Source organism: Nymphaea colorata, chromosome 7 (assembly GCF_008831285.2).
Source record: "Nymphaea colorata isolate Beijing-Zhang1983 chromosome 7, ASM883128v2, whole genome shotgun sequence".
Lineage (NCBI taxonomy): Eukaryota > Viridiplantae > Streptophyta > Magnoliopsida > Nymphaeales > Nymphaeaceae > Nymphaea > Nymphaea colorata.
In genome coordinates, this window is record NC_045144.1 from 5,786,028 (window position 1) to 5,857,338 (window position 71,311).

Sequence of the window (71,311 nt, forward strand, 5' to 3'; positions counted from 1 at the left end):
GATGCAGAATTTTCATCGCCGTTGATTGAAACTCTTTTTCTTCTTCCCTTTTTTTTTTTTTTGACAATAAAGTGGGAACGCGCAATGAATTTAGGCCAGATAAAAGACAGGCGCGAACCGATTTTTGTCTTCTGGCCCTTTCTTCTTGTTTGGTTGGTAGCTTGTTTCCAGTACTGATGGCGGGTTGATTAGTCAATCTGGATGGAAATGGTGGCGTACAGGAGCGGCGCCACCGTCCTCGGCAGCAGCAGGGGGCATTCTATGTACTTTTAATCACTACCTTTTTACATCACGGCTGCGTCACCGATGCCTGAGGGGTATTTTCGTCATTTTGTAAGGCAAAAGAAAGATATTTCTGAATTTTAGTTTGGCATTTAATCATCAAAGATATTTTAACAATTTTTAATCAGTAGCATATATATATATATATATATATATATATATATATATATAAAAAGTAACACGAGCATAAACAAATCAAGTTCCAACTCAAAATGGGTTTATCCAGTGGAACTGAGTTTGAGATGATTTCGACATGGCCGAGCTCGAACTCGCTTGATTATGGGATGGAAAAATGCAACAAAAACGTTCTTCCAATTAAACCGTAGGAACATGGCCGGAAATGTACGAGCGTGCTCGAGCTCGACCAGCTCGAACTCAACTCAAGTCACATATAGCTTGGTTCGAGCTCGACTCGGACTTTACGAGGTGAGCTCGAGTTCAACTCGTCTAACAGAGTCCAAACTCTAGCTCAAGCACGACTCGTTTTAATATATATTTTATGCTTAAAATTTCTACATTTTTGTTTAGACCTCCTGAAAATTATAAAACTAAGTATTGGTGTTAAACGTGTGTCTAATCGAGTCAAGTTCATCCAACTCAAACTCAACTCGTCTACAAACTCAAATTATCAATTAAACTCAAACTCTACTCATTTAACTACTAATCAAATTCGAGTTGAGTTTAACCGAAAGAGTTTGAGTTATGCAAACTCAACTCGTTTAACATCCCTAAACACGGCTTCCCGTGTTAGTGACAAAACAACAAAGTGTTGTGGGAAGACGGCGTGTATAGATGTGGCCCATTCGCCTATGCGCTTGAGTTTCATAAGAAAATGATACGGCTTGAATCACATGTGAGACTTATTTTGTCTTTTTCTAAAAAAGGTGGGCAGTAGTTGTCTTTTTTCTAAAAAGTTGTTTCTTTTTCACTTATCCAATTCTGTTATAATAAGTTCTAATTTTCAACTTTTCTTTATTTCAAATATGAGCCAATGCATATCAACGATATATGTCATTTTTAAAGGCCTCAATATATGACACAATTCCAAACTGGTAACGTTAGAAAATGGTTTTATCTTTTACTTTAATGAATCCTATGTAATAGGCAAAAAAAATCAACTATGTTTTCATAGATGTGCATAAAGTTTTGATTTGTGAGATCTAAGACTTCATTTTTTACAATAATTATCAAATGAGGGCCACCTTTACTATTGAGGAACGCGTTCCTCAAGCCTAAATAAAATTGCAGCTAAAATATGAGGGGGTGTGTTTGATAGCTTCTGATTTGACATTTTATGAATTTGAGAACTATAGATTTAAGATCAAACCCTCTCCCTTTCTGGTCTCTTCTCAATGTAAAGAAATAAAATAAGGATCTTAAACATGGATCTTTAATTTTGATGAACCATGAGTCTTTTGCAACGTCCGCAAAAACATGTCACGTTAGATCCCCAATAGAATCCGTGAATTTCGAATCTGGAGTCATTAATCGCCTCATAAAAGAAAAACATTTGAACTTACTTAGGCCAATAGTGTTGTTTTTTTCTCCTAACATTAGAAAACCACACTTTTCCATACTTCTAGCTACATGACACCTTGTTGCTAGTTCCTCGGCCCCAAGGCTTGTAAGGGCAGAGCCAAAAAAAATTTCTTTTCTTTTTTTTTTCGGTGGGGGAGGGCGGGGTGGGGGAGGTGGGTTGCCAATGGCGACCCCTACCGGCCACGGGCTCCGCCCCTACCTGCTTAGCCTTGTGCAAAAAGTAATACTCATATATCATATTAAAACTCTTAACAGGTTTCTTGATGGCCAAAGCCCAACCCACTCCACCAACCCCTTCGGGGCTACTAAAACAAATGGTAAATGAAATATATTTTAATGTGTTCCATTTCATAATTCAACTTGTGACTCCCTTAAAATTTGTTGGTAAAGTGAACGAAAAGGAAAACTAGAAGCTGATTTGTGTATTGGGGCATTCTACCTGCGACGATGAAATGCCTTAACAAATGATTCACTAGAGTAGTCTTCTACCTTATTAAGCTTTTTAGTAGCCATAACAGCTCTGCATTAAGCCTGAGCACCAGGCTCAGGCCTGAAAAAAAGGAACCCAAGCTAGCCTGATAAGCTCAGGTGGGTCAATAATGAGTTTTTTATTTTTTTATTAATTTATATATATATATATATATTTATATATAATATTTTATTATGATTAATTATATTTATATAATTTTTTATTTAAAAATATATTTTTAAATTTAATCGGGCCTGGGCTGGGACGAGGCCGGCGGATGCCTAGGCTTACTCTGCATCTGATTTGTAGACCACTTCAAACAAATGCACAACAAACTCTTAAGACTTACCTCAATCCTAATTGCATTGGGTTAGTAGGCTCATCTATATATGTAGGAGCATAGCCAAGGGGCGCCCGCATGGGCCCTGGCCCCACCTCAAAATATTTTTTCTTAATTTACATGTAAATTTTAGAAAATTTCACTTGTTCTATATATAAAAGTTTTGAAAAATGATATTTTTGCCTCAGTCAAAATTTAAAAAACTTTAATTTGGCTCCCCTTATAAAAAAAATTTCTGGCTCCCTGTATATATGTTATTTTGACTAAAATAAATCTGATGCGACGCAATGTACTAGCCAAATCTTTGAGGGCCATAAATGAATTGTGAATGGTAGAATATAGTTTCTTAATTCTACCAATCTCACTCTCCCTTGATTCAATTAGGAGAAGGTAGAATTGAATATCAGTGCTTTCGGTCAACATATTGTCAAGATTAGAAGAATCTTTCAATTCAACTTTGATTCATTTACATCTTAGTCTATACAATAATCAGGGCTTAAGCTAATCACTTTTTCAGAATAATCTCCACTAATATATCATTATATATGAAAACTTATAATTGTATAGAAATTCATAAAAGGGCACTGACAAAAAGACCCCAAAAAAAATTCTAATATCTATGGATAGGTTAGATTCCTCCTGATCTAAATTGGATTCATTTATGAAATGTTTTGCTATCCAAATGACTAGATGAAGATCATGATCATTGTTTACAAATAATATATCATACTGTTGTGTGCTCTTTTCTCTTACCAACATCAAAATTCAATCTCATTGAACAATCAAACCTATTATTTCTCATCAGTCCCACTCATGGATTCACCTTGTGTTGAACTTTTCCACATCTGCTGGTTACAACTTCAATGTTTTGTCAAATTGTATTATAGAACAATACTATGTTGTTGTATTTGAGAACTTGTTGATTGTGTAGACTTTTTTTTTCCCCAAAAAATTATTGTATTCAGTGCAAAATCCATAAGAAATTTGACAGTCTATAGAGTCCCAACCCAAAAATTATGTAGACACTACAAATTCCCATAGAAGTTGCACAGTTATTAGGGTCCCAACCTTAAAAAAAAAGCACATCAACAATGCAAACTGCAAAAAAAAAAAAAAAAAAACATATTTATTTCAAAATTAGGTTAAGGGCCTTTTGATGTTTTAGTGAATAGGTGAAAGGTGTTTTTGCACATTTCTGGTAAACTATAAGTAACGTTTTCCTCGAAAACCATCATAGAGGTGGTCATTTGAGAATTAGCATGAAAAGTGGAAAGCCTCTCTGTTCAAATCCAACTAAAACTTTAGAATCAATTCGTTAATAGTGGAAAAATTGAAACACCAATTTGTAATTTTTTCTAAATATCAATCATCTAAGCCATTCTGTGTGATGAAATATAACCTATGCATATTTTACGAACATTATGTGTGATTTTGAGTGAAAATAATATTCAAGAATACATGCTTATCTGTATTTTTATTTGAAAATCTACAATTTGAATTAAAAAAAAAAAATTGAAGGCCATGAAATGAAAAACAAATAGTGCAATTTGGCTCCAACATATGAATTCTAGTATCAACATATAGAGCAAGCACCACTTGATAAATATGAAGTTTTTGTCGAGGTCAAAAATATCCACGCCCCACATTATTTGTTTCTGATTCATATGTCCTCGTTTCCTCTGCTTCTTCCTCATGTATCCACTTCTTCTCCTTGAACAAAGTTCACCATTTTCCCTCTGGTTTCATCTTAGTAGGGATGTCAATATATTCGATTTAAATCGGATATCCGATTGATTCGATCTGAAAAAATCGGATATGAAAAAAAAATTAATATCCAATTAAGAAATCAGATCGAATTCAAATTTAATAAATAGCATCCAATCAGATTTAGATTCGCATGTACATAAATATCTTATCGGATTCAGATACGGATTCGGATCAGATTCATTTTTAGACAAATATCTTGTATCTAATGCTATTAAATTTTAAAAATTGGCAAAATCCAATTCAAAATTCGGATTCAGATTCAGATTGTAAAATTGGATTTTGGATTTGGATTTGAATATGACTTTTCTTTATTCGAATCTGAATCTGAATCCAAATCCGAATATATGAATATCCGAACAAGTGGATATAATTAAAGATATATCAAATCCGAATCCGATCCGCTGACATCCTTACATCTTAGTCAGTTTGTCCTTCTTGGATCTGCATTGCTCCTCAGAACTTTTTACCGATGCATGGGAAAACAGCCGTCGATGAAAGACCATTTTTATTGGCGTTTGAGGCCAAACGTCTGTGAAAATTAACTTTCACCAACACAGCCTCCAGGCCTCTCCCTGCAGTGAGGCAAGGCAGCAAGGTGGTCTATAAACTGTTCCTCAAGTTTTCTTTATTTTCAACTAATATTTTTAAATATTTGATTTGTTGTGTATATGGGTGCTCCTTCAGACATAAAAATCTATAAAGGTGCCCCCTCCAAAAAAGTTTTCTCCCTCAGCCACTGCTGCCGCCTTGATTGAGAACTTTCTATTACAAAACCAGCTTCTGCATGGCACCATAGAAGTTCTCTCTCTCTCTCTCTTTTTATTTATTTATATATATATATATATATATATATATATATATATATATATATATATATATAGAGAGAGAGAGAGAGAGAGAGAGAGATACACAAGAACAAAGTAACTAACAAAGAACCTACCAAAGAGAAGTTGAATTATTTTTTTGAGTGAGAACTCAAAAGAGGTAAGGAGTAAGGACCTTGGGCTGTGACCAACCCATTATTTATATATGAAAATGGACACAGAAAAGGGGTAGCAGTGCAATACGCAAGCCCAAAAAACATAACAAGAAAGTAGAAACGGAACAAAAAAAAAAAACAAATGAGGAGGGGAAAATAAAAAAATATTTATTTAATCAAGAGCTATGACCTTTCCACAGAAAAAGTATTTTTTTCTCTTACCTGAATCTAATTGACAAAAATAAAAAACAACAAATAAAAATGAAAAAAAACTCAAAACACAAAAGCTTCCTCTCTCTCACTGGCACACACATGGCAGGAGGCATTTGAGCTAGCTTTCTCCTCTCTCTCTCTCTCTCTCTCTCTCTCTCTCTCTCTCAGTTTTCTCTCTCTCCCTCTCCCTCTCTCTCTCTCTCTCTCTCTCTCTCTCTCCCAATCTCCTTAGAGGAAAGCAAGTTTCTATTTTTACCAACTTAAGTTTGGATTAACATGATAAGAAGACAAAAAGTTAGCGCCCTTAAACCAAATTGTAAGTCCATTAGTTTGTTAATACCTGGCAGTTTACATCCAAATAGCCTAGTTTTCTACCGATATTTAAAATATACATCAAACAAGTTTTGTCAGTTGGAAGTTTCTTCAAGAAATCATTGTAACAGGAAAGACATCATTTTTCGTGTTCATTTTCAGAGGGCAAAATAAATTTATTTTTCTGACTTGATAATTTAAATTTTCAAGAACAATCTTACGAATCTTGTATTGATTATTCATAAAAAAAAATCGGTATATATGTGTAACTGACTCCATGAAAAGTGCCATCCAAACACTATCTGAGTTAACTGTTGCTTTTTTAAATCATGTTTTATATATTAATCTGAAAAATAGGGTTTTCTGAACAAGCTATAAAAACCACTTTGTTAAACGAGGCATTTGTATAAATTGAGTTTTTGACATGGATTTGCAAAACATCATCCAAAACGCTAGACTAAGTTTTGTATTATTATTATTATTATTGCCAATCTTTTTTGGTGTTTTTGGGAATTGCCTCTGTCAGCACCACTCGGACTTGTCCAAGGATAAAATGGTTTAGGCACTTCCACTGCCAAATTGCTACCCATCAAAATAATCGCTCTGATTCTGGGAGGGGGAGAAAGAGGGAGGGAGGCAATGGCGTCCGTTGCAGGCATGTCCATTTTGAACTCAGCACCACCAACAAGGTCAGCAGATTCCAGCTCTCTCTCTCTCTCTCTCTCTCTCTCACACACACACACACACACACACAGACGCACGCAGACGCACGCGCACTCTCTCTCTCTGTCTCTTTTGTTTAGCATTTGTAAAAGAGGACGACTAGCAGCCGGAACTGCATAAATCCTCATATGTGGCTACACATGCTTGACTTTAGCGGGTTTGGCCTTTGAGCATCAAAACAGCGTTGGGCAGAAACTGCTCAATCGGATGCTTGCCTACGACTGACTGTCGATGCTTGAGCTTCATCATGATTACTGCAAAATAGTAAACATTTGCTAAAATATTAAAAGATATCTTGAGTTCAACGTGGTACCTTTTGGATATGATACTTCCCCAAAAGAGTAGCTGTGGTTATCCGTTGAACTCGTCCATTGTTTTTCTATGTAGTAGTTTCTTGTCATGTTGGGCAGTCTCGTTATACATGTACTTACATATGTTCTACTATAACAACTGTTCTTGGGAAATTTGCAACAGATAACTCTTTCTTGACCTAGGAAGGAGATCCAAGTATGGCGTTGTAGAAAACTGGAACATAATGGGCCTCGCGGGTTGGGGATAGTGGGGTGTAAAATGGGTTGAGCGTCGGTTTACAGTTTGGCATTTTTCTTGACTGCTGCCTGCACTAGCTCTGGTTTCTGCACATGTACCGGCTTTCTATCATATCAATAACGGTGCTCCGATACAGAGTGCTATTTACAGCACTGTTGGAGCTACCTGATTCTAGTACCAGAGAACAGAAATGTACCTGTTAATTATTTCTTCTAAGTAAGGAAGGCCTCTTTGTTTAGCAAGAATATTTACTTGAATTTAACTTCAACTTCTAATATTTTAATTATATCTACTTGGGCACTCCGTGTAGTGGCTTGTGTGATGATCATCTTAATGGAATCGTGTAAAAGCATCTGGGGCGGTAGTTAAAATATTGACAATCTCTTTCCTTCCTCATGGTGCCTTTTCTAAATTTACATGATCACATTAGTAGAAATGGCTTAGTGAATTTGTTTTTGGCAGTTGGCACCCTCAGAATAGAACAGCTTAAAACGGTAGCTTCCTTCACTGGTCTTGGAAATTGGAATTAAGGCCTTGAAGTTCAAAGCGAATCTGATAGGCAGGGTACCTAGTCTAATCTCTATCTCTTCACATAATCTGACAGAGCATGTTAGCCTAACCCCAGCTTTCCAACTGAAAAAAGAAATAATAGCATCTACCCAATTTGATGGCCTTTCTTTCTCGACATATAATTTTCCGTCTCAGCAAACAGAATCTATATACAGATTCTTTAGCCTCCATTTATTATGAAATAATGTCTAAGTTTTGGCATTGTTACATGTCAGTTCTGTAAACCTGGCTACAAAGAAAATTGGAGTTGAGACCTTCATATTGAATGAATGAACTACGTCGAAACTTTTAATACCAAGGAGGCAAGGATGCTTCTTTTGTACAAATTGCATACCAAAATAAAAAGCTTTGGTGGCTCATAATGCATTTGAAACTGTAGAATATAAAGCAATATAGTCTTGTGATTTTTATTTTAGTGATATAAAAGTATATATTAGATGAATGACAAAAGACTTAGCTCAGAGTTTGACTAAAGCATGTTGTTTGTGATTGCAGAACAAGAGCCATTTTACCTTTGTTGGTTGCTGATGTTGTAACTCTTATGCATCCATGCTTTAATTCACTACACGGATGCACTAACAAAGTAAATATCCCATTCACACATATGGAGGCGATCAGTATGAGCTTGCCGTCAAGAGCATTCAAGGATTTTTCAAGGTTAAAGAATAAGGTTGCTGCAACAAAGGGAGTCTTTGCTGTATGTGAACCCCTTCCTCCAGATAGGCCACTATGGTTCCCCAGATCATTTAAATATAGTCGATGTGCATTCCAATACCCAGATAAGAGTTTTCTGTCGAAATCTAGCTTGAAAAATGGAAGGTGGTATTTGGAGAAAGGTAGGGGAAGTGAATATGGAGGTTCAGAGATGAAGAAGAGGAAGGAGACCAGTGGGAAGAAGTACAAGAAGTATGAGAAGAGTCCCATCGGTGGACGTAATGGTCCTTCTTGGGAACTTGCCGCCAATAACTACTTTTCAAAAGGTAGAGATGATGCTATGAATGAGAATGTGGAGGTTCTAGTTGGAGACAGTGAGATTGAGAAGAAGGCCACCATGAAAACAAGCTACAATAAGTTGGAAGACAATGCCAGAGCCTATCTTTCAGTGGATAATAGAGGTGGAGTGGATGATAGCATGAGAAAGAAAGTTGGATCAGGAGGTGATAGAGGAGGTCTCAAAGGCAGGTGGAAGAGAAACCAATCTTTTGGTGGTGAGGAGGATGGGGCGAATGACCACCATTTTCTGCAAGGTTGGAGTAAGACAGCAATGAAGGGAAAAGATTGGATGCCCCAGGAAGCAGAAGATGATGAAGATTCTGATGAGGAAAATGAAGCGGAAGAGGGGAAAAAGAAGCTTACCAGCAATTCAAGATGGAGTGGAATTAGGGACAGATACAGTAGAGTCCTGGATGCAAGAGATGAATTTGATAAGCCAGATGTTGTTCAATGGAACAGGCAAGAGAACTGGGGTCAGAAGGTGTGGAAGGAAGCTCATGAATCCACTCTGCCAAAGATAGTCGGTGAGGTGGTTTATGGTGTTGGCCCTGTTCTAGCTGCATTAACCACTGGGAGGAGAGAATTTTATGTTCTGTATGTTCAAGAAGGTTTGGAGTTGGGTGGCAGCAACAGGAAGAAGGACAAGAAAAGTGTAAAAATGGTGATGAGGATTGCGGAGAGGATAGGACTGAGCATGAAAGAAGCATCAAAGCATGATCTCAACATGCTTGCAGATAATAAGCCTCACCAGGGATTCATTCTTGATGCATCTCCATTGGATATGGTGAGCATTAGGCAGTTGGATGCTAGTTCATGCAAGGAAGAACAAGGACCCCTTTGGGTTGCTCTGGATGAGGTCACCGATCCCCATAACTTTGGCGCTGTAATTCGGTCTGCTTATTTCTTTGGTGCAGCAGGAGTGGTAGTCTGTGCCAAGAACTCTGCTCCTTTGAGTGGGGTTGTTAGTAAGGCCAGTGCTGGTGCGCTTGAATGCATGGAGCTGAGGTCTTGCAGGAATATGATGCAGTTTCTGTCAATGTCTGCTGAAAATGGGTGGCGGGTTCTTGGAGGTTCAGTCTCTTCAAGGGCTTTGCCACTAAACGAGGTCCCTTCTGCTGGTGGGCCTACCATTCTAGTGTTGGGTAGTGAAGGAAAAGGGTTGAGACCTCTGGTCGAGCAGTCATGTACGCAGTTGGTAAGGATCTCTGCAAATTTTTCTGTTGGTAATGGTGAGGATGAATACCAAGATGAAAGCGAGAGATCCTCAGGTGTAGAGTTTCAGTCCTTTCTTGCTGTTGAGAGCTTGAATGTCAGTGTTGCTGCAGGCATTCTTCTCCATCATTTATCTGGAAATGCTAAACCCAGGTCGATCCTAGAGAGTGTCCAGGCCATTGAGTGAATTCTCAAAGTTGAAATTTATCATAGATGCTGTTGTTTGCGTCCTTTTTCTTCTTCTCTCTCTTTCTGCTCCTTGTTCCGGAATATATATTTGTTTTGGAATGTACACAATTCCATGGGAAGAGAAAAAAGATCATGACCTATATGGTCTGCCAAACTGAAACTGACATCGGGTGGGTTCAAAAATTTCTCTTTGATCCATCCTCCTCTACATTCTGCTGCATAAGAGAAATGGTGTGATAGTTGGAGAATGATGGTGTCTCCCAGGTTTTTATGTTCATCTGCTGGTAATTTTTGGGTGATGTATTTCAAGAAAGGGGGATTGCCAGTTCCACAGAATGACTTTCGGATTCCTTGATTTAAAAGGGACAGATGTTTCCACCTTTGGCGAATGTTCTATCACAATTTCAAGTCCAAATCCCCTCGATCTCGATAACTGGAAAATAGAGATATGCGTGAAGTTGTTGTGGGAAGGCATTTTCAAGCTATATGTTGTATTATGAGTGTAGAGCAAACTAGTAAGCTTTCAGACGGGAGGATGGCTTCCTATTTTCAATATATAGAGGCAAAAGTTGGGGCATAGAAACAGTTGCAACTGATTAATTTGATTTCAACCTTGACTATTGCTAGAACAATTTTTTTTTCTCAGAAATATATGATGGGTCTCCAAGAATGTAAGTCCAAGAACAATGTGGTAGAAGTGTGTAAAGAAGTAAGAAACATCATATGCTGAAATGGAATATGTGCGTTATAATAAGAATCCCTATTCATTTGAATCTTTGGTTGAAAGTTGTCGATGGACAGAAAGTCTGACATCTACAATTATTCTCATGTTGGCTTTGAAAACTCTCTCTCTCTCTCTTTTCCTGAGAAACATCTGGTCTTTGGAAAGGGTTCCATGGTAGGATGAATTCTTATGTGCACATGACGTGGCTGGCATGGATGTCTGCCATGAGAATCGCAATGAGCCAGTTAATTTGATTGTCAAGTTCACATTAAAAGCACGGAAACTATGGAGACCAAGTGGGGTTGTTATTAAAGGTGTTTTGCCAATCAATCATCTTCTATAGTTCCTTAAAATCCTGACAATTTGGCAGCACACCTATTCTACTTCAAGACATGTTCTTGTCAGAAATATATTGTCGGTTAATTAAAGTGACATTATCGGTGACAATATCTTGCTTCCAATTAAACTCTGATATTTTCAAATCTTGATTTTTATAAGTGCAGAATAGAGAAGTAGATGGCAGCCAAAAATTTCAATTTACTGATTGTTATTTATTTAAACTACGTTGGAAATTTTTTTAAAAAAAAAATCAATATTGTGAAATAATAGATCCAAGAGGAACCTTAAATTTTTCCCATTTCTTCAATGAGTTTGCAAAACTATAACTTAAAATCCTTGATCTCTCATCTAACAGCCCAAAACTTTAAAAGCATGCCAACGATTATGGCTCCTATTCTTCTCGTAGAAACTAAGTTAAGAATAAAGATTATTGTTCTATGCTGATATGACTTTGATAGTTATATGCATTAATTGGGAGGATCAATTGCTATCAACTGTGCGAAGGTAAGGGAGCTGGTTGCTTCGAGTTTGATTTCCCAGGCTTTGTGCAAGTGAGTCCCAAGCATATCCTTGGAGGCCTGATAGAAACTAACCATGAAAAGGATTGCCCAAAAAACTACCATTTTTCTTGTGGGGTTAAACATGAATGGTTGACTTTGGATTTTGCAAAAAGAATGATAATTAGTAAGGAATTCTGGATATGAATGATTTTAGTGAACTTTTGGTTCATATTTAATCTTGCGGACATTGTACAGTTGGCTAATTCCATATTATGTGGGTTTAAGGCAAGAAAGGGTTCCTACTTGAGTCATGCATATCCTCCTCCTTGTTCTACCCCTTGATTTGTAAGTAACTAGCAAGTTGTATCATGATATCGTCGTGCGAGATGGTGTAAGTTTTGATTAAGCCGCTTCGTGGACATGTTTCGATCCCAGTCAAAACCTTAATTTGTCGTCTCCCCACTCCATCTCTCTGCCTATTCCTTAGCTTAAGCTTGTGTTAAAGCTAGGTTATACAGACTGGTTGAGGCGTTATGATTGTCCCTGGTGGCTTCTGAAAGTGATGACAACACCACAATTATATCATGGTACCAGTCACAACAACTACCACCTCCACCCTTGATCTTGGAGATTCTAGACAGCTTTTAGTTGAGTTTTCTTTTCTGATTGATTACCTTTGATCTTTACCAGCTAGAGATATTTAGCATGTCTGTTGTTCATTGTGTAATGGTTTCATTGCATATAAGTTTGTCTTATGTTTTCTATAAATTTTAATGTTCCAGATGGTTCAGTGCATATGATCCTTACACAGGTTTAGATGTGGAGCCATGAGTTCTCGACCTAGGTCAGTAACCAGGCGAGGGAGACTGCTCAAGCAGCTGGTTTTAGCTATATCAATCAGACTTCAAACCTTCTTTCCTGCACAATTTCCTTTAATGTAAAAAAAAAAATATACATCAGGAAGTATCTAGTTAAGACAAGCTATACCGTGATCATTCTTTGCTATGCGTGTGACTTTTTCTTGCTTCTAAAATAAGCAAAAACATGAACATCCAGCACCACATGGAGAACCATTCTCCTAATCCTCAACTGTTCCTGTTAAAAAATTTTCATTCTCCTACTAAGGGAGCTTGATTTACACCGAACTGGCTCAGCTCCATTGAGAATTTAGTCTTTATTTCTTGGAAACATATACAATCGTGTACATATACAGCTTTTTTAATCTTTTTAAGCCCATATGTTCAGGTTAAAGTAAAAGATGTGGAGGAGGCATTTAGACTGCTAAATACAACAGTCAGCGACGGATCCTGCTTAGTACAAAAAATTTTTGTGCAATTGGGTTTGCAAGACATTTGAAATTAATAGGGTGGCATATCAGGAACAGTCGTGATGTTGATAATTATTTGTTAAGACCAGTATAGCTAAGAACAGTATTTGAAGTCTGCTCCATTGTTGATATATTATTTATCAAGAACATTATAGTGAGCTAAGTCCGGCCGTTCCATCTCTACTTGGGAGACCGAGCTAGTGTCACACCTTGTACCTGTTTCAGATCCTCATTGTACAACAGTTTCGAATTTGTTATTTTACTTCAAAGTGAGAGAGTTAAATCTGTGTGTTTACCTTACAGATTATGGATTTTCTCAAGAGCCTGGACAACCGGAGGAAGAGGCCATCTGGGAATGAATTACTGATCATTGAGCTAGTCCAATGTTCTGCTGAACTTCAAGCAGATAATGTTTTTCTTGTTTGTAGACCATTGTGCCAATAATCATACAGTTTTGTTAAGATTTCCTTTTTCCCTTTCTAAACGCCATTATATCACTGACTAATAAAAGTATTTGTGTTGATTTGCTCAACTGTTTACATTTTTTTTTACATATGAACACAAAAAAATTTTTACAGCCGTTTCAGTGTACTGTTTATATGTGAGCCATTTTGTTATGTTTAGTTGAAAAAAAAGAAAAGAAAAGAGACGGTCGTTAGCGGCCGTCTTTCTTGCGTCAAAAATGGTAATGATAGGCTCTCACTACGTCCATCTTCATTTACGGGAAATTAGCGTCAATAAAAGGTTGCTGACATGAACACCACGTTGTAATGGCAGTCAATAGTGACAATGTAATTGCCATTGGAGGGATACTTTAAGACAGTCTAAATCGTCAGTGTACATACTCTCACCATGTCTATTTTCATCACTGTATATTAACTTCAGCAACATTAAAAGATCGTTCCTAAAACTTATTGCAACCGTCCAAGATTTCGTCACTGTAGGGGATGCATTGCCGACTGTGAGATAAAACGTCAGAAAACCCCATTGAGACCATAGCATCTTTGAGCCATCGACCCCTCTTATCGACACTTTTTTACGTCTGTGATTCATACACTGATGGTAGAAACGCTTTACAGCGTCAAAGAATTCTTGGCTTGAAAAGGCATGGTTCAACAAATGATATCAGACATGAACTTTCAAAAGTCGATTTGATTTCATTTGAAACAACCCAAATTTTAATTTCATGCTTCACGTCAGCCATGAATTTATGAAATTCAACATTTCAGCATACATACGCTCATTAGTTCTACATGCTAGATTATGTTTTTTCTTGGCATTAGGTCACTCATTTTCTAGTTTCCAGAGGTTTTAAAACGCTCAAACTGCCTAGATTTCACTGCTTTTACTGCATAATGAGGTTGAATTTACCAGACTACATAAAACATCAAAATTTAGAATTTCTGGAAGGATCGCTATCTAATGCTCTAGAGTGCTCAATCCATAAGAGCTGTTTGGCATTACAAACACTTGGGATTAATCTACCAGTGAATAAACCATAGAACACTAACAAAATATTCCATCTGCCAAACGACCCCATAGTAATACATTTTTGTCATCTTCAATGCTTCCATGCATAATGAGGAACATTGTTGGCATATCAGATCCATGACCCACTTGGACGCAACATATTGTTGTCTTAATTTAAAACCTTGAACGACACCTAAAGAATTGGTGGATAGTAAAAAGAGACAAGCTTTTCTATTGTGAAAAAAATATTGACTTTTTGCACCATTAATAAAAAAACAGTCATTTTCCATCAACTCTAGGATATTAAAACTTTAGATTGAGTTAATGTGATAAAAAGAAAAAAAAATTAAAGCCCCTTAGTCGAAATTGTAGCTCCGTTAGTTTGTATTGAGTATTGACTTTCTTAATGAATTCCCATAATAGTAATATCTGGACAGATTATATCCTAATAACTTTTTTATTGATATTTAACGTAAACATGCAATAATTTTTTTTGTTGTGTTGTAGAAAGTTCTTCACGAATAGTTGTATCAGTAAAGTAATTGTTGTGTTAATTTTAGAGGTAAGATAATAACTAGTAACTTGACCATTAGTTTCTCGGGAACAATCTTACAAATCTTGTTAATTATTCATAAAAGGATTTAGGTGTGTGGATTGAAAATATGAAAAATTAGTTTCTTTCACTATTGCCTATTTTTTAGATCGTTTGAAAATTGCCCGTTTTCCAGCAATTATCATACTTGTCCATGGACAAAAGGACATGGACCCACCTATCTGCGACCTCGAGCTTCTGGTCACATGTTTAACTTCTACCCAACGAGATAATCATTCTTCTTCCGAGGGAGGGAGAGGGGAGACAGAGAGAGGGAGCGAGAGGGAGAGACAGAGAGGGAGGCAATGGCATCAGTTGCAACCATGTCCATTCTGAACTCAGCACCACCAATAAGGTCAGCACATTCTCTCTCTCTCTCTCTCTCGCACACACGCACTCTTTTGTTTAGCGTTTGTAAAAGAGGACCATTACCACCAGCCGGAGCTGCATAAACTCTTACTTGTGGCTACACCTGCTTAACTGTTAGTGAGTTTGGCCTTTGAGCATCAAAATGGCATTGAGCAGAAACTGCTCGATCGTAGACTTGCCTATGACTTCCCTCCTACCAAACAAGCCCTTACTCTCTGTTCTTGAGGTTGATCGTGATTAGTGAAAAATAGTAGACATTGGTGCCATATTCAAGACATGTTGAGTTTGACGCGGAATCTTTTGGATGTGATACTTTTTCCAGAAGAGTAACTGCGGCTATTTTTACGGGTTTGAACTCTTCTGTTGTTTTTCCATCTGTTAGTTTTTGGCATGTTGGGCAGTATATTATACATGCATTCTTACGTACATTCTACTATAACAACTATTTTTGGGAAATTTTCAACGGAAAACCTTTTCTTGACCTGGAAAGGAGATAAAGGATAGCCTGATTGAAAACTGGAACACGATAGGTTTCGCGGGTTGGGGTTTGTGGGGTAAAATGGGTTTAGCGTCGTTTTACAGTTTGGCATTTTTTCTCGACCGCCGCCTGCATTAACTCTGATTTATGTACATATACCGACCTTGTATCATATCGACAAGGGGCGGTCGTAAAACGTGTCGGCCAATTCGCTTCGATAGAGAGTGATATTTACAGCACTGCAGGGGATACCTGATTCTAGTACCAGTGAACAGAAATGGTATAACAATTTCATGTAACTGTTAATTCTTTTTTGCAACTAAGGAAACCTTTTTTGTTTAGCAAGAATATTCACTTAAAATATTGACAATCTCTTTCCTTCCTCTTGGTGGCTTTTCTAAAGTCACATGATTAAATTAGTAAAATTTACATGATTAAATTAGTAGAATGGATTTTCTGGATTTAAAATTCATGTCGGCCATTCTTTTATTGAGAAATTTTTTTACACCCTTAGAAGAACAGCTTACAAACAGTAACTTCATTCACCTGTCTTGGAAATTGGAGTTAAGGCCTTCAAGTTCAAAGCCAATATGGTAAAGCAGGTTAATTAGTCTATTCTCTGTCTCTTGGCAATATCTGACCAAGCAGATTAGCCCAACCCCAGCTTTCCTATTGACAAAAGAAAGGATAGCGGATAGCCTCATTTATATGGATTTAATGGCCTTTCTGTCTCAACATATAATTTTCTTCTGAACGATAACAAATCTATCTACGCATTCCTTAGCCTCCATTTAATATGAAAGATATATGTCTCAAATATGGCATTATTACATGTTACCTCTGTAAACTTGGCTACAAAGACTTCGAGCTCCGACCTTCATATTGAGTGAGCCATATATGTCTCAATATTTAATACCAAGGATGCTTCTTTTGGCACGAACTGCAGAGAATTTGCCGAAGCCAAGCTCCCACTTCAAAATAAAAAGCTTCAGTGGTTCATAGTGCATTTTTAAATGTACAATATAAATCAATACAGACTGGCGGTTTTGTTTTAGTGATATGGCAGTTTATACTTTATAGGTTATACTCGTATTAAATGAATGGCAAAAGACTATAGTTTAGAGTTTGATTAAACAATGCCGTTTGTGATTACATAAATAGAACCATCTTAACTTCTTTGGTTGCTGATGTTACAAACCTTGTGCATCCATCCTTTATTTGCAATGCAGGTACACTAACAAAGTCAATGTCCCATTCGTGCATAGGGAGGTGATCAACATAAGCTCATCATCAAAGACATTCAAGATTTTTTCAAGATTAAAGAATAAGGTGGCTGCAACGAAGGGGGTCTCTGCCGTATGTGAACCCCTTCCTCCAGATAGGCCACTATGGTTCCCAGGAAGCTCCCCACCTCCATGGCTTGATGGCAGGTAATTTGCCTTCTTTCACATACATGAAAATTAATAATCAGCATCATGTCCTTTCACAAACCATAAGTTGGTAACATTTTACTTGCAGAACGATCAAGTCCCATGGTTTGAAATTCAAAATTTTATGGTCACCACTTGATGTGTGTATGCCATCAATCCAGATCATAATTTTTATCTGTTTTCAGCTTTTTTTATGTGACATTATTTTTTTTGTATTTTGATTGCTCTTATGTAACAGGCATACATGTTATTATTTTCTACAAGGATGCAGTTTGTAGTGTTGGTTCCATGTTATTATTATGTGTTTTTTATTTCAATAAAGAAAGAAGTATGACTAATGGAGAATAGACATGTTATGATCACATTGCATGTAATTTTCATGCTACACATCTATGTCTGATCTATGTCATTGACTATATTGACATATGTGATCATTGATTGGTTTAGCTACATTAACTTTAGTAAAGACTGCTTTAGTTTTTTGTCAATATGAATGTGCAAAATTGATGGAAATGACATTTTATAAGGTAATCAATTTAAGCTCATAAGATTACCATATAATGTAAGATTGTGTAATGACATATTTGGCCGGAGTAGGAGATTGTTGGAATCTGTATGTGGGCATTTATATATTATTAACAATTCGAACATTATATACTATCTAAGGGAGATATTCATAAAGTGATTAATAAAACCTGATATTTTGTTATTTCATAGGGTATGAGGTGATTTTAATGTGTGGATACCAGTATCATCTCAGATTCTATGATATCCTGAATCTGAAATTTCATAAAGTATAAATGGTAGTAGTCTCCAAGGTCATATATGGAGAGAATTAGAAATTTCTTCTTTCCTCATATGAAACAAAGAGTATTCACATAGAGGCCTTAGTAGGTCTTGCTCTGTATCTTCTCACTTGGATTCAAATGCACTTTTGCTATTATGATTAAGATTTTATTCAATGGTTCAACATGAACACATATTCAACTTAGGACATCAAGTTTTTACATTTCAAAGCAAGCAACAAGATGCCTTCAGTTAGATTCAAATGTACCATTCCATCAATTCCCATGCCTGCAGAACGTGTGAGGGAATAGAAGCCAGTAAACATGACGTAATAGGATGACACGACCAGCCAGAGATAACTAGCAGGAATGGACAGTTTGAAGCTTGCTTTTCATTTTATCAATTAGGGGAGCCCATGTAGAAGAAATAAAACATTGGATTTGTAAAGGATGCCCAAGATAAGCATAATTTAAGTCTCCTGGAGGACAGTTGAAGATAATGGACTTTAGAAGCAGATATGTATTCATAACTGATGACTTGGTAACAATGGTATTGTCCTCAACATTATTCTAACAGGACTTGGTTTCCTATATATTCTTGGAGGTTACAAAGAGTACCTCCAATGGAGGGCTTTGAGATTGTGCATGAGCGTAGACTGGCCCTTTCTGTTGCAGAAAGAGCTGTTTGTGTGGACATTCCGCTACAGGTTGGGCCAACAGTTGAATGACCTACAATGGTATGTTAAAATGTTGAGGAGGAGACAAAATGAATCGTTTTCTCCAATTTAGAAGGTGTTAAAGCACCTTCCGTGAAATGTATATACACTTTGTGAAACAAACTTGTTTCTTCTCTATAACTACCGTGTGTGATGGGAAGTAGGTAGACATTGAAGTGAAAGGGAGAAGTCGACTCCTGAGTCTCTTAATCAATGAAGCCAATCATTTGTTTAGATATAAGTCTTTCTCTTTTAAGAATTCGTGGGTTACACTATTCCTTCCTAGCACACCTGTTCTGCATCATCCTTTTTATTTTTCCAATTGCTAAGGTGTTTCTGCCAAAGTGCACATAAATTAGTTATTTCCTTTTCATTTTTACTCTTCAAACTTACCACTAAATACGTAGTAACTCATTTATTGTTACACGCTGCAGCCTCCCTGGTGATTTTGGTTTTGATCCGCTTGGGTTAGGTGAGTAATTATTTCCAAGAAATGCTTTGCCTTGCTTTCTTAATGTGATTTTGATAGGCTGATAGCCAATTTCAAGAAATCGCATCTTCCTTGTCAATTGGAGATATTTGCTTTCTAAGAAAGTAAAACAATTCACAATTAGTAGTAGTAATAATAATAATTAATAAGCAACCACTACCAAAACAACTGTGCATATAATTTCATTAAATTATCATTTGTGACAAATCATGTGGTAATTCAAATCTTGTTAGATGTAAAATCAAATTAAGACAAACCACTCTTCTTCATCTCTAGCACCTACCTGGTTGGCCTAAATTAGTAACATTTAGTAACTAACACAATATCTTTTCACATGACTTGTCAAAGTTTGAGCCAATCAACGTGTCCAAAGAATTACCATATAAGCAGTAGTAGTACGTATTCATGGGGGGATTGGCAATTTTTCATGTCCACCTTGTTTGAGTGAAATGTGTTGAGATTGCTTTCTTGCAAAAACTGGCTTCCAATGGGAAACTTGTGTCTTCCTAAACAATGCCTATTTTTCCAGGTTCGGACCCAGAGCTGCTGAAATGGTTCGCCCAGGCTGAGCTTATGCATGGCCGATGGGCCATGTTGGGTGTCTTTGGAATTCTTGTCCCAGAAGTGCTACAGAACCTCGGCTTCATCGACGAATTCTCATGGTACACTGCAGGAGAGCAAACTTACTTTGCCGATACGTGGACCCTGTTTATAACCCAAATGGTGCTCATGGGCTGGGTAGAGGGTAGGCGATGGGCTGACATGCTCAACCCTGGCTGCGTCGACATCGAGCCCAAGTATCCAACCAAGAAAGGCTACAAACCTGATGTGGGTTACCCAGGCGGGCTATGGTTTGACCCATGGATGTGGGGCAGAGGGTCGCCTGAACCAGTCATGGTGCTGAGGACCAAGGAGATCAAGCATGGGAGGCTGGCCATGCTAGCCTTTGTTGGCTTCTGGTTCCAGGCAGTCTATACAGGCGGAAGCCCATTGGACAACCTGATGGCACACTTAGCTGATCCTGGCCATGCCAACATCTTCTCAGTAAGTACTTGATTGTTTCTTTGATTGCATGCATGCTAGTATGAGCTGTGACAAAAGTCTGAGCTCAAGGAAGCTTGATCTAATGTTCCATGCTCCCCGTAGCTAATTCTTGCTTGGGAACAACTTAGCTCAGCTTAAGCTTGAGTCGGGCTGTCTTACTCCAGCTGACTATGTGACCAAACGGTTCAGAGGCCGGCTTTTGGTCATAATCCATGAACATGGAAACCAAAAGGTTTTTTTTTCTCCAGAAAAAAGATAAAAATACTCTTTCCTAAAACAGACGAGCACAAGGCTTTCCGTTATCCCCTGAACACTCAAGCTGCACTGGTCTTTTGGTTTCATGGAGGTGTTTGGAAACATAAACACTGAGGTTGAGTTCGAGATTCAAGGCTGCATAAAAGGGTGTGGTTTGAGAGTTTAAACAAACTGAAGATCTCAGTAGTATGGATCATGCTACATGTTAAAAACCATGGATTTAAAGTCGGATGGGGGGCATTCTAATCTTTAAATCCATGGACATGAGATCCTAGGTCACCATGGATCTTAGATCCTTTGTGAAACAAACACAACCTAAGTATTTTGTTTATCCAAAAGATTATGGTAGATTCATTGAACACACTTGGTGTTTTGTGAATATGCTGCAAAGGTTGAGATAGATTTCATAATACACTCACATAATTATGGCCAAATGCCCCTTTAGGTTTTTTTCAAAATAATAGGCACATAATACAGAGACAATTATGTACGTGTATATAATGGGCTGAACCACCCATTTTGAAACTGGTTTTTCCAACTTTAATCTCACTTTTCTCACCTATTTTTGTATTGTTTCTTTGTTTTTATATTTTCTTTTCACAGCTATATTAGTCGTTTCAAAATGGATAGATTCGAGGGAGAGAATGGGACTTAAAAATCTCAACTCTCTCTCTCTCTCTCTCTCTCTCTCTCTATATATATATATATATATATATATATATATATATAGAGAGAGAGAGAGAGAGAGAGAGAGTCTATAAGAATCCTAAACTTACTCATGAGGTTCATTTGATCCATCATAATGGACGGTTGAGAGACAAATGCCAAAAAAAAGTTGTGAACTAATAGATTATAGATGACTAAATTGTCTAGCATTTTTTTATCGTTGTTTTTCTCTCACCTATCTATTGCTATGCATACGCATCAGCTCTTGTAAGTGAGCTAAGTGACTCTATATAGCTAGATTTATCATTCACTTGATATATATATGTGTGACCTTTATCGATTTTCTTATGTTGTGTGCGATTTGGCCAGGCTCTGTCATCTCAATGATGCTGGTGTAAATGTTGCATTTGGAGATGCATGTTTATAAGCATGGTAAGGCGAAATTCAATTGTCCTATCACGATGATCATGATGGCTTCCTTATTCAAAATCAAAATCAATTGGTTCTCTCTGTAGCCCTTTTTCTTCCTTTTTTCCCCCTTTTTTTGGGGAAATCTTTTACTTATTTTCCTTGTATTGGCAAGGGTGTGGTAACAACAAAAAAAAATACCCTTGACAGGGTTAACAAGAGTTGGAAAATAACGTTTGCAGTTGTTGAGTCTAAAAAGAAAGCTATTAGTCAACTCGCTTCTTAGTAATCTAACCAGGAAACAACACTCCAAAATAACTAAGAATTTCACAGCTCTTTTTGTTATAGTTGGCAAACCCATGGCTCGGACTTGGATCGGCATATGACCTAGTCACTAGGTCAATGAGTTTATTCATCGACTCGGTCGAGTATTCAAAAAACCATAATGTAAATCACTGCAGCTGAATCAAGGGAGTGAGGGTGGAGTCAGGAGCAAGCCGAGCTAACCTTGACTCATGGCCGGATTTCTTGGCGATCCGAGTTGACTGGACCGATTCTTGAGTCGGTCCAGCAAGTTTGCTAACTTTCTTTCTATGTTATGTTGCTAATACAGGAAGCAATATTTCCACAGTTGAACTAGTGGGACATTTTGGACATTTTGTGGCAGACCTTTTTTCCTATTTCACTTTTGCCCTTATAGGGGCACCTTGCTTTTCAGTGGTAAGGGCATTTTGGTCATTTCCTGCCCTAAAAAATAAATATGCTACAGTCACATATATCAAAGTGTGGAGAGAATGAAACTATGGGGGTCCGGGAAATCCTGTAAATGGAATGCAAGTATTATTGATAGTTAAAAGCAATGTTATGGAAATAATTGTTCGAATCAAATCGGAAAGCTTATGATTTAGTGAATTGGATAAATCCAATCGGAATTGTGCAATCAAATGCTACCTTAGTTTTTAGGCGTCCGCAGGATATTTAGGCGAGTTTTAAGTCAGGTAGGATAGCCGTTGAGCCTCTAGGGCTTCTAACTAGTTTGATTTGTCATAGGCTTTTGAATAGGATTGTCAGCCGATCCTTTGCCATATCTGACTTAAAAGATGTTTACGAATTTGGATTTAATTTAAAGAAAAAAAATCTAACATCATACCGATTTTTAGATTCACAATCGAAATTTTATATAAACTTGTTTTTTAAATTTACATCTGAATATGATTTTTAAATACACTGCCAAATCCAGACCAGATTGTGACATGTAGGAACTGACTTTCAAACTGTATAGATTGTTGAATATAGGATATTTAAAATTGAATCTAAACCCAAATCTAATTAGATCATAGATGTTTATTCGAAACAGAACATGAATTTTTTTGTCAATTCTTAAATCCAAATTCGTTTTGGTGTCTTAATGGGATGTTAAATTCCTTGTTTTTGTTTCATATCCATTTTTTGAAAGTAGTTCAGTCAGATATCTGATTCGCTTACATCCCTATTGAATTCACGGTACCTATATGATAGTGAGTGAGGGAAACGGGAAATTTTTCTTTTACTTGGTATTATTTTATAAGATCATGGTTCTGAGGAGGTAGTTCCATTGAAGTGGAGGTCTCCGATTTTGCTTCAATGAATGGCCTACTCCTGGTTTCATTTGCCTTGGACCTTATCAAATGCCTACTGTAGCATCCCTGGTTTCTGAGATCACCATCGGAACCATGAGTAGGAATGAAAACATTTTTCCCATAACTCGGCCATAAATATCAATATGACTGCTGATTTTCAAATTCACAGAAGAATATATATCCATGTAATACTTGCTCTCATTCCGCGATTAGCCGAAAACCACATTCTCTCTTCTTAGGTTTTAAACGTAGCCTCTTTTTCCTCTGTACAGCCAAGGGAAAACAACAACAGAAAAAAATTGAGAACAAAAGAATCAAATCAGCTGATCGGCTAAAGCAGAGCCACCTTTTCTCTATTCCAAGGCGCTCATCTAGGACCAGAGCTCCACATGTGGGGGAACATGCCCCATATTGTAACAACAACCTGATCGGAGGGATAACGTATCAGAAGTCATAGTCTATATCCGTTGCATTAGTTGATGCAGAGTGGCTAACCAACTGCCCATGTTCATCATATCGGTCAAGGTTCTCACAGGGTGCAGGAAAGATAGTGCCATATACTTGGCCCTGAACATAAGAGCACTGAAAGACATGTTTTTTCTTGTACTGAAGACCAACAGACATATCTCGGAATACCACACCCTTCACCGGTATCTCCTTGCTGCCTTGAATGCGAACAGGCACACGAACATTCTGACCATGAATACTCTCAAAAACTATGTCCTCAAGTATGGGAAGCGCCTTGGGATCATAACCCTCATCAGGATGCTCATTGTAATCGGTTTTGATGACAATCCCGACTCGAAGGTCATCAAAGGTAACATTATGGTAAGAAATATGTCGCACATAACCACCTCTCCCTGCTGCTGTCTTGATTCTGACCCCACGCCTAGACTTCCAAATGTGGACATTGTCCAAGCTGACATTAGAAACACCCCCAGACATCTCACTGCCAATGGATACTCCTGCGCTGCATAAAGTTCATGGATCTTGCATTTAAGTGGAATTTATAATAATATGAGCATCCAAGCAAGCAAAGATGCAAATTGATTCGACACGGTAGACATTTGCAAATGGCATTTTTATGCAAGTTGTTTGCTAATGAGCGTGAAATAGACCAACATATTTTAAAGGCAGGTTTTATAAAAACTAAAAAGTTCCATACCATGCTTGAGTTGAATTTGGAATAATGCAACATCAAACCTAAAAGCATAACTATTAACTACCACCCTATACCCCATTCATGAAATGCAAAGATGCTGGAGTTTATCAAAAAGCAACCATGGATTATGTAGTCAATGAAAAAGCACCTTACCTTACCATCGAACGAACAACTAAATTCCGAATATGAATATTGGTAGATGGCCGACCATAATTAATTCCATATTGATCCCACCCACTCTTTATTGCAATTCCATCATCACCAACACTTATGTAACAATCCTCAATTACTACATTCTCGCATGAGTCTGCATGTAGGCAAGTAACATGATACTACAATTAGTGCTCTAAATTATGAAAAGAGAAACAAGAAACAGAAAAAGGCATTCCAATATGGGCAAGGCTAAAAGGATTAAGGATAACCAAGATACAGTTTTAATCACAAATAGATAAACAAGGAGATGCAAGTAGGGTAAACAATGTGTGCTGCCTTTCGTTTCTGTATCTAGAGAACTCTCCAAAAATGAGACGGGAAGAATAAGCAAAACATGCACCTATGGGCATGTTATTATAGAAAATTTAATCAACCGTCAAATCACATTTTCAAAGGGATATTGCAGGACCATTCAGTTGATCCTATCCAACCATTGACAATGCAAAAAAGTAGACAATAATGGAAGTACACAATTAAAGATCATAACGGTGACAATTATCATCAAAATAGATGCCAGACAGAGTTGATGTGTATATCATCTGCTCATCCACAAGGTTTTACCAATAGTACATCCTAGATAGGGAACTCTTCTCATTCAACTTGAAGGTCTTAAAGTCTGGCCACCTTGCCAGGAAAACACCATTCTAACCTCATAGTACTAGAGATAAGAGAATGCCCTATCTTACTGTCAAAAGTAACAGGCAACTGGGTTACAGAGTAACCAGAAAGGTTAAGAAAACAAATCCAAAATATATTGTCAAAAAACATGTAGATGATGATGCCAGTCATATTTAGACTGATCATCTGCAAAAGAAAACAATCATATGTTGTTTTTTTGGTGTATCCAGATCCTAAAGTGTGTAAGCACACTACCCTACAATTTGGCAGCTTTGAGTTTTAGTTTCTGTTGAACCTGAGTTAAAGTGCAATCCGAGACTCTTGAGAATGAAAGCTAGCTCCTAAGTCAAGAAATTATGGAACAAGTTGTATAATATAATATGTCTCTCTTAGGATTTCCACACACAGGAAAAATTGCAAGTGAATCAGTTTTGGGACAGAAGCGAGTGTCCAAAGCATGAAGTTCCAATAAATCACACTTGATTTTCCCTAAATAACCAATTATTTAAAGACCCAGCAAATTTTATAGCTGGAATAAAGCATATACTTACCTGGATCAATGCCATCTGTGTTTGGAGCATCATGCAACGGAGCTAAAATTGTGACCCCAGATATATGTACATTCTTGCAGTCAAAAGGATGAAAATTCCAAAATGGAGAATTGCGTAAAGTGATGTTTGAGACCCGTATGTCAGTTGACCACATTATCTGTACAAGAGGACCCCTAGTATGATTAAGAAGCTTTTTCCGGTGCTTCTGCCACCATATCATACCTTGTCCATCTATCGTGCCATTGTGGCCTGAATTGCAAAGAATAATATTTCAAATCAGAGAATTCTGTTACCTTAAACAGTAAAAAATAGCTAAAATAAAATTCATGGCATGCAAACATTGACAAGAAGACCACATTGGTTGTAGCACTTTTGTGCTTAGTACATCAAATAATCAGTGCTTCAATCGCTTGCTACATAAATAGAAGTGACATTCAAACTGGAAGCAAACGGTGATATTATCAATTGCACAGGAGCAATCTGATTTTCCTCCAAAGTCTCATGCTTAGGATTCAAAACTGGAAAGGATGTTAGCATTCAGAACAGTATCTTAACATTCACTATCAAATATGCAACCTTAGATGGTAGAACTAGCTGTTGATAATGCATGTGCTCGTAATTGGATTGCAATGAATACGAGATAGATAATCTTGGTCTCTTCTCTATATCTGAACAATATATCCTCTCTTATTGACAATGTTAACTGTTATCCTCTCTTTTGCAACCAAATAACTCTCGCATAGAAGACATTTCACTTATACCCATCATTGCATAGAAGTAAACAACATACAAACAGCCCAAGGATGCACGTGAAACCGAAAATATATAAGCTTCAAATGTTTTACTTTTAAAAAAGTCAAAATCCACTTTTGATCCTATTCATATGTTCAATAACCAGAAAAACTCTGTCCAACAAATCATGACTAATGAATCTCAATGTCAGGTTACCATTCACATCCTAAGAACTGTATCCTGGATCAATATTGTAGCCAGGTATCATGGTGCATCATGTGGCACATATCAGAACAATGTGGAAAACTGATAAATTACACCCATAAAACTACTTTCAGGGGTTTAGCAATAACGTATTGTGTACGGCTTATATACAGCCCCATATCTTCTCTTATGACACGATACGAGGTGTATCTTAAACTACACCTTCAAAACATAAAAATGGCAAAAACAAAAACAATGTAAGGTTACATAAATTCCTTAAGACTGGACAATAAGTTTGTTATGAAGAGCATTCTTGCATATATGAAGTAAAAAATAAAATAAGATATAAGAATGAAATTTTTGCAACAAAATTAGGGTTTTCATGGTTTCTGTATGAGACCATTGCCTATCATCCAAAAGAAAGTTCAAGTTTTATGACCATTAAGCTGTCTCAAACTGTAAGGAGTAACTCATAAATAATAAAACTGATTTATTTGATAGCCATAAGTATTGAGAGTGCTTCAAGTGGAAAAGTTTAATTATTTCTAATGACAATATGGCAACATGCATGTTTTAGATAGCATATCATTGTTACTTTGTAATGCTTTAAAATTCATGTTCTTACAGAGAGCATTTTCTCTATTTTTTCTTTTTTCTTGTTTTTGTATTTTTTCCAATTTCAACTTTTTGTGTTAAGTGACCTGCCTAAATTTGGGCCCAACAGGTATAGGTTCCATGACATTTTTTTACAACGTGGACTTGTATAACAGGCTGATGGTGCTGGTTCTATATCAAGGCTTGATCTACAAAAACGGAAAAAAAAAAAGCTTCCTGTTCATATCTCCATCAAATGAGCTTCAAAATTGTATGCACATTCATCTGTGTATGTACACACAATACCACCAACACCAGTTTCTAGTATGACATAGAGAATCAACACTTTACCTGTTATCTCCACATCTTTGAGCTTCTGACCATGGATCAGACTGCCGTATCGAGGTCCACGATGCTCCCTCCCATATCCATAAGATGGCAAAGGGGGCATCAAAGTCCAGTACTTTTCATCCTATCAAAGCAAAAATATATTAGCACCTAAAATCAGCAAGTTATTTATGTCCAACGTAAAATCAAACAATTAGTAACTTCAAAGTTAAAAACAGAAGAAAAAAACAACCTTGCAAAAGGACATAACTTATGCATAACAAAGATGAAGATATAACCCAAAGAACCAAGTATGACCAAAATAGGCAAACAAACAAAAATTGAAACAAATAGTAAATCATGCTCACAAATATCAGCAACATCATGAAACATCACAGGCTTAATAGCAGAAAAGAAAAAAGACAGATAATTCTTCAGGCAAATATTGAAATATTTCCAAAGCGTCACCCGAAAATAAATATCACATTAATATCTATGTTTTCCCTATTTTAGAAGGAAATCCATTGTCTATGTGTACTTAAACTGTATATCTTCCACTTATTGTTTCTATTCAGATTCTAAGAACTACACTGAATTGCTGTCAACATTTTTGTAGCGAAATTAGTAGGGAACTCATAATGTCATCATTTGTATTTATTCTTAATATGTTCTATTTCTTAACATTCTCATTTTTCCAAAAGGTTTAAAAACCTTCCACAAAGAATGGCCCCTATAGTGATGTTTGTGCTACGCAGTGGCTGAAGTCTGAAGATGTACATGACAACACCAAGACAGAAGAACATTTAGACATAGAGTAAAGTTATGAGCTCTTGATGAAAGGAAAGGAAAAATAAATAAATCCTTTAGTAAGTGAGCTTGGACAAAGGTGATCAACACAGGAACACATTGGGGGAAACTAGGAACACAAGGGACCACTCGTTTAGCAAGGTGAAAAAAAGGCCTCCTATATATGAGCAGACTTTCATACCAGATGAACGAGAATAAGTATTTAGTTTGACGTCAGCGGCCTTTGTTATGTAGTAGACATCGGGGAGTCCAATAAGCATCCAAGCAACAGAAATTGTCCCTAAAGGAGGTAAACCAAAGGTTCTAAGAAAACGCTAGCAATGGTCACCAACGTGCCAGTCGTTAGACCATGATTCCTTAGGTGTGAAGTGGCTTCCAGTTGCGTGTTTTCATCAACACTTGCAACAACTTTTTTAGGTGTATAGGCTCAGAATATGAAAATCATCTAGAAGCACTTCAAACAAAACAAAACTTGTGTCATTCTCATGCTTTAGTTGGAAACAAAATTAAAGAACTCTGTTTCTAACATATTTCCTTTTCAAAATGCTAAAGATTTTCAATAGAAATATAAAGATACTTTCAAACCTTTAAATAACTTTAATGTCCTTGCCAGTTGCCATACACACACACGCACTCTGAGAGCCTGCTGGCGTTGTCATGCTATTGATGATTGGCCAGTAGGGGTCGATTTAGTCCGTTCTGATTTAAATGTTTTCGGCATCATATTGGACCGTTCCCTAAGCAAATAAAAACAATAATTCGCCAGTAACAGCAACATGAACAAAAACTAAAAGAATTTGAAACCAAAGATTGCAGGCAACAGCAGAGAATGGTGAAAATGACGATTCAGACAACGATGTAAACGATAGTCAGGGTCTTGATAATGACGAAACCAAAGTGTACGTTACCACAAATATGATCGGCGTACATGAAGGATGCATGACGTAAAAATAAGTGAAGAAACTAAACAAACGGACTGATAAATGATAATGAAGACTAATAATTAAATGACTGAATCCAGGAGTAACGAGGTAAATATTAAAAACAATAATGAAGATAACGATGTCGATGATGTATCACTACGAACAGCATAATTAGATCCACAGATAACAGAGTAGATGAAATCCACGACGAGGATGATGACTCGACGACAATGCGCACCTCAATCCCCAGAATGACTGAATCTTCAGCGAGGAACAGAGTCATATGACTTGTCAGATTGAAGGGCGCAGTCAACCAGATCCCAGGAGGAACATTGAGCTGTCCTCCCCCATGCCTCGCAATCTCCGTGACAGCCTTTTCGAACGCCTCCGTGTTCACCTTCTTCCCGTCGCCGACACCCCCGAAATCCGTCAGATTAAACACCTTATGCCGGAGATTCGGCACCGGCCGGGCGGGAGCCCGCAATGGCGCCTGCCTGAAGATCCAGAGCCCGTTGAGGGAGCTCTTCTGCCAGAAGAAGACGGTCAAGAAACAGCCGATCCAGAAGACAAGTAGCAACACCTGGTAACGGCAGGAGAGCAAGGAAGAAAAAGCAGTCGATATCCCGCGACGTAGATCCGACTTGCTCCGATGGAACCGAGGAAGTCCGTACACGTCGGCCATCTCTGACGATTACGGGCACCCAGCTAGCGGCGGGAGGAAGAAGAGCCCGTGGAGTTCAAATGAGAGTAGAGACAGCGCTTCCTGGGATACGAAGATGGACTATCGCATAAACTAGCATAAAGAAACCAGGGACTATCCACCCATTGTCAGGAGAAATCTCTCCCTCTCCTTCTAGGGCTTTACAAGAGAGAGAGAGAGAGAGAGAGAGAGGATCTAGTTTCTAATTCTACTGATCGAAAGTGAAACCATGGTCTCTCTCTCCTTCCTTTCTCTCTTTCTTGGGAGCAAACAGAAAGGGGCCGCAGAGTTGAGGCAGACCACAGAGTCAAGATGGCCGCTCTCTCTCTCTCTCTCTCTGTTGCGAGCAAGCGGAGAGGGGCGAGGGAGACGACACAGAGTCGGCTGTGGACACGCTCGAAGCAGATCAGTTACACCTTCCGCCCTTTGGAAGGCGTTCTAACACCAATACCACCCTCTGTCCTCAAGGATCCTGAAAACGTGAAAGATTGAGTTCTGCTCGCACACAGGACAAAAGCAACTGAGAAATTAAAAAAATTACCAAAAAAGCGCTTGTATTTCAGGCAAATCACGAATTCCTGCATGGCTCTTGAAAGTTAAAGTAGAAATTCTCAAGGTGCTCTTACTATAAGAAAATATTACTTTTTAAAAAATATAAACGATAAAACTGTCTTTCATAAAGATATTTTTCTTCTTGAAAATGATGTTTTTGTTATTTGACGTTAAAATTTTTATTATTGGCAATTATTTGAGAATTTCCTTCTTTTAGAATAGTGCTACTTTGAGAATTTCTATTAAGTACATGCTTATTAACTTTCAATAGTTAAACTGTTTGAGATCTTCTTAGATCATCCTATTTTTTAGAAACAGCTTAATCGCCTTCTTGTAGTTTGTTTGACAAACAAAATAGTATGCAACTGTTTTATGAATATGACTTAAACACTGTTTGACAAACATTTTATACATTTGCAATAGATTCATAAAATAATTACAAACTGTTTTATTTACCAAATCGACTTTATTTAATGCCTCGGGTTGAGTTTAATATCAATCTCTTTACTTTGGTGATTTATTGTTTGTCCAAATATGAAGTTTTTTTCTTTTCAATTTTCAAAAAATCCAAAATATGATATCTATTCACAATCTCAACTCTTATGGGCTAACACAGGAATTCCTCTGTTAACGCCATGATCAATCAAACATGTAAGATTTACAACCTTTATACAACAAACATGGGGAGGTTTCGGTTTTTAGGAGCCAACTCTAGGGCTCAACATGAACTAGAGTTCATGCCCAGTTAGGTGGGCTCGAACCCTGCTCAAGTCTAAAGGACCTTGGCTCAAGCTCAGCTCCGCTAAATACAACCTGTTGACTCCGTCAACTTTGCTTTATGGACCTTGAATTCTTTATTAAATAACTTGAGTTGCAGTTGAATTTATGAGCATGAGTTACTTGGCTAGTTGTATAACCATAGTCCGGACATTGAAATAGATACAAAAATATGGCAAGTCAGGTAGGGTTCATTTGTACTTCGATTCCTTCCTTTTTGCACGTGAAGTTGAAGACAAGTAAAACCAAAGACTAAACCCCTTTCTCTTTAAAAAGTTTTTCTCTTTAAAAAGTTTTGCCTTGGAACTACCTAGGAGTGTTGTTCAAAGTAGCAAAATACCCATAATGAGAGCCAGAAAAATTAATTGGAGGGGCATTTGTTTAAACAAACTCAAATTTAATGGAACACTTATATATATATATATATATATATATATATATATATATATATATATATATATATATATAGTTAAGATTTTTATTTTAAAAAAAACTTTTAAGACGCTGGTGTGGGTAACTGCCCACACCAGCCACAATGTGGCTATGCCGCTACTTAATAGTCAACAGCCACTTTTAATTTGTGTCGTCAGTCCATTTGGTCACTCCAGCTTTTAAGGAATGTAGCATAGCTGACTAAGCCAATGGGCTAGTGAAACCCGTCATAGTTTAGTTCCCATGAATGTTATATATAACTGGACTGCAAATGGTGGCAGATGTTACTCTTGAGTTGCTAGAAGTAACTGTAAGTTTATCCATATCCCAAAGCAGTCGTGGATCCTAGAGGTAGAGAGAAGGGAAAAGGGTTCCAACCTCTTTGTGGTAATGCAAAACATAATTATTTGAAGTCTGAACCCCAGCAGGGGCGAAGGCAGGGGGCCGGCATGGGCCTTTCCCCCTCTTCATATTTTAAAAAATAAAAATAAAAAAAATAAAACCATGGCTTCTCTTAAAATTTTGAAATATATATATATATATATATATATATATATATATATATATATATATATATATACTTGAAATTTTTTAATTCCATCCTCATGTAAAATTTTAAAAATTATTGTTTGGCACTTGTACCAAGCACGAAGCCAAAAATATCATTTTTCAACATTTTTCTATAAAACAAGTGATTTTTTTAATGTACATATAATTTAAAAAAAAAAATTGAGCAGAACAAAAGCCCAAGCGAGCCCTGCCTTGGCTCCACCATTGCCTGTATGGCTTCAGAGAGGCTCATACATGATAATTCTGAAAAACATTATTTGACCATTTTACCCCTCCTCAAATTTTGAAAAAAAAAACACTATATTTAAAAAAAAATTAATTTGGCCTCTATGTGAAAATTGTTTGGGGGGAGGGGTGGTGGGGTAGCGCGGGCCATGGCCCCTCCTCAAATTTTGAAAAACTAAATATTTTAATTTTTTTAAATTTAACCCCTATAAAAAAATTTTGAAAAATATTGTTCAGTCTCATGTACCAAGGCTTCATACGGTCATTGTATACTTTGCAATGTGCTTTTTTTAGACGGCATTGTGAATGCTCCTGCCTAACCATTGAGAAGAATTCCTGAAGTGCTCACATCAGCAAAATATATAATTGCATGTTGAAAGTACCTTGTTTGTTTTTTGTATGTTTCATTTTTATCATTTCTGCAAATGTTCAACCTCCATTTCCTTAAAGGGCATGAGCTATATAATGTTAGTTGCTAGAAAAGTGAACGAAGGTCCAAAGATGGGAAGGAAGAATCACATTCCAGATCTTGCGCATCTCATTGGTTGGACACCGCATTTTCTCTAAGAAGAAGATGAATCCACCGGAAAATAAGTAGACATTAATAGCTACTTGCTGTTAGACACTCTTGCAACTTGTCGTAAATAAGAATGTCTGCTAAGGTGTACTTGGTAGCAATTTATTTATTTCGCCAAGAACAAGTACTGTATAATTTGGTAGTTGTTACATGTCACAGATGATGAATTGAGGGGTAAAAGTTGGGACGTTATGTCAAGTTTAGTTTATCAAGATCAAGAACATGTGTTTGTTCATTGCAGGCGCAAACAAAAGATAGAAATAAATAGTTACTTCCATTTATTCTATCTTTGGCTGCGCTTTTAATGAACGAACACATGCTATTAAAATCAAAGTGGTGCACATAGAGCAGAGAAAAGTATTTCAATAGATGTGTCCATCAATGCATATCATGTTGATGAGTTCCTGTCTTTGGTGTGTATGAGACGAGGGCTTTGGACCTTTAAAGTGTCGTCCTTTGAAGCTTACATTTTCTTTATTAATGGCCTGCTCTGGTCTAAGAAACACTCAATAATTGTGTTTAAGGGTAGTTTATCCTTTATTTTCAAAGGAAATCATGCATTTTGCCATTTCAAATGCACTTTTGCAAAAATGGTGCAAAGAAAATACAGTGAGTTGGAAACAACTTGAGCTACTAGAGAATGATAACTTACGTAGCCAATCAATTGATATTACATTGAGATGGTGACCAAGATTGACAACCATTGGGCCGGGTCTTTGGTTCACTTGAATTCATCAGACAAAAGGTGGAGGATACTTAGCAGGTTGGGATTCCTAGAAGGTGGTACTTAACATTAATCAATTCTTCGAGGATCGATGGTCGTTTGCAGATCTAACCTGGGGGTTGTCTTTGTAGGCCACCACAGTTACAAATTTGGCTAAACAAGCCAGAAAAAGCTACTCATTGTTCTCCAGTGTTGACTACAGCCAGAAAGAACATTGATTTTTAAAAGATTTATTTCAGGTCAAGAAATGTGCTAGTAATTGTATAGTATTTTATAGACAAGTAAGATTGTCTATATTGTATCCCCGAGGGGGTTGGTGCAACAGATGAGGTGAGGGTTGGTAGGCAGTTACTCTTTATTTCAAACTCTCAGGCATCAACTTTCTATTATACATAAGAGGAGACGTTGTTATGCAAGTTGAAGCATATGGTGGCCTCATCTTGAGGCACCCAAAGTAGACCTAGTACCTCTAGAGAGATGGGGAGATAGATACTTGGGTTCTTCTGTTGGGGAGTAAGATTGTCCATGCTGTAACATGCTATATTGTTCATCAGGTAATTTTTGACTGGATTACCTGTTGAGACCCTTAGCATCTCAGGATTGGATTTCTTAGTTCTTTATGCAGCAAGAAGGCCAACTTTCTTTTCCAACCTCAATGCACCAATCCGAATGGTGAACAAGAATACCCTTTGTTATACCTTCTTTTGTCTTCTCTTGGCTTAGCTAGCATAAGAAAATATTGGTATTCAATAATAGAGCAATAGATAGACTGAACTAATGTGAGTCATTTGCCAATGCCACTATTTATATATCCATTCCTTGGACCGACCACCAGATTCATCCATGTCAATGAAGATGCTGACTGCCTGCAACAAGAAAAAGACACATGGGATTAGATACTTACTATCTGTATAAGTAGGTGTAGTAATATTTACAAGTTCAGCATATTCCTTTAAAATAATCTTTAAAGTTGTTTAGTTGCTTTTCAAAATTTTCAGGCACAGTAGATATGACTGTTAAGTGTTAACTGTGTTCAAGTTGCCCACAAAATTGGCTTTGGAAAAATCAAATGCTATTCTCCAAAAATCCAACTCTCAACAGTGGCATAACTTCTACCTAGATAGCAAGCCAGAAACTCATTTACAAGCAGCCATTTGTGACACGTCTAAGAAAAATGGGAAAGCCTTGCATATGGAAAAGGAGCTCGCCTTAAGACTAAGCATAGGAAAAAAAACTAGCAATCAAATCAGATTGAGACGTGCGACTCGCTTGTAAAAATTTTCAATACCAAATCCCAATGAGATCTACATGTAAAGGAATCAAATTCTTACATAGAACTGCATATGAACTGCGTATGAATACAAATCCAGTTGATAACTGGATCCAGACGTGACTCAACAATCTGGTAAGCCATACTCAATTGACAACCCCGAAAGAAAAAGGCCAAAGTTCGTGTTTAAAAGGTAACTTTTCATCTCAGTTTTTACATTGATAATCGTATCGACTATAAATCATCCTTTAAGTTACTAAACTTCGTTCACTTTATTTTTTATGCTTAATGTGTTACCATATTTCTTGAACATAAACATGAATTTTTGCAGCCTTTAGAATATATAATATGCTTTTCAAAAATCAATTTTGTGGAAATTTGTAAATATTTAAAACCAATTTGTAAGGGGCAAATATCTTCCAATTGAGTTTAAGGACTATCTTGAAACAAATGAAATTATTCATTACAAATTCTGCCTTAAAATTCTTCAAGAAAATAAGTCAGCCAAAAGAAAAGATAGACAAATGGTAGAGAAATACTAGAACTTATTTCTAAAAATATTTCAAAAAGATTTCCAATCCTTCCATGGCCTCTTCATTCATGATATATCCCATGTATTCGAACTGAACCATCTAGCAGTCCAAACAGGTCATAACTCCATTCAAAGGAAATGAAAATTACTATTATTCAATTTTTCCAATACCAAGTAGGGCAAAAAGCTTGAAGACAGCATGGGTTGACTATTGAAGTCCATAAGGGCCATAGCTCAAGGTTTTGAAAGGACCAGAATTTGAAACAAAGGAAGAGCATAACTAACAGTACTAAAGAAAAGGGTTTCAAATCAGGCTTCAAACAGCCTGAAACAGGAGAGAAGAAAATGCCAAAGAGTAATGACAAACACAATGAAGAGAACAGAACCGATCGGCACTCAGAAAAGGGATCTGGCGGACTGATTTGATAACTTTCAAGGAAAACACGAATGAGGAAAACCAGAATAGAAGAGCTTGCCCCACCCATGAGTAAATATTTCGTAGTAGCCTCATTAGACCGTACATCTCTCTTGGTACACAGGAACAACAACAAAATAGTATCCAGACAAACTGATTTTATTTTGTAAATAAAAGCAGAGGTTCACAACACAAAAGAAAGAACTAAGAGGAACAATGGGGCAAATATAGTAAGACACCAAATAGGAAAGCAAGCGACATGAATAATGTATGTATGTCAGTAACCCAAAAGGCAAAAGTCAAGACAAGATAGAAGAAAATATATCATGACATAAGGAGGGAAAATGACACCAACAAGATAAATGAAACAGGAAAACAGCTGTCTCAACGCCCAAGCAACATCGTCGGCTCTAATAGCACCACAATAAATGCAGAGGTAGACAGACCTGGACCAAATTTCTGTAGAAAATGAGGAACCCAATCTGTGCTCTCTCTGATCAGGACATGTAGCAGTAGCAGCAACAGCAACAGAAGCCTCAGACTATGAGGCAGGTCATCATATTTATAACACATGTCAGAGCACCAACGACTAAAACGCCCTGATGTAAGATGTCTAGATATTGAACCCATGGTGGATCCAGAGTCCACACTTGCCTTAACAGTTGGTACAAATGCACTAACCAGCATTATAAGATTGTCAATGCCAAATTGCTCAGAGATATTACTTATCTATCTTTGGTTCTTTGTTAAACGAACTATCCATACATATGACAATGGCTTAAAGTCAAATAATCTAATAAAAAATCCTTAACTTGAATGGTGCCTATGGCAACTGTTTCAATGATTGGTACCATGTTTATTTATAGAAGCTCATTATACCCTATCTTCATAATTTTGGTGGACATGATTATCATGTAAATTTTTTCATTACATACAGTCACATGGCATGAATTAGTATAACAACACTAAATCTGTCGACAAGGGATAGTGCAGATCTGGTTAGGCAGACAGGCTTCAAGTATCTAAGTTTCAGGAGGCCTAGATTTCAGTGCCCAGGTTGTGCATCTTTCCACAAAAGAACAAAGCAATGGGGAGACTTTCTTGATTCGTATGAGGGATACCAAGGGTTTAGACAAATAGAAAAATGTATAAAAAAGGTGCACCTACTGGGTCGGTAGGTCAGACACATACAAGAAAGGTTTGGTGGTCACCCTCGTCATTGGAAAGAATAGATTGCATCATTGCACTTGCAGCTATCTGTTAGGCATATGATGAGCAAAAACATCTACATACAAAAACCGGTTCAACTAGTATGTGTACTGTCAAATTCTAATCTTCTCCTCCATTTATTGGCCTGATATATTTAAGGTGAGATGCATTATGGTAGAAATATCACCTTTCCAATTCGAGGTCTTTCTTTCATTCTTGCAAGGCTATTCCGAACATGTGAAACAGCTCCCCAACACTTTAATGTATTTGCAACATCATCGAGCCTGAGCAAATACTCTTCCTCTGTCAATGGAAATGACCTCTGGAGGCAAAATCATGCTCTTAATTCTTAAGTGGAATAGTATATTCTCCCATAAACATAAAAAGAAAATGACCATGAGTGAGGAAATTACTAAGCCGCAAAAACATACATGGTCTACAGTATATCTCAACGGAAATGTCTGCCTAAATTGGCGATGCTTGTGTTTTATGTGGGAATTTTTTAAATAATATGTAAGCTAAAAGTCAAAAGTTTGATGACACGGAGACTATGAGCAAGTTTCATGGTAGACGACAACACCAAGAAGAAGGTACATCTCTATGTATGTAAGGATCTGAATTTCCTCAAAAAATATCTGATTTATGAAAGTAAAATCTATGCAAATGAAGGTAATTTTACAAGTATATTTTCACTTGCTCAATTCACAATTTGGGTGTTACCAAAGTAAACTACATAAAAAATGATATAAGAAGTACGTGAGAAAAGTCAATTTTAGTGTGCTACAGAAACTCAGATATAGTAAGAACAATTTTCTAAACCTAGCCAAAACAAAACAATCATATCAATGTCCTATACCAGCAACTTGAGAATCTTCACATTACTTAATTATTTCTCCTATTATGTAAATTTTCTCCACTACTTGAACCTAATGCAGATTCACCTATGCCTACAACCTACAATATTCAATATGCCCGACCATTTACCAGTTTAACACATCCAGATGTTGAAATTGTGTTGCATTTGATAGTCTGTCAACAGCTTTCAAGTTCATATAAATAAAGCATAGAACCCCAGGAATAGATGCAAAAAAGAAAACAATGTTGTTGATATCAGAGAGATAAAACCAAGAACACTCAGACAAACAGTTGCCAGAGATCTGCTAATGAATTATTAGAAGGTGCACTGCAATAAATGCAATTTTGTTATGTTCAATATTGTGGCTGTTATGACAAGACATTGAGACCATGGCAGCTTCAACAATGATGAGGATTTAGTATTACGCATGATCACTTTCTTGTGTGTCGTATGACATGTGGGAGCTGTTAGTCAACTTATACATGCTCTTTGTTATCATCTACTCGCTTAGCTGGCCTAGCTGCTGGTGTAGTAACTAGTCCCAGGCACTAATCCTGGGATAAGCCATCCAACTAGGGCTACAACTAGTCTGTTTTAGTGTAGTGTGTAGATGAACACACATATATACACACTTATACAGAGGTGCATTTAAAATTGTTGTTCTTGTACATATATATCTTTTGAAAAGGTGTGTGTCATCTCTGAATTCTACTGTCCAAGAATCTTAGTCACTAGCCACTCACTCATCCACCATGTGATTTTAGAAGACTCACATGATGATGGGACCTCTCTCCCTTACCACAAGAGAGAGAGAGAGAGGAATGTGTGGTTTAAAAATCCACACAATGGCAAGTTGGAGCTCCAGATGGCCAACATTTCAAGATGGTAAAATCAAAGGAACATATGTGCGTGTGTGTGTGCATGCACATAAATGTTTTTTTTAGAGTGTTCTTCATTTCTCTGTACATGCACACACAAGCACACATATATATATATATGGTGGGCAAAACTATGTATTTTAATAGTGACATCTTACGTTTTTATTATATTAGTCACTATCAATGTTGTGTATATCTTTTATTGATATTATTTAGTTGATTGAATGGTCCATACTAGTCCTTTTGGGTCTTGAGTGACAAAAAATGCATTTTTTTCGAAAAAATGCGAAAAAACAAGGTAAATTAAATTATCTTTTAAAAATTAGAAAAAACGTGTTTTTTGGGAAAAAAGTTGAAAAACACGGTTTTTTGCCTTTTTTTCATTTTTTCCATTTTTTTCATTTTTTAATGCCAAACAGTTTTTTTTTTCATTTTCTATTTTTTATTTGTTGCAAATCTACTTATCTTTTGATGTTTGTGTTATTAGTTTCTCACTTAATTTATTTTCCCCCCATAGCTTTTTGAAATTTTTAAAAATTTACCATATTTTTCTCGTTTTTCTCAAACTCGCTGTATTATATTCGAGAAAAACCTCACCGTTTAAAATTCCAAAACGTTATTCGTGACAATGGAGTCTTGACCAATCCGTGTCCAACTTGGCATCTTAGTAAATACACCATCTCATGTGATTCTGGATAGTAAACCTTCAAAAGAAAGGAACAACGTAAGAGAAGTTCAGCACACCACCGATACGTGATTATTCTTCTCTCATGGGAGTATTAGCATATCTACTAGGCCAGTTCTTATGTATCCTAAGCGTGTACCCTTTCCTTTGGCTACAAAATTGTGCAGTAATAGAAATGCTAGAGTAATATAAGAAAGGTGGATAAGAGGTTCTTTATGATCATAGCCACTCAGCTAATAGCAACTACAAAAAAGTAGAAGAGAAACCAGATTTTACCACATAATGTAAGGGAATTTTGTGCTTGATGCTTCTTCATTGTGTGAGCTTTGAACATTCTGACATTGTAATGTCTTATCAACACTGATACTTATTTTCACTATGGAAGATTTACTATCAGAATTGATTCAGAAAACCACTAAAAAGGTTAGTTTTTTTACTACCTATTTCCAAAATGGTTGGATAATTGGTCTTATAAGTCTTAAGCAGGGACAAACATGCCATCCTAGAATCCCAAATCATATAGAACAAGAAATGGTGCTATGTTAGGTCAAGCCCCCATGAGAAAAATCCATCTGGAAAGTGCATATCCAACTCATTTTTTACTCTAATTTTGAATCGTTTAGTAACTCTCAGACCTGCTCCATGTACTTCCACATGACGTTCATTGCGAGTAGATTTCTACCCATAAACTCCTGCATAATAGAAGAACAAGAGGAAGGAATCAGAATAACCTTAAAAAATCTAATAGTATGAGACCTGTCGTGGAAATAGGCAGCTAGATATTTTAAATTACAAACAGTTATCACTGAAAGAAAAAGGGGAAAAGAAAGAGCCAGACTGAACTTGGCATAACATTTTATCCAGGATGACATTGGGAACTTTTTGAACCTCCTTTTTGTTGATCAAGCTTAAGAGTGGTTACAAAACTTTGGGTCTCATTCTTGGTTATATATGGTTAAAGTTCTTTTCCCTCATCAATGCGCTTACTTTTATGCAATTTGGTTTTTTTATTTTATTGTTATGTCATGCTTACAGGCAAGGCTGCATCAGATTTTAAACAAAACACACATTCAGGAAAAGGAGCTAAGTCACTTGGCAAAAGAAAAGCAAGAGGTACTCAATGAAAGGGGGCCACTCAGATAGGGTGGGAACTTAATTTAATTATACATATGAAAACAACAAGGTGATGGCAGAAAAAGAACACCAAGATGTCCACTAAATATATTGGCATAATCTTAGAGCTAGTTTATATACACGAAGCTACATTTAGGTTCGAAATTGTGGAAATCACATAATAGGTAAGAGATAGTGGGTAAGAACAAAGCAACATGTATGATGATCATAAAACTGAAGAGTACTTAGGCATTAATACTCACAATTTTGAAAAACAACTTCTCCATTTCAGAGACTATATTAAAGATTATCTCAGGTACTTCCCTGTTCTGAATTGTTTCCTGGGTTGATTCGGATGGATATAGCTTTTAAATGGTGTTCTTATACATTTATGCTTTCTTGTGTACTGTTTTTTTTTTTCAGATGCAACATAAAAGTGGTTAAATGACAATTTATGATAAATGGGACAACCTGAAGCATAGGTAGCCTTTTATGCTCTATACACACTAGTTGGCTTGTTTTTAGTAAAATCTTAGGCTTTTCACTAGAACTTAAAAGCTCCTCGAACATCTCAACTTGTCCACATTCTTCTATCATTAGCCTTCATGTTTCAAATTTTCAATTATGCAGAACAGGAGTTGGGAGTCGTTATACAATACTTGAAAACTACGATCATGTCGGATTAGCATTCTCAAGACCAAGAGAACAGAAAACACAGGGCAAACAGAGGACAGGAGAACACGGTGGAGATTGCCTAAAAGTACAGGTGTTCATGTGCATTCCACGTTAAACCATTGATCACATAGAACAGCAGGGACATGCTGGCCATTCTTTACATATCTCCCTATCAAACAATCTTTAATAGTTCCAGGACTGAACGGACTATGGAGTCTCTTACGGTGCAATCATGCATGACAGAGAAGCCACCTCCCATTCTCCCATTATAATGGATGGAATTATTCAGAATGCTACAAGTACATCATAGTGCATACCTTCTTGATAAGTTGTACATCATATGATCTCCCGTACTTTTTTCTGATAAGGGTAGCTAGATCCATTCCCGTAAAGTTCAGATCATCGTTGCCCAAAATCTTTTCCAAATTCTCACGAACGAAGTTGCTCCTCACCTGTAAGTCCAATAGCAAATATCTATCAAAGAGCTCACCTTGATAATAGTAAAGACCAGATTACAGAATAAATCAAACCTGTAGTCCGACAAGGCAAGCAAGAAACTCTAAAGGCATCTTTTAGTCAGACGAATTAACCTTTTAAGGATTTGTTCCATTGCGGATTTAGAAGAGGTATACGGTGGATTTTCCACCATGAAGATGCATGGACGGAAACAGATTATTTGGCTAAAATCAAGGAAAAAGATACAGGAAAAGGTGGATGTACGGTCTATTCGTACGAATAACTGCAGAGTTAGAAAGAGAAAAAAGAAGTTCATCGGTTCATAAAACGTACGTTATCGTTCACCCCATCCTTGGACGACGGCTGGCCATCATCATCGTCATCGCCGCCATCACTGCCTATTAGGCTCCCATCTTGATTCCCAACGGCACGGCAGATGGCTGGACCAGGACGATGAAGAAGCCTGCTATGAGCGGATTTAAGGCACGGCTCAGGAGAGGATGAAGTGAACGAGATCTCCCACGAAGACAAGCATGGCGTCTTTGGCAGCTTCTTAAAGCCGTTGTTCGCCAATGCGGCAGCGCCGCCGTGTACGTGAGCGTGATGAACTGACAAGCTCATAGCAACTCTCGACATAACCCTGCAAATTGGTTCGTTTCGAGAAGAAATCAGGAAATACGACAAACCACTTGGCAATAGCTACCAAACATCATGCAAAAATAAGTGTAAGTGACAAGGCACTGCTGCCAAGCGGGAAATTGGAAACACCACTCAGGGATTCCTGAATCTTCTACTCCCCAAAAAGCAACAGACTGATTCCTAGCTACCACTTCATTTGTTCAGCCATTTATATCGCTGTAAAAGGGGAAGTCGGCTTATTGCTTCATAAGTGGCCGCTGCGTGTAGCTTTCCCTTCTGGAAAAATCAAAAAGTACATATTCTCAATTTCAATTCTCTGATTCTGCCATTGTTGTCTTTCGTTAATGGCGGATATGCAATCAATACGCTGCTGCTCCTCTAACAGGCTTGAAAATTGTTGATAGATCTCGATCGGCAGTTGCACAGAGTCAGTTTTTCTCTTTGCACCGGATCGTGAGAATCAGTAAAAGCAACAGCCAGAGAGAGAGCAAATGCAACAACCTGAGAAGTGGAGAAGGAGAAAGATGGAGATATGGTTTACCTCAGCGCCTCCTTTGAACCCGTATGTGCGAGAGAGGCCTCTTTGGTGCAACGAATTGACTCCCCAAGAGAAGACAGCAAACATGCAAATGGTTCTGAACTGGACTGCAGCGGCCGTCCTCAGCGCGTTCACAGCCGACTACCGTCCGAAGAGGAGAGAGAGCACTTGCCTTCCCCTCCCAGGCCTCAAGCGGCAGGCGCCGCACCTCTTGAGTATCGTCCCTCCCTCCAGTCTCCGTCACTGTGGCGTGCGAAGGTGGCGCTGCGGTTGCGGACGCCGGCGTCCACCAGCCCCATTCAGCAGCACATGATGCCTTCGCTTCTCACCATCGTCAACCAGTTTACGACACGTCTCTCCCTCTCCTTCTTTCCTTCCAAGAATTCTTTCCCGTTACAAATGTTTTTTCTTGGCTCTCATTTTCCATTGATACAAAAACCGCCCAAAATTAAAATAGCTTTTACAAAAGCACGCTTAAACTTAAAATTTTTTCTTTCCCCGCTCGTCAATGGATTCGATTGGATCTGGATATATTTTTAAACATATCTATTTTTTTGATATTCCTATATTTATATTTATTGGATGTCTATGAAGAGACATTTACATATTTATATTTGAATTCAGATTCACATATGAAAAAAAAATCATATGTGAATCTGAATTTAAAATCTAATTTCACAATCTGAATCTGATTTAAATATAATTTTCATATCATATTCAAATCTAAATCTAATCTGATCCAAATATAATTCTTACCTTGATATTTAAATCAGAATCAAAATTTTGAACTGAATCCATAGGATATAAAATATTTACTTAAAACTAAACGTGATCTAACTACAAATCCGAATTCAATCTTATTTTTAAATTGAATATCAAATTTTTTCACATCGAATTTTGTCTGGAACAGTTCAATTTGATACCCAATCCAGATCAAATGTATTGACATTCTTCAAAACCCTCCACAAGAACCCATTCTGTTGACGGCTATTGATCCAAAGATGACAATGAATTATTTCATATAAATATCCAAAAAATTCAGTTCTGAAATATTTTTTATAAGCGTCTATAGTTAAACAACAAAATCTTTTCTTTTTGTGACAAAGAATACATTTAGTACCAGTCACTGATGAAGAAATCAAAACCTAAGGTGCATGAACATATCACCAGATATTAGATAAATGAAATATGAAGGTAAACTAAATAAATATAATCAATTATTACCATCTAGCCTATTTACATGAATGTTATCAAAATCGGGTTTCAAATCGGATCAACCGAGCTACCAACTGGCGATTCAGCTGAATCAATTGTGAATCGGCAAAAGAATTTGAAAATTCATTTTTGAAAAAAATGAACGGAAAATTGTAAAAGTTAATTCAAATAAAAAATTCTTTAAGTAATAAAGAAGTGGCATATAGAACTCTTAAATCGACCACTGAATTAAACCCTTTCGCTACAAATTTGATTCAAATGGGTAAGATTCTTAGATGCATTTTATAAGCACGACAAAAAAAATAAATCTCATGTCTGGAAAGTCTATTTGCTGTTAAGAATTAGATGCCAAAAGCATAGAACTTATGGCCCCTAACACGATCAGACTGTGTTGGATATGATCGGATCGGATTAAAGGAGTGACATCTGATTAGTCTTAATTGGTTACGTATTTGGTTTTAAACAATTGTTGGATTGGATTTGGATCCAGATTTGAATTCAATTTTAAATAAATATCCTATATTCAATACTCATATATTTTAAAGTTAGTTCCTAACGTATGATAATGTAGTTTGAACTCAGTTGTGTATATTGAAAGGCCATATTCATGATCATTTGAAAATCGAATTTGGATATGGTATTGAATTTTCTTAGTTCATATTTAATCTGAATTTGAACTCAGATATGTAACCATTTGATAAATCAGATATGATAAACGGACATCTTATTAGCATCCTTACTTTTGAAATATTTAAATAAACATGTGTTTCTTGGGGTGAGCAGGAGGTTAACAATCCACTGCCCCAAGAACCCCCCTCCCTTCCACCTTTACCCTCCCCCCTCTTCCCGAACCCCATGATTTGCTTCTACCTCTGCGCTGCGTCAAAACTTGAATGGGGTACAATACATTTTCCAACTTGAGTGTTGCGATCTCACTTTTCCGGTCCTATTAAAGTAGTACCCACAGGAATAAAACAGGCGACGTACCTTCTACATGTCCATTGCCCGCCTACATGAGCAGCTACGCTATCCCCATTGAGGCTCAAACAAACATGTGTTAGCAATGCGTCTTCATTGCCATAACTTTCAGAATTTCTTACATGGGTTTATGTTTTCCATTAGTCAAGTAATTTACAGTTTGTCAAAATTGGACTATACTGGAGCATATGAAACAATACTAGAACAGGCCGATGCAATAGATATTGATTAAACAATATATGATAAACAAAAAAGTCAAGTTTGGAGGGTTGAAGTGGTGCCACCACTTCAATACACCAATGTAGCTTTGGATCTTGGAGTACTTCGGCTCTTGCTTGATAGTGGGATTCTCCTGCAGCTCACCGTGAACTTTTACTCCTTAAAGAAACTTGAAAAAACAAAAAAACTGATCCCACTCACTTGAACTTTTGCCAATTAAAGGACAAAAACTGATTGATTAACCAACAAAATAAAGTTGAAGTAGGCAGCAATGCACTAATTGACGTGCAGTGTGGTTTTTCCCATTCAAGAGGGATCCTCTGGCTCGCATGAAACTTTTACCCATGAAAGAGGGATCCTCTGGCTCACATGAAACTTTTACCCATGAAAGAAAATTAAAGAAATAAAAACTCATCCCACTCCCCCGAACTTTTGCACTTTGAAGGAAAAAAAACTGACTGATTAGCCAACAAGATAAAAATAAAGTAAGGGGTTGTTTTTGCAATAGTAACTCTCTCCCAGAAGAACATAAGACAGTAATAATATGTTACTGCTGCCAACAACGTTCTTGAAGTGCAATGTGAGTGCATATGAACCGGTTTTGGACCATGATAGCGACTGTCACTTGCAGAAAATTAAAGAAAGAAAAAATTATATCTTCATTATGACGTTTCTCAACATGGCGTGGCTTGCTTGAGGGGGGCAGTTACCAAGGACTTGAGAATGTGTTTCCCACCTGAATTGTTAATATTTGCGCTTTTGCAGTTCTCTCCCACCGCCATTTCTCAATCCTTCTCTCTCTCTCTCTGTGTGTGTGTGTGTGTGTGTGTGTTTGTGTATATTAGATCATGGATGAGAGCGACATCGCGCGTTTGTTTGCCCCATCCCCACCAACGACACAGGCGGCCCCTCAGGAGCCCCTGGCGAGCACACAGACCACTCCTCAGGCCCCCCCGTCGAGGGCGGATACGACTCCTCACAGAGGCGACTCATTTACCTTTTTGGCAATGGTTGCCACTTTCTTGGGCGTCCTCGTAGCAGTAATCTCTCCCTCTGTCTGTGGTTTTGTTCGACGTTGGGTGTTTGTCGGTCATCAGTTGATTCTAGCCTACTTGTTGATTTGATTTCTCGGCTTCATTCATTTGCTTCGCTTGTTTGCTGGGTTCTCTTCTTGTATCCCTGAGACAGTTTGACTTCTTGGCAGTATATGGGCATTGCTATATGGGTTTGACGCATTGTCGGTTTGTTTCTTTGATATCCTGATTTCTTAACTTGGGGTTTTGCAACGGAGACCATGGGAATCTTGTAGATGTTCATGTACTGGAAGTGAGATGCTGGTCTTGGCATTTCTTCTGTGTTGGCCTTTCAGTTTCATGAGCATGCGATGGTTTCTTCTGGCCTTGTGATTTCCCCATTCTCATTGTCGAATTTGAAAGGTTAGCTGGGGAGATAATCTTTGGAGTTGTCAGTTCCGCTGAATGAGACTGGGAATTTAGGAGGGGGGTCGTCTTTACCTCATGAAAACTGCGTACGGAATCCTGTTTTAACTTGTCTTTTTTTGGCGAAGAAAGTTATTAACTAGGTGTATTGTGATTCGTGCATGTGTTTCCGTGTTTCAAATTTTCAATACCTGTCAGTATAGTAAAGCAGAGAAATTGGGGGTGGAAATTACAATATTAACTTTTGACTGGTTGTTTTTGTGTGACTTATTTCTTTTATATATATAGTTTAACTTTTAATATCTATTTTAGATAGTGAGTTATACAATCATATAAATTAAATGATAAAGATTAATTCATACAAGTGCGCATATTCTAAGACCTCAAGTTGATAAAAAAAGGGTCAGTTTCTTTTTTATGGTTTTCCTGATGAGCAATAATCTGGTTTAGTGGGGTTGATCATTCAAAACTAAGTAACTGTGCTACGATTGTGCACAGATACTTATGTTAATATTGACATTTGGTTGATAACCCTGGAGTTTCATGAGTTACATTGCCTGATATTCATCTTTTGCTGTTTGCACATGGGTCCGCAAGCCTCACACTTGGCAGGTCAAAAAGTTTTTGGTTCTTCACTTGTGCTATCTGTGTATGCTATTCACTTTTTTCATATCTGTCCCATGTGACTCACATCTTTCTTAAACTAGCAAGATGGCCTTCTTTCTTGTGGTCTCTGCCTTTCTCCATAATGTCATTGTTCACTTTGCCTCTCATGCAGAAACCTGTTCCTTGTGTCTAATTGGAAATATTATAGGTATTGCTACTATCCCAATCAGAAGGTGGTGGTTCTATGATTCTACATCAAGTTCCAGAAGGTCATGTTGGTGCATATTGGAGAGGTGGTGCTCTTCTTAAAACAATTACAGATCCAGGTTGGTCGGTAATTTGAGCTTTGTATGTTATGCACATTCATATTTCATCCCTAAACAAAGATTTATTTGTTTTTCAAGGTTTTCATTTGAAGATGCCAGTTGTAACCCATTTTGAGCCCATTCAGGTGACCATTCAGACAGACGAGGTATAAACATCAAGCATGCTGATGAAACCATTTTCTTTCACTGTTTTGTGCTAATTGCCAAATCAAGTAATTCACACCTTTGATTATTCAGTCCAATGAAGTTTGGTACTAAATCTTATCTTGAACCATGCTTGAAGGCGAAGATAACAACTTGAAGGGCGATAACAAAATGAATCTTAGAATTGTGACTATCTGCTAATTTCCTTGCTGATGCCTTTTCCTCTCTAACAACTTTTTTAAATTGAATACCTCTGTGCCATATTAGTTAAAATTTTTGGCATAGCTGTATTTTTAGCACCTTATCAAGTTTTTTTTCTTGGGTAGGTAAGGAATATCCCATGTGGTACAAAAGGTGGTGTTATGATCAGCTTCGAGAAGATTGAGGTACTGCTTTCGGTTGTCCTTATTGTTTAAATTTTGTGATGCACAGGATTTTATTTGTAGTTCTTATACACTTTATACACTTCATGGTCAAGTTTTGACTTATGTAGGTTGTTAATCGGCTCCGAAAAGAATATGTTTACAGCACATTGCTGAACTATGGTGTAAAGTATGACAAGACGTGGATATATGATAAAATTCATCATGAGATCAATCAATTTTGTAGTTCTCATACCCTGCAACAAGTTTATATCGAAGTGTTTGACCAGGTGAGTTTATGAACAATCAAAAACTTGGATTTCGTCACATTGATAAATTAAACCATCGGTGTGGAATTAATCAGTATTTTCTCAAATGTATTTTTAAAATAACTTTCAGATTGATGATAAGATGAAGGAAGCAATTCAAAGTGACTGCACACGTTATGCTCCAGGCATTGAAATCATTAGTGTTCGTGTAACTAAGCCAACTATACCAAATAGCATAAAAAGGAACTTTGAGCAGATGGAAGAGGAACGTACTAAGGTGCAAAAGCCCTCTCTCTTCTTTACTATGACAGATGCTCCCCTGTCTACATTTTCTTTTCTTATCATTTTAGAAAATAGAAATGGGTTCTGAAATCATTTCCTCTTGTGGTCTTCAAGATAGGCCTTTTAGATTGATGAGTCATTCCATGAAGTTTCTAAAACAAGATGTATGCCTTATGGCCTGAGCTAGTATATGTCAAGGTTTTCAGTCTGACTGTATGTTTGACAGTTTTTCTCCCACATTCATGTATGAAATTGATGGCATGCTTCCAGGAGCAGTGGCAGAGCCAGATGGTGGCTGGTGTGGACGGTTGGCACCAGCCTCACAAAGTTTGTTTATGTTTACATTAATGCTTTGATATATTTGATTGTTTATATATATAGTTGCCCCTAAAAGTATTAAAGTTATTGAATTAGCACCCTTCCAGCCAAAATTTCTGTTTCCGCTAGTGTCCAAGAGCCTCCTGTTTTTAGGTGTTCTGGTATCCTGTTGATCACCATGCATAAAAATAGAATCTATTTTACTAAATTTATATGCCGTTGAGATAGATAGCTAAGCCATGCATAATTCCTCGAAGTTGATGGGTAAGAAAAAATTGTGTTCTTGCTTCTCCACAAGAGCATAGTTGCAAACTTCAGACATTCTTTAAATAGAAATTTTCTTTTTCAAATCAAAGTTGTCACATTTGTGAACTAAGGTGAACAGGAAGGGTGTCAGTTTCTTTGAAGATTTTTCAAGCCATGGGTGCATCAGATGCTGCTTTCATAAAATCCTTTACAGGAAGTCTGTAAAGATGTAGTGATGGAAAAATTTCTGAAGTATACTTTGCATTCTGGCCTGCAGACGTTAAGAGGTTGTTCTTTGTCTAGCCAATGCATGCATTACACACACACATATATATATATATATATCCTACATATATAAAAATTCAATTACTGTCTTTTGTTTTTGCAATTCCCTAGTGGTCCAAGGTGTACCTTTCCTTGAGGGACACAATTCACTTGAAACCTGTTTGATTGGTGGAACAGAACACCTGTTCCAGAACAGTGTTCTGTTCCATGGGTAGAGGTAGAACACTTAAAGCATGTTCTCCAAGGACAAAATTGCAGTATTCCCAATGTCTTCTTGATAGATGATGTGGGGCACAGCATCTGCAATAATGCTGCCATTCTTGTCCCGAATCAGATGAGCTGCCAATCAGATGAGCTGCTGGGGAATTTAATGAAAACCTGTAACATGGAGCTGCATATGTGCCTGCTTTGCGACACAAGTATTCTCACATTTCTGTTCATCAACTGCACCTCTAGAATAACGTTGACAACTCTTGGAAGTATCATGTATATGAAAGCAGCTTGATTGGTATCTCTGAAATCTTTGCCTTTTCCTTTTTTTTTTGTCTTGGTTTCCTTCTGTTTTTTTCTTGTTCTTTTGGGTGTATTGCATTACTAGTTACATTTTCATAGTTCAATACTTGAAAGTGCATACATCAAACATGATATCCACAGAGTTTATGGTAATAGATATATTTGCTGCCGTATTTTAAGGCCTTTGTGAAGTTGTATGGGTCACAACTCCTTTAAGTTGGGAAGACATGCATCTATATCCTTGTAAAGGGCATATAAAGATTCCAGCTATCAACTAATTTTGTCAATTATGTTTCTGCTAGAAATTTCTGTTTGTGTAGGAAATTTTCTTTATGTTAATTTTTGCGTTTTGCTTGGTCAAGGTACTTATTGCTATAGAGAAGCAAAAGGTTGCTGAAAAAGAAGCTGAAACGATGAAGAAGATAGCTTTGACAGAAGCAGAAAAAGATGCACAAGTTAGCAGGATTCTTATGGAACAGAAGTTGATGGAGAAGGATAGCATCAGGAGACAGGAACAAATTGAGAATGAGATGTATTTGGCTCGTGAGAAAAGTCTTGCAGATGCTCATTATTATCGGTAGAGTTTTCTTTTCATATGCTCTGGCGTATGTAACAATGGTGCATCCACGTTGCAGGGTGGGAGCCATATCGGATTATCAAGTCTGGATTTGGAGCCTGTATCCACTTCATTTTTGTTTTCCCTAAAGAAATTCTTTGTGACCCTTCAACCCACACCTTACCTGTATCTGCAGTGGCACCAATGTGATACAGGTTCCAACACTATTAAATGTGACAGTATATTCTGTTCTGTGGATACTGATTATGGTTAACTTGTACAGAATGTTGAGAGAAGCAGAGGCTAATAAGTTGAAACTTACTCCTGAATATCTGGAGCTTCGGTTTATTGAGGCTATTTCAAATAATTCAAAGATATTTTTTGGAGACAAGGTATCTGCTCTCCCTGACTTCAGCTTTAAGTTGAATTGGTTTTTCTTAATTTTCTTGTACTATTGCTTTCTTCAAACTAGTCAAACCTAAATAGATAGTTTGGTGATTCACAGGTACCGAACATGGTCTTTGACCAGAGGTTGATTGGGAGCTTTCTCAGTGATTTGAAAAGAGACAACTGTGAGATATCTTTTCTTTCCCTCATTTGCTAAGTTGCTACCTAAAGTTAGAAGTTGAAACACATATATTCATAGTTCCTGCTGTGTTTTGCAATAATTTTAGGTGCACATTGGCATATGATGCTTCTGGTTTCCTCATTTTTAAGTGATATTCTTGTTGTTCCTGTTCCCTTTCTCTGGTGTTTAGCATGTTTTGACTTTCTTTAGCGTGAAAGCAAGACTACACAGATTCTAGTCCTTTTGCCCCATATATGTTGCGATTTGAGTCTAGAGATCAGATTTGGAGAAAACTCACTGTTGCCTCCACAAACTTATGTGACCACTTTTCTCTTTGCTGTATATTCATTTTTTACAGTTTAATCTGTGTATAGTACAGCTGAAGGCACATCAGAATCATGATGGTGAATAAAGGATTTCTCTACAGCAATGGGACATAAGAATTTCGAAGATTATTGGCACTGAAATATGGCTAGCGCTATTTTGGTTCTGTGAGCAAAAGGTTCAACTTCTTGATGTTTTAGGGAGAGTTTTTGTGGTTTGCAACCATTTGTGCTACTGCTTGAGATGGTTTTTCTAGTGTCAGTTATAGAAACTGCTGGTCAATGTCCTTGATCGTACATCTTTTTTTTTTCTTGTTTTTCTTTCTTCCGGGAGTAAGATATTTTACATTTTGAATCATGCTAATCACTTTCTGCAACATGATCAAGTTACCATTTCTTTCCTGTTGCTGAGAGTTAACATTGTTTTACAGTTTGTCTAGTTTTCTATTACCATGATAAGAACAGTTCCTACCTTGATCATCAGATCAAAATGTGTGTTCTGTCATTTCTAGCTGAGACCATTGTTACAAATATTGTTCTCGAGGGCCAGGTTTTTTTCGATATTTTTTGGGAAGTTATTCTCAGGAATCCTAAACATTGGAGAAAAAATGAAATAAATGAGAAACTTATATCACAAGAGAAAGGTGAAAACATAGGGAAAAACCATGAGATTTTAATTTTTATTAAGATTTTGAAAATCTATCTACATTTTCCTTTTTTTGTTTTATTTGTTTTTCTCGTAACTATCGTGAGATTTTTTGAAAATCTCATAATATCTATGTCAGTGGTTGAGATTGCAAAAACTGTAGTTGGTACGAGTTTCCATTGGATATTGGTTATATTTTTTTTGTTTTACTTGCTTCATGATGTACTGATATTGGGGAATGCAATAAATCTTGTTCTTGGAAATATATCAGTGGGCTAAAACCTCGTGATATTCAAAGACTCTTTTACAAGAAAAAGCTTTTGGAGAAAAACAGTAGGATGTATAGATAAATGTTGACTTCTTTAGGTTCTTACTGTGATAAAAATGCACTATGGCTAAACCAAGTAATTATGTTTTTGAGATATCACACTTGGGTGTCATTTCTAGCTTTAGGAATACCACAGAAAAGCCATGTGATGGTTGCCCAAGTTGGCTTGTCTTGTCGGGTTAAATTGTAAAGGTTACTCGTCCTCTAACCTTCCAGCTTCAACATCCGGGTGAGGCAATCGGAGCGTTGTATCTAGTGAGATATTTAAGAGCGTAACCCTGCGAAGTTTATATCTTTCTTTACCATTTTTCGTCTTCTTTTTTCTTTTTCTTCACGCATGCAGTGCGTGACCATGAGTTCAGCAGAAGTGAGCCTCGATGTAGGATGTCAACCGATCAGATTCGATTAACATATATTTTTTTGGATATAAGATATTTATTTAAAATTAAATTGATCTGAATTTGAATCCGATTAAATCTAGATCTGATTCGATTTTTAAGTAGATGAATTCTTTTATTAATTCTTTTTCCATCTTCGATTTCTTTTTTTGGAAATAGTTTGAATAAATAGATATATTGACATCACTACTCAATCATTGACATCACAGATCCGATCTGATATATTGACATCACTATTCAGATGGCATCAACTTCTGCTGCTAATCTTGAGAGCACATGTTTGGTGGGACTTTGTACGAGTGAAGAGTTGAAGCGTGTCAGGTTTTTATTAAATAATCAACTCTGCAAGTTTTTTCAAGGGATTGAGATACAGGTGGCTCTGTGTTGCTTAGCAACATGAACCGCACATTTATTTCTTTCATGTGGGTGACATTAAAAACAATCCAAATAGAGGGACATAGCGACACCAATGCATTGGATATCTGCTTCAGAAAAGTTAGATATTAAAAAAAATTTGATCCAATTAAGAAATCAAATTGGATTCAGGTTTTTGAAGCAACTTCCAATCTAATTCGGATGTGGTTTTAAGTAAGCACCTGATCAGATTAACTATATTATATCCAATGTTCTTACATTTTCAAAGTCAGCTCTTCAAATATCATTGCGGTTCCCATTTCTGTTGCATGGCAAAAAGCCCGAGTGGGACTTGGATGCTAATTCACAAGTCAGATTTGATTTTGGATTGTGAATTTGAAAATTAGATTCAAAGCTGAATATGTGAATGCTTGATAAATTGGATGTGAATTGGTCCAACAATCAAGGATTACTTCTATGTGGGAAGCATGTCATCTAAATAGATGAGAAGCACAATGCATATAGATGAAAAGAGATGGATTTGGTGTACTACAAAAGAAACCATATTGTAAAAGAAAGAAGCTTAGCTTATCAAAGCACATACGCGATGCTTGCTGAAGATCATAAAGTGTTTTGCGCAGTTGACATACATTATTAAAAAAACGTTTATCTTCAAAACCTGGTGGTTGTTGCGTGAAAACTGTCTCCTTAAGTTGACTTTGAAGAAACACGTTCTTCACATCGAGTTGGTAAATACTCTATTGCTTAACTATAACAATAGAAAGAATAATTTTGATGCTACCATGCTTCACCACAGGAGAAAAAGTCTCGACAAAATCTACTCCCTCAAGATGAGAGAATCTCGTGTAACCAAACGCGTTCAGTAGCTCAAGAGTTCCATAAGCTTGCAGCTTTGCATTGTGTACCCATTTTGATTCAACAACATTCATGTGATGTGGTTTTCATATATGACAAATATTTCTTTTTGCATAGCAGCCTTTTGCCTTTGTGATTCAATGCCTCCTTAGCATTGTGCAAAACCTTAGGTATAGAAGCATATGTTGTAACATCATGAAGATCAGCATATTTGGGATTAAGTTTTGATATTCCAGTCATGTTGTGAGTAATGATAGTCCAATGTAATGGAGTTATTGGTTAAGGCGAAGAGATAATAGGCTGTGGCAAAATGCTAGGTTTTGTATCATCATTTTCTTCAACTACTTGTGGCAAAGGATTTGACATGTCATAAAGCTCAATCTGAGGAACCTACATATTCTGAAATTATTCTTGCGTTAAAGAGGGAGAAGTGAGTTCGCTAGTGCCATTGGGAGAGTCTAAAACTGAAGTATCCATTGGTCGGCTGACATGTAAATCATGTCTAATCTCGTCATCGATAAGTTAAGTGAAATCTCCCTCAAGCTGTTGTTATCGATGAAGACTGGCGGGTTCTTGAAAGGGAAAAAATTCTTCATCAAACACAACTTGACATGACATATATTCTGCCAGTTGGAGGATGAAGACATCTATAACCCTTGAACCGTGTGCTATATCCAAGAAAAATGCATGGCTGGCAAAGATTTTAGATCAAAATTTGATTCTTGATATCCACGTAGATAAAAAAAACATTGACAACCAAAAACTCTTAGAGAAGAATAGTCTCGATGCTTTCCAAAAACTTGAAAATAAAAAGAGTCCATATTTAAAGTGGATGATGCTAGTCTATTGATCGAGTAGACGGCAATTGAAAAAGCTTTTATCCAAAAATGTTTTTGGTGTATTGGAATAGAACATCATTATCTATGCTTTCGTTTAGCCATGTCGTTTTGCTCGGGCATTTTGGGACACTACTTTTATCGTTTTATTCCCATTTCATTAAGGTAATGAATGAATTTTTGACTACTTTACTCTTTACCACCATCGGATTGAAATATTTTTAATTTTTTGTCAAGTTATCGTTCAACATATCTATGAAAGTGAACAAAAACTTCAAAGAAATTATATTTAACAAAAACTTCAAAGAAATTATATTTTTTCTTCAATGGATAGAACCAAGTGAATTATGTGCACTCATCAACAAATTTTTCTTTTTAACGAGATGAGAGCAAGACCCAAAGATAAAAATGAAGTTTCATTAAACGTTCACTACATGACTCTCCACCAAACGTATCAACCACGGGATCAGTCTTTAGTTTCTTCCATTTCATGTCTTTCATTCCAAGGAGAAAGACAAAATGTTGGACCACCGGTTCAACCATAACTCACTTTCGGAATATCTTGATTTGACCTTACGAGGTGGATGGCTGAATAGAAGATGTAAGGATCGTGTTCATAAAATTCCGGAATTTTGATGGTGTCTTTTCCATTTTAGCGTTTGTAACAACTACGGGTACCGAGCCAGGTACTAGAGACATGGCCCAACTCGGGTTAGAACCCAGCCCAAAAAATGGGTGTCGGTTCGGCCCTGATTAACCCAATAACTTATATTTAATATTTTATTATTTTTTTACATTATATATATAGAGTCATTTATCCAGTAAACACATAAAAAACAAGAAAAGATGTACAAGTTTGGGCACCAAGCCGGATACTCGATACATGGCCCAACTCAGGTTAGAGCCCAGCCCAAAAAATTGGGTGTCGGTTTGGCCCTGACTAACCCAACTCGGTTTGATAATTTATATTTAATATTTTATTTTATTTTTACATTATATATATATATATATATATATATATATATATATATATATATATAGTCAATTATGCAGTAAACAGACTAAAAACATGAAAAAATGTGTTTTTTTGTATTCTTTTCATTTTGCATTTCAAGCTGTTTTTCGGCGGACCTGTTTTTAACTATTTTAACACTTTTGTTTTTAGAAAATGAGTTTTCTGTAGCTTTGGAAGTCATAGTTGATTTTATTTTTCTATTTTCACATTTACTTTTTTGAAAAAAGTATTGAGTGGTCCAAAAAAAAAAAAAGTGTCCAATGTCATAGATCCACACTGAACAACATCCTAGCTAGTTTCTATATATTTCATTTTGTGACCATTAGTAGCACGATCATAAGTAGCTTTAAAGTCTGCAAACCATATGATATAAGCAGTGGCCGAGCTATGTGGTAGCACGGTGTTGGTAATTTCTGTCCACAAAATTTACTTTATTATATATATATATATATATATATTATATTATATATACATATATGTACATAAACTTTATTAATTTTCAGGTTTTTTACATTGAGTGCTTCTTAAAGTTTTCAATTTAACCTTAAAATGTTCCTTAGTAAAAAAAAAAATTCTAACTCCACCGCTGCATATGAGCAGTGCCCATTAATGTCTATAAGACATAAAAATTAAAAATTTGTTTCTAGATATGATATCTTCGGATTGAGTTATATATTGAGAAATAAAAAAAAATGCCATTGCTTTTAAAGTCTTATTAGATTTGATCTACACATAAACAATTTGTATGTTCTTTTGGATCTCTAAACAATTTTTTTGTCATCTATTGTTGTATCTCTCAAAGTAACAAAATTTGAGCGCATAATAAAAAATGTCAACCACTACATACAAAAATTTACATATAAAATTTACATATAAAATTTAGAATTTAATAAATTCTAAAAGGGCGCTAGCCCCACCTCAATTTTTTTTTAAAAATTACATATAAAAATTAGAATTTTTTTTATATAAAATTTAAAATGATATTTTGGTCTACGTTAAATTCAGCCCTCTTCATAAAAAATTCTAGCTCCGCCACTAACAAGACCATGTTGAGGACAGGTTTACATGCAAACGCCATGAATGGCAAGACCATAACTCACGTTTGGAATCATCCCTGATTTAATCTTATGAGAGATGGATGACTTTGGGTGTTTTAGGTGAATAAAAAATCTCAGGATCGTGTTCGTGATGTTTCTGAATCTTAATAGAGTCTTCCCGCTTTATTCCTTAGGAGGACATAGTAATGATGCTTCCTAATTAGGGCAGAACTAGAAATTTTTTTTGAGGGGAGCCCAATAAATTTTGATGAGGGCTGAAATATCATTTTTCAAAATTTTCACAAATGAAACTTTCTAAAATTTACATGTAATTTTTTTTTAAATTGAGGCGGAGCAAGGGCCCATGCGGGCCCCACCTTGGCTTCGCCCTTGCTCCTAATTAAACCATTTGAGTCAGTCAATTTGGTCAAATTACAAAGACTGGAAATAATTCAAAAGTTTAAAAAGAAAAATGAGAAAGATTATTCGAGATTTCCAATAACTGACCTGCAATTAGTACGACATAATAATTTGAGCGTTGCTCCTCAATCTATGGGAAGCAAAGGTCACGTTGTCAAAGCACTTGCAACTTTCAATAGATGGAAAGTAGGAACGGGCAGGGCTGGCTATGCTATAGTCATGTAGGCACTCACATAGCAGAAGGGATAGTCGCAAGGGTGGAGCCAGAAATTTTTCATTAAGGGGGCCGAACTATAGTTTTGAAATTTTAACTGCGATAAGAATATAATTTTTGCAAAATTTTTATATAGGGGCTAAATAAAAACCCAGAGGAAACGCCAAATGGATTAGATTCAAATTGAATATCCAATCAAGTTCCTTCATGAAAGTCAGATATGAAATTTAACAACTGATTAAGAAATCAGGTCAGTTTCAGATTTAAAAAATTACATTTGATTGGATTCTAATTCACATTTGACTTCAAATAAATATCTGATTGTATTCAGATTTGGGTCGAATTTGGATTTAGTTTTAAATAAATATCATAGATCCATTATATTTATATATTTTGAAAGTCAGTTATTAGTATATAATAATGTGTTCAGATTCAGATGTACATTTGAACGATGGGTTTGGTTTTGGTTATAAATGTACAAGTCGGATTCGGATTGGGTTAATTTGGATATGGTTATTGTATAGACTTTTATTCTATGCATTCAAATCCGAATTCGAATCAGCATAAATAAAATATAAGATAAATTGGATAAGATAAAAATTACATCCAATTCAGGTAAATGGTGTTTCCTAAGCAATTGGGTTTGATGTCCTTCGCATATTGTCATTTGTTAAATAGGCTATTTATCTCAAATTTATCAAATGATGTTGGCAATTTTATTAGTTAATGATCTGTATGGTTGGTAGGGAACATAAGATTGTATGCATAATTATTAGGAGATGCATGAATGTTCAAATGATGCAACAAGAATTTTATGTGCCTATCTATTGACACCCTTAATACCATGCATCCATTCAAATGGGCCTATACAATTGGATTAATATATGTATGATCTACAATATTTAGTCGACATCTTACAAGTTCTGAATCATTTGGACGTACAAGAAAAAAATTGTTGGACTAAAATAATCATGATTTCATTGAGAAAATTATCAAAAGTACGAATTTTGCTAAAGGAACTATATTGAGTCCATTTATGTAATCAAATTTAGCGGAATAACTGTTCTTTAGCATTATATATATATATATATATATATATAGAGAGAGAGAGAGAGAGAGAGAGATGTTTTGTTTTTGTTGATAATTTTGTTATCATAATGTGATTGGAAAAAAAAAAGGCAGATTAAAACGGGAAAACGATGCTTGAAATGATCTAAATTCGAAAGGTTAATGCCATCTCCAAGTGAAGTTCATGCACAACGTGGTTGGCAAGGTAAGTGCCAAATTATTCCATTCACATTGTTGACAAGAGGATGCTGGAACAGATGATCAGATGTTGATCAGCTCCTTGGCATTAATGTTTGGCTGGTTGGTGATCACTCAATTTCCTTGGCAAATCTAACACAATAAATAGGAGAGCCGAGAGCGTCGAGCTCTCTAAACAAGGAACTGGACCAAACTTTCCACTGCGAATTCGACAGTGTTACGTTGGGCGATGGGATATGATTCGCCCCTTGCTGCCTTGCCATCATTCCTGCCATGCAACTCCTCCTTCTTCTTCTTCTTCCTTTTCACAAGTCTCCTGATCATCAGTGCCCCGGCTTATGCTTCTAAGGATTCAGCACCTTTGTGCCTCTCTAACCAGAGTGCCGCACTCCTCCAATTCAAGCAAGGTATTGACCTTCAGCCCAGCAGGCTGAGTTCGTGGAAGAAGGGGACAGACTGTTGCCGCTGGGAAGGCGTTACCTGCGACAAAACTGGCTTCGCTACTGCACTGCAAATATCCAATGTTTGGTCCGGAGAGGACGGTAGTAGTAAGCTCGACCCTTCTTTATTCGAACTTTCACATCTTCGGGTTCTTGATCTTGGAAACAATGGATTTGATGGTGAAATCCCAAAAAGGCTCGGGGAACTCACTCACTTGACTCACCTTGACTTGTCGAACTGTTATTTCGAAGGAGCGGTTCCAATGGAGATCTCGCAACTTTCAAGGCTGGTCTATCTTAATCTCTCTGGTAATGTTCACTTACTACTCGAGAACAATAGATTTACCCATCTTGTAAGTGGGTTAAGCAGTTTGAAGCACCTCGCCCTCGATCAAGTTGTCATCTCCATGAGCAGCAAAAGCGTGAGTGTGATTACGTCGTCGTCCTTGCCAGGTTTGCAAACCCTCAGCCTAGAGAACTGTAATATCTCTGGCACTTTGGATGAATCCATTCTCCAACTGCTCTCCCTTGCTTACATGAATCTGAATGAAAACGAATTGTTCTACATACCAGAGTTCTTTCAGAATTTCACCTCCTTACGGGTTCTCAAGTTGGCATACAGTTCTATCCGTAGCTTTCCTTCGGGCATTCTCCTACTGCCAAATTTAAAGACTCTAGATGTCTCAAATAATGATGATTTGGTTGTGTCTCTGCCCTCAAAAGCTATTCCATCAAGTAGCAACATTCAGTATCTGGATCTAAGCCATGCGGAGCTGCATGGTGACCTTGCGGTGCTCTCAAATCTCACCAAATTGACGCACTTGTACCTACCTAACTGTGCAAATAATGGAAGCCTTCCATTTTCTTGGGCCTCAGATAGACTAGTCGAAGTGGATCTCTCATCCAACAATCTGAAAGGTTCTATTCCTGAAGGTTTCTGTTCTTCCAGCCTCACTACCCTACGCCTTGAGAGCAACTTCTTAAGTGGGACGATTCCATCTTGCCTTTTCAACCTACCCACTCTAGAGTACCTTCACCTCTATGGCAACCAATTGACTGAGGGCATCCCTCCCACCATCGTAAATCTCCCTTCATTAATAGAACTGCAGCTTTCCAGCAACAGGCTAACCGGAAGCATCCCCTCTTCTCTTCTCAACCTCCCCTCCTTAGACACACTGGATCTTGCAAATAACAGATTCAATGGTTCACTTCCCAACTTCTTTAATCAGCTTCCGAACTTGACTTTTTTGCAACTAGAGAACAATTGCTTTAGTGGCATCATCCCTTCCTCAATTAGCACCCTTTCTGCTTTGATGGAAGCTGACCTTTCCTCCAACTGTTTTAATGGGACTGTAGATCTCTCCCCATTCTTGAGCTTGCACAATCTCGAACTATTGAATCTTTCCAACAATAAGGGACTGACAGAACTGGAACCGACAAATTCTAGCTACTCATTTCATGGCTCTGTGGAACTTTCTATGCTCGATGTGAACTTAAGTTCATGCAACATCGACAGCTTCCCCACGTTCCTTCAGAAATTAGGTCTTCTTCATATCCTGGACCTTTCTAATAATAGGGTGAGAGGTAAGGTACCATCTTGGTTATGGAGGAGTTTTAGCCTGACAGTTTTACTTCTGAATCATAATAAGATAGATGGATTTGAAGCAGTCAATGGTAGTAGCTTGCAGGATTCCCGAATTGCATACTTCTCTGCCCTCAACAATCTCATTGTTGGAGAGATCCCGACCTTCATTTGCAATTTGACTATGCTCCAGGCACTAGTTATATCAAACAATGATCTCACCAGCACCATACCAGAGTGTCTTGGCAGCCTCGGGCTGAAGGTCTTGGATCTTGCAGAAAATCATTTGCAAGGTCAAGTTCCACCCATGAATGCCAGTGTGGAACTGGTCAGCCTCGACAACAACTTATTGAGTGGGAAAATTGGTCACAGAGCTTTCCACAATTGCATAAATTTGCGGGTTTTGGATCTGGGCAATAATCAGTTCAATGACTCATTTCCCTCTTGGTTGAGCAGTTTTCCCAATTTGAAAGTGCTAGTTTTGAGGGCCAACCATCTCCATGGACCCATAACACTTTCTGGTTCGAGAGAAGCCTTTTCCTCTCTGCATATCTTGGACATCTCTAGCAACGATTTATCTGGGTCGCTTCCACAGGAATTGTTTACAAGTTTAAGAGATATGATGGGGAATGAATCAAACGGCCAGTGGACACATATCAATACATTTGAGAATCGGTATCGGCCTTCCGCCTTGTTGGAAGTGCCCTCCTATGTTAACCAATTTGTTAGCTACAACATAGACTATTTTATGGTTTCAGTGGTGCAAACCATCAAGAGAATCACTTTGTTGATTCCAAAGATTAGGTACACCTTGTTCATCATCGACCTGTCTAGCAATATGTTCACTGACAGAATTCCAGATGAGGTTGGAATGTTGAAGGAAATAATCTTACTGAACCTCTCCCACAACAATCTGAGTGGCATGATCCCAAAATCACTTGGAAACGTACAACAGATGGAAGCATTGGATCTTTCTTGTAATCACTTATCTGGAGGTGTACCGGTGGAACTCTCTAACATTACATTTCTTGCAGTGTTAAACTTGTCATACAATGATTTGCATGGAAGCATACCACAAGGAAAGCAGTTCAGCACTTTTGATGAATCTTCTTTTGAAGGAAACCCTGGCCTTTGTGGGTCTCAGGTGCATCGGTCGTGCTCTGGAGGAAGAGATAATGATGGTGTTCATCAACAAGCATTTGTTAACTGGGGAGGAAACGAAGATCCGAGAAAAAAGTGGGAGTGCATTGGAGCATTGGGTATTGGATTTGCTGTTGGACTTTTCATTATAACTCTTCCCACCTTGTTGATCCAAGGATTTAGCAACTGGTATTGGAATTTAATCGACAGAGTGGCCGAATTGCTCATGCAAGGTTTCCTCTATAAATCTTTCAAGTTCAAGCCCTCACGTAATGCTAGGTAGTAGTATGTTGTACTTTTGTTGTTTGTGTTTGTTCCACTCGTTTTCTTTTGTTTTTTGTTTTCATTTGTATTAATGCATGTATTGTAATCATGCCAACCCTACATATGCATAGCTGCTTTCATTTGATCGTAAGGGATGTTTATATGGTTTACACACTTGTTCACTCGTCTACAAAGCATTGCTACAAATATTGCTTTTTGGTTTTCAAGGGCGAGGTTTTTTTCAAGTATAAAATAAGAAAATTGTTTTTTTTTTGTCAAAAATTGGTAAAATTAATCTTTGTGCAATAAAGAGAAAGGTGTAAAAGAAATATGTGGAAATTAAAAATGTAAAAAACATTAAAAAATAAGAAAAACAAAAAAATGTGTCATTATTATTTTTTGTTTGAAAAAGCAAGTTGTTTTTACTTTGGTTTTGTTTCATCTGTCTTTAAAGCATTTTTGCTGAAAAAAAAAAATTCTGTGTTTATGGTTGATTTTGTGTTTTTAATTTGCCGTTAACTTCTTCTCAAAAAAAAAATACTGAATAGTTAAAAAAAAGGTTCTCAACTTTCATAGACATACTGAACAACGTCATAGCTTGTTTCCGTCTATTCCATTTTCTCACCATCTGTAGACGATCAGAAATAAAATATACAAATTCAGCAAACCATGAGTGCATCTTAAAGCTCGAAATTTAAACTTAGAATTCCCCACAACCAAAATTTCTACCTCCTCCACAGAAAAACATGAGAAATATCATAACATGATTTAGTGGTCTGGCTTTTTCGGCTACAATAATTACAAGCAACAATATTTGTTTGGTAGCATCTCAAATTCTGGATTTTAGAGGTTGGATTGTTGTTTTGAGGCTGCTATCCATGTTCACCTCTTCCTCGACCTCCATGGCCTCTAAAAGAGCCACAATCACCACGTTCGTGCCCTCGAAAAGAACTAAAAGCGGTCACCGAATTGAACTTCTCTGAAGATCCAGAACTTGCGGGCTTCATAAGTTGCAGGTCTTTCTCCTTATTTAAGAGAAAGATCATACAGATCGGCAAATGATGGCAGGATTTTGCACCAGTAGCAATGGAGGTAACAAAACTTTCATAAGGAAGACGAGATTGAGTTGCGTGTACGGGGTGTGCTCCGCCCAAATATACATTGAAGGAAAAACAAACGGGATTTGGGGTATTTTTAAATTTTTTTTATAAAAAATGTACATTTTAAACTTTTTAACTTTCTCATAACACTTTTTTGCCCTTCTAATAGACTTTCTTTTTTTTTCTGCTTTGAGATCTGCTTCATCTATATGACTTCCGGCTGCTTTAAGAGAATTTGACAAAAACTTTACCTTCTCTAAATATGTTGCCATATCAAGTTGCATAAAAAATTTAGCATGATTTACCTTTAAACATGGTTTACTTTTAAGTTCAGCCCAAACGGTAACATAGCTGGTCGAGTAGGTGCGCACATATAAGGTATATCACCCATTCGGTTTTCATGGGTACCACTTTTTAGTTAACAAGTGTACTGTATCCCACTCAAGTATCCCAACAGTTATATGTTGTTCGGCCCCAAAATTTTTATATATTTATATGGTGAGTGCCCCTCAGCCAAATATGTCTAGCTCCGCCACGGGTTTTATCTCTCATGAAATAGATCATCAAGCAAAACCTGCATACAAAGTTTGGATCTAGTTGGACCCGACTGTGATGGTGATCCTTTCTAGACCGTGAGCATCGTGTCCAGCAAAGGCTCCTCCCCATCTGTCCGGTGACAAGGACGACCATATTTTTTTTATTCTTTCTAATATTTTTGTGATATATAGATGTTTTGTTTTCATTGCAGAAATTTTAATGTTGCCCTTCTGAATTCATGTTGTTCCATTAGAAGTGGTAAGTGGTGATCTGAAAAATGAACAAAAGCTTGGGCGCCTATTTGTTAGCTTTGAAAAGTTGGGTTTGTTAATGGTCCAAAAGCTGTGCATAACTTTTTCATAACAAAATTATTTAGGCTTTTTGTATCTTAAGCAATTGAATCAAGATGATTAAAATAACAATAAAAGAGTATGTTGAAGGTCTGATTACATAATTTTTAGCAATGTGTGAATATGCTCAAGTGAATCAACCTACCACCTTATTTTCATTTGTTAAATTTACAAAATATTTTAGGTTATCTTATCAAACAAAAATAAATTCGTATCGACTTTACTTCATATTGATAGAGGAAACAATAGGATGTATATCAACCAAAATACTTCGATGTCAGGGGTAAAGCTAGAAATTTTTTGTGAAGTCGGCTTAGAATAAGTGATTTCTTTTTTTTTTTAGTTTAATTGTAAATTTCTTTTAAAAAATTTTTGAGGTGGGGCTAGAGTCCATGTGGTCTTACCTTAGCAACGCCCCTGTTTGATATAGAGTAACATGAGGGAATTCAAGATCCGACGGATGCCATATGGTTAAAAAATTTAAAATCTGATGCAAAAAAAAAAGTAACTGTGGGGAGCATCAGTGACAATTTATGGTGCAAGAGCCGCTCCTGGTGTTCGGCTGAATCAATTGTGAATCGGCAAAAGAATTTAAAAATTCATCTTTGGAAAAAGATGAATGGAAAATTGTAAAAGTTAATTCCAACGAAAAATTCTTTAAATAAGAAAGAAGTGGCATATAGAACTCTTAAATCGACCACTGAATTAAACCGTTCCGCTACAAATTTGATTCAAATGGGTAGATGCATTTTATAAGCATGATAAAAAAAAAAAAAGGCTCATATCTGGAAAGTTATATGATCCATAAACATGGCCGGCACTATTTGCTGTTAAGAATTAGATTCCAAAAGCATAGAAGTTTATGCGCTATGGCCCCTAACACGATCAGACTTCATTGGATATGATCGGATCGGATTAAAGGAATGACATCTGGCTAGACTTAATTGCTTACGTATTTGGTTTTAAAAAAATGTTGGATTGGATTTGGATCCACATTTGAATTCAATTTTAATAAATAGCCTATATTCAATACCCATATGATATATATTTTAAAGTTAGTTCTTAACGTATCATAATTTGGTTTAAATTCAGTTGTATATATTCAAAGGATATATTCATGATCATTTGGTGTGTGTATATATATATATATATATATATATATATATATATATATATATATATATATATAGAGAGAGAGAGAGAGAGAGAGAGAGAGAGAGAGAGAGAGAGAGAGATGCCATCATGCTTCAAACCCGACCGACCGACCTGGGCCGGTCCGGCCCGGCCCGATGGCCACCCCTAATCCTAATGAAGGGCTGGCCATCTAGTTAAGCAGCGGTACTTCCATGTAACCTACTTGTTGATTTGATTTATCGGCTTCATTTGCTTCGCTTGTTTGGTGGGTTCTCTTCTTGTATCCCTGAGGCAGTTTGAATTCTTGGCAGTATATGGGCATTGCTGTTTGGGGTTTGACGCATTGTCGGCTTGTTTCTTTGATATCCTGATTTCTTAACTTGGGGTTTTGCAACGGAGACCACGGGAATCTTGTAAGTGTTCATGTACTGGAAATGAGATGCTGGTCTTGGCATTTCTTCTGTGTTGATCTTTCAGTTTCATGAGCATGCGACGGTTTCTTCTGGCCTTGTGATTTCCCCATTCTCAATGTCGAATTTAAAAGGTTAGCTGGGGAGATAATCTTTGGAGTTGTCAGTTTCGATGAATGAGAATGGGAAATTAGGGTGGTGGTAGTCTTTACCTCATGAGAACTTCTAGGGAGTCCTGCTTTAGCTTGTCTTTCTTGGCGAAGAAAGTTCTTAACTCGGCGTATTGTGATTCGTGCATGTGTTTCCGTGTTTCAAATTTTGAATATCTGTCAGTATAGTAAAGCAGAGAAATTGGGGGTGGAAATTACAATATTAACTTTTGACTGGTCGTTTTTGTGTGACTTGTTTCTTATATATATATATATATATGTGTGTGTGTGTATATATATATATATAGCTTAACTTTTAATATCTATTTCAGATAGTGAGTTTTATGATTTTCCTGATGAGCAATAATCTGGTTTAGTGGGGTTGATCATTCAAAACTAAGTAACTATGCTACTATTGTGCACAGATACTTATTTTAATACTGACATTTAGTTGACAACCCTAGAGTTTCATGAGTTACATTGCCTGATAATCTTTTTTCGCTATCTGCACATGGGTTCACAAGCCTCACACTTGGCAGGTCAAAAAGTTTTTTGGTTCTTCACTTGTTCTATCTGTGTATGCTATTCGCTTCTTTTCATATTTGTCCCATGTGTATCACATCTTTCTCAAACTAACAAGATGGGCTTCTTTCTTGTGGTCTCTGCCTTCAGTGTTCACTACTTCACTTTACCTCTCACGCAGAAACTTTTTCCTTGTGTCTAATTGGAAATATTATACTGCTACTATCCCTATCAGAAGGTGGTGGTTCTATGATTCTACATCAAGTTCCAGAAGGTCATGTTGGTGCATATTAGAGAGGAGGTGCTCTTCTTAAAACAATTACAGATCCAGGTTGCTCGGTAATTTGGGCTTTGTATGTCAATACATTTTCATACTACATCCCTAAACAAAGATCTATTTGTTATTCAAGGTTTTCATTTGAAGATGCCTGTTGTAACCCATTTCGAGCCCATTCAGGTGACCATTCGGACAGACTAGGTATAAACATCAAGCATGCTGATGAAACAATTTTCTTTCACTGTTTTGTGCTTATTACCAAATCAAGTGGTTCACACCGTTGATTATTCAGTCAAATGAAGTTTGGTATTAAATCTTATCTTTAATCATGCTTGAAGTTTCTTTAACTAAAACGTTTATTTGTATGCGAAGATAACAACTTGAAGGGCGATGACAAAATGAATCTTAGAATTGTGACTCTCCTAATTTCCTTGCTGATGCCTTTTCCTCTCCTACAGCTTTTTTTTAAATTGAATACCTCTGTGCCATATTAGTTAAAAATTATAGCATAGCTTTATGTTTTAGCACCTTATCAAGTTTTTTTTCTTGGGTAGGTAAGGAATATCTCATGTGGTACAAAAGGTGGTGTTATGATCAGCTTGGAGAAGGTTGAGGTACTGCTTTCAGTTGTCCTTATTGTTTAAATTTTGTGATGCACAGGATTTTATTTGTAGTTCTTATACTCTTCATGGTCAAGTTTTGACTTACGTAGGTTGTTAATCGGCTCCGCAAAGAATATGTTTACAGCACATTGCTGAACTATTGGGTAAAGTATGACATGATATGGATATATGATAAAATTCATCATGAGATCAATCAATCTTGTAGTTCGTATGCTCTGCAATAAGTTTATATCCAAGTGTTTGATCAGGTGAGTTTATGAACAATCCAAAACTTGGATTTCGTCACGTTCATAAATTAAACCATCAGTGTGGAATTAAATTATTAATCAGTACTTGTTAAATAACTTTCAGATTGATGATAAGATGAAGGAAGCAATTCAAAGTGACTGCACACTTTATGCTCCACGCATTGAAATTATTAGTGTTCGTGTAACTAAGCCAACTATACCAAATAGGATAAAAAGGAACTTTGAGCAGATGGAAGAGGAACGTACTAAGGTGCAGAAGCCCGCTCTCTTCTTTACTAAGACAGATGATCTCTGTCTACATTTTCTTTTCTTATCATTAGAGAAAATAGAAATAGGTTCTGAAATCATTTCCTCTTGTGGTCTTCAAGATAGGCCTTTTAGATTGATGGGTCATCCCATGAAGTTTCTAAAACAAGATGTATGCCTTATGGCCTGAGCTAGTATATGTCATAAGAAAGGAGGCTTGTGGACCTCTTGGGGTTTTCATGAGCTTAAATGAAAGCTCGAGCTTATAATCAAGTCGAGTTCGTGTTACAGAAACTCAATCCAATTACACCCAACTAAGCACATTCAAAATTTTTTGGGGTCTAATTTCCAGACTTAAAACGAAGGAGCCAGATCAGGTCACTTGGGTAGTGTGTAAACGACCTTAACTGGTGGCGCTCGAGCTGTGAGTCTGTGACTTGGCCTATCGAGTTGAGACTGAACTGACCTTATATAGCTCGACTTGAGCTTCAGTCAAGCAAGGTGTGAGGAGAGTCGAGTTTGAACGCACTGTACATGAAAAATTATTGGGCAAAAAGGGTTTTGTGACAACATCAAAAGGATAAAGGAGTAAAGACTATCTTAAAACCATGAAGCAGCATGGCGAGTGTAAAGGGGTTCCCACGGGCCCGTGTGGGCAACTGCCCACATGTGTTTTCATCAGGATGAAAATGGCATCTGATATGTGTTGGCTTCTGCTCTGAATCACCATCCCTCCGAGGGACCAATGTCTCGCAGGTAACGTCCTAATGGTCTCCAATTTAATCCTTTTCAAAAACCTACCACTTTTCTTTTAATCTGTGCGAGTTGCATCTTGCCTTCCCCATTAGAAGAACGGCATTTAGAATACATGTTTATATAGCACATGTTTCTTAAATACCATGTTCTTGTTCTAAAAAACAAAGTGTGAATATGTTGGATCTAGAAGCAATTATAGTTACATTATATTTTAACCAATACGAACGTAGAGTTCCTATAGTATATGTTACAAGAAAATATGGTTTAAAGACACAATGTTCTTCTTATCAAACACCTCTATTACAACCTAAAATAATATTGCCAACTATTCATGTTTAAGGGTTGTGCATAGGAGAGTGAAGAAAAAAACACCAACTGATAGCTTGAAGATTAAAGGCCCGTAGGAATGTCAAATGGATTGGATGCAGATTGAATATCTAATCAAGTTCCTTCAAAAAAGTCAGGTATGAAATTTAACAACTGATTAAAAAATTAGATTCAGATTTAAAAAATTACTTCTGATCAGATTTGATCTTAAATAAATATCTGATTGTGTTCAGACTTGGGTTGAATTTGGATTTAGTTTTAAATAAATGTCATATATCCATTATTTACATATTTTGAAAATCAGTTATTAGTATATAATAATGTGATTCAGATTTGGATGTATATTTGAACGTTAGGTTTGGATTTGGTTGTAAACGTAAAAATAGGATTCAAATGGGGTTTGGATTTCAAACTTCAAATTTGGATATGCTTATACATTTTTCTTCACATGCATTCAAATCCAAATTCGAGTCCGAATATATAAATATAAGATAAATTAGATAAACTAAAAATTAGATCCAATTCAAATCCGACTCATTGACATCTCAAAAGACCCAAGTTCAAGCTCATTAGAAGGAGTTTAATTCAAGCTTATCCAATTCTAATGAGCTAATTGGTGTTTCGTAAGTTTCAATTAAAAATGAATTTTGAAGCAAGGGAAGGAATTGATTTTACAAGGGCGGAGCCAGGGCAGTTCCGGCATGGGCCCTGGTCCCACTTCAAAAAAATTTAAAAAAATACTTGTAAATATTAGAAAAATTCACTTGTTCTACATAAAAATTAAAAAAAAAAAAAAGATATTTCGGCCCTAGTAAAAATTTAGAAACTTTAATTCGACCTCCCTTATAAAAAATTTTTGGATCCCAGTCATCTTCTACACCTTGTTTAAGTAGACTATATATATATCTCAAATTTATCAAATTGTGTTGCCAATTTGATTGGTTAATGATCTGAACGGTTTTGAGGTAGGAAACATAAGACTATATATACGTAGTTCTCCGGTGATGCATGAATGCTGCATAACATAAATTTTTTGTTCCTATCTATCTATTCACAGCCTCAGTACCATACATCCCATCCAAATGGCCTTAAAGTTTGAAACATAGTTGGGATACTCGCCGAGTTGACTCGGGAATAGCTCAAGTCAGCTCAGATCACTAATAACGTCGCCCCCCTAAATCAGCCCTGACTTGGCCTGAATAGGCCCTGATTCACTTGCAGTGATTTACATGTTGGTTATTTGAATACTCAACGAATGAATGAATTGATAAGTCAACTCGCTAACCTAGTGACCTGGTCATCTGCTCATCCAAGCCCGAGCTATGGGCTTCCCAACAATGGTTTGAAATTTAGAGCAACAATATAACTTCCAAAATTTTCTGGTATATATGCATTAGGATATATTGGAAATTTTGATTTTCTTTTTTTTTCAAGGGTAGAACAATAATTTACATTTTTTTTTTAAGTGAACTTGCTTTGCTTGCAACACCAGCCATTACTATTATAGGAATATTTTTTTTGGTGAGGACATAGTTAGGGCTACCGGGGTTTATAATCACAGCTAAACGTTTCCGCAGATGAAGGGAGAAAGAAGCATCCTTGAATTTCCTCAAGCTCAACTCAAATAGTTAAAACAACTCTTTATCTCTTCTTTTCCCCACCCAGTGTCCGGTTTGTTTTTAACATGGAAAAATGAGAACTATATGGAACTGTATAGAGCGAGACATTTCTTGTCTGATAGATGGCTTTTCAAGCTGCCAACATCAAGGTGAAGATCCAAAACATTTTATCTTTGATTCTTTTCTCTTTTGTGCATTTTTTTTTTATTTGCTGGGACTTATGGATTTTAGAGACATCGTAAACC

General features: G+C 36.8%; 6 protein-coding genes across 13 annotated transcripts; 4 read left to right on the plus strand and 2 right to left on the minus strand.

Annotated features, from left to right (window-relative positions):
• The first annotated feature begins 6,468 nt into the window (after positions 1–6,468).
• Positions 6,469–10,297, plus strand: LOC116258192 (uncharacterized). The gene is made up of 2 exons (XM_031635344.2): positions 6,469–6,590; positions 8,239–10,297. Exons 1-2 carry the CDS (start codon positions 6,541–6,543, stop codon positions 10,133–10,135), a joined length of 1,947 nt encoding a protein of 648 aa, XP_031491204.1. The 5' UTR covers positions 6,469–6,540; the 3' UTR covers positions 10,136–10,297.
• A 5,006-nt stretch (positions 10,298–15,303) lies between these two features.
• On the plus strand, positions 15,304–22,004 carry LOC116257279 (photosystem I chlorophyll a/b-binding protein 6, chloroplastic). Of its 2 annotated transcripts, none has more exons than XM_031633895.2 (5): positions 15,304–15,444; positions 17,166–17,366; positions 19,302–19,339; positions 19,887–20,401; positions 21,692–22,004. In XM_031633895.2, exons 1-5 carry the CDS (start codon positions 15,395–15,397, stop codon positions 21,707–21,709), a joined length of 822 nt encoding a protein of 273 aa, XP_031489755.1. In that variant the 5' UTR covers positions 15,304–15,394; the 3' UTR covers positions 21,710–22,004. The 2 variants fall into 2 exon arrangements, with proteins under 2 accessions (XP_031489755.1, XP_031489756.1); XM_031633896.2 differs by having other exon boundaries at positions 15,324–15,444; positions 17,202–17,366.
• A 1,479-nt stretch (positions 22,005–23,483) lies between these two features.
• LOC116257907 (probable polygalacturonase) lies at positions 23,484–30,653 on the minus strand. The gene is made up of 5 exons (XM_031634931.2): positions 29,719–30,653; positions 27,775–27,895; positions 25,894–26,142; positions 24,665–24,818; positions 23,484–24,319 (listed from the first exon to the last, which is right to left on the minus strand). The coding sequence occupies exons 1-5, from the start codon at positions 30,160–30,162 to the stop codon at positions 23,794–23,796; spliced, it is 1,494 nt and encodes a 497-aa protein (XP_031490791.1). The 5' UTR covers positions 30,163–30,653; the 3' UTR covers positions 23,484–23,793.
• Positions 30,654–34,710: 4,057 nt separating this feature from the next.
• Positions 34,711–43,695, minus strand: LOC116257895 (uncharacterized). The gene is made up of 6 exons (XM_031634912.2): positions 43,307–43,695; positions 42,460–42,766; positions 41,988–42,122; positions 40,518–40,574; positions 37,651–37,785; positions 34,711–34,903 (listed from the first exon to the last, which is right to left on the minus strand). The coding sequence occupies exons 2-6, from the start codon at positions 42,760–42,762 to the stop codon at positions 34,838–34,840; spliced, it is 696 nt and encodes a 231-aa protein (XP_031490772.1). The 5' UTR covers positions 42,763–42,766; positions 43,307–43,695; the 3' UTR covers positions 34,711–34,837.
• A 2,725-nt stretch (positions 43,696–46,420) lies between these two features.
• Positions 46,421–52,370, plus strand: LOC116258123 (uncharacterized). 7 transcript variants are annotated; one of them, XM_031635249.2, is made up of 10 exons: positions 46,422–46,755; positions 47,969–48,086; positions 48,165–48,232; positions 48,557–48,616; positions 48,724–48,882; positions 48,992–49,138; positions 50,868–51,082; positions 51,345–51,453; positions 51,567–51,633; positions 51,988–52,370. In XM_031635249.2, exons 1-10 carry the CDS (start codon positions 46,564–46,566, stop codon positions 51,990–51,992), a joined length of 1,140 nt encoding a protein of 379 aa, XP_031491109.1. In that variant the 5' UTR covers positions 46,422–46,563; the 3' UTR covers positions 51,993–52,370. The 7 variants fall into 7 exon arrangements, 4 of the variants coding, with proteins under 4 accessions (XP_049934814.1, XP_031491109.1, XP_031491108.1 ...); XM_031635248.2 differs by having other exon boundaries at positions 52,009–52,370; XM_031635247.2 differs by having other exon boundaries at positions 46,423–46,755; positions 52,004–52,370.
• A 7,201-nt stretch (positions 52,371–59,571) lies between these two features.
• Positions 59,572–68,554, plus strand: LOC116257695 (receptor-like protein 18). The gene is given in 7 exon segments (XM_031634646.1): positions 59,572–62,737; positions 64,518–64,632; positions 67,216–67,301; positions 67,381–67,448; positions 67,802–67,861; positions 67,960–68,118; positions 68,222–68,554. Coding segments are annotated over 7 exon segments (3,987 nt in total).
• The last annotated feature ends 2,757 nt before the right edge of the window (positions 68,555–71,311 follow it).

Bases quoted from the DNA above. Each gene is read 5' to 3' on its own strand.
- LOC116258192 (XM_031635344.2), top strand. From the start codon at position 6,541: ATGGCGTCCGTTGCAGGCATGTCCATTTTGAACTCAGCACCACCAACA. The intron at 6,591-8,238 runs GTCAGCAGATTC...TTGTGATTGCAG, and splicing joins AACTCAGCACCACCAACAAG to AACAAGAGCCATTTTACCTT.
- LOC116257279 (XM_031633895.2), top strand. From the start codon at position 15,395: ATGGCATCAGTTGCAACCATGTCCATTCTGAACTCAGCACCACCAATA. The intron at 15,445-17,165 runs GTCAGCACATTC...TTTGCAATGCAG, and splicing joins AACTCAGCACCACCAATAAG to GTACACTAACAAAGTCAATG. The intron at 17,367-19,301 runs GTAATTTGCCTT...TACACGCTGCAG, and splicing joins CCTCCATGGCTTGATGGCAG to CCTCCCTGGTGATTTTGGTT.
- LOC116257907 (XM_031634931.2), bottom strand. From the start codon at position 30,162: ATGGCCGACGTGTACGGACTTCCTCGGTTCCATCGGAGCAAGTCGGAT. The intron at 24,819-25,893 runs GTAAGTATATGC...GCCTACATGCAG, and splicing joins CACAGATGGCATTGATCCAG to ACTCATGCGAGAATGTAGTA. The intron at 24,320-24,664 runs GTAAGGTGCTTT...AACTTTATGCAG, and splicing joins GTTGTTCGTTCGATGGTAAG to CGCAGGAGTATCCATTGGCA.
- LOC116257895 (XM_031634912.2), bottom strand. From the start codon at position 42,762: ATGTCGAGAGTTGCTATGAGCTTGTCAGTTCATCACGCTCACGTACAC. The intron at 42,123-42,459 runs GTACGTTTTATG...TTGGACTTACAG, and splicing joins AGGATGGGGTGAACGATAAC to GTGAGGAGCAACTTCGTTCG. The intron at 40,575-41,987 runs GTATGCACTATG...TCTATTATGCAG, and splicing joins ATGTACAACTTATCAAGAAG to GAGTTTATGGGTAGAAATCT.
- LOC116258123 (XM_031635247.2), top strand. From the start codon at position 46,564: ATGGATGAGAGCGACATCGCGCGTTTGTTTGCCCCATCCCCACCAACG. The intron at 49,139-50,867 runs GTGCAAAAGCCC...TGCTTGGTCAAG, and splicing joins TGGAAGAGGAACGTACTAAG to GTACTTATTGCTATAGAGAA. The intron at 51,634-52,003 runs GTGAGATATCTT...ATCTGTGTATAG, and splicing joins TGATTTGAAAAGAGACAACT to TACAGCTGAAGGCACATCAG.